General features: G+C 50.9%; 3 protein-coding genes across 13 annotated transcripts; 2 read left to right on the forward strand and 1 right to left on the reverse strand.

Moving 5' to 3' along the window:
- Nucleotides 1-1,083: 1,083 nt before the first annotated feature.
- On the forward strand, nt 1,084-21,782 carry PPP1R12C (protein phosphatase 1 regulatory subunit 12C). Of its 6 annotated transcripts, none has more exons than XM_053608029.1 (22): nt 1,100-1,621; nt 6,046-6,176; nt 6,256-6,374; nt 11,989-12,148; nt 15,589-15,733; nt 15,818-15,892; nt 17,111-17,181; nt 17,252-17,382; nt 17,492-17,565; nt 17,689-17,847; nt 17,923-17,990; nt 18,500-18,637; nt 18,840-18,930; nt 19,063-19,143; nt 19,220-19,280; nt 19,423-19,508; nt 19,612-19,652; nt 19,727-19,829; nt 20,018-20,122; nt 20,787-20,837; nt 20,989-21,039; nt 21,134-21,782. In XM_053608029.1, the coding sequence occupies exons 1-22, from the start codon at nt 1,301-1,303 to the stop codon at nt 21,218-21,220; spliced, it is 2,349 nt and encodes a 782-aa protein (XP_053464004.1). In that variant the 5' UTR covers nt 1,100-1,300; the 3' UTR covers nt 21,221-21,782. The 6 variants fall into 6 exon arrangements, with proteins under 6 accessions (XP_053464009.1, XP_053464010.1, XP_053464004.1 ...); XM_053608032.1 differs by having other exon boundaries at nt 1,101-1,621; nt 19,426-19,508; XM_053608030.1 differs by having other exon boundaries at nt 1,103-1,621; nt 17,255-17,382.
- A 435-nt stretch (nt 21,783-22,217) lies between these two features.
- EPS8L1 (EPS8 like 1) lies at nt 22,218-35,867 on the reverse strand. Its single transcript, XM_053608036.1, has 19 exons — nt 35,519-35,867; nt 33,911-33,951; nt 33,680-33,738; nt 32,894-33,055; nt 32,444-32,593; nt 31,941-32,023; nt 31,299-31,560; nt 30,898-31,024; nt 30,636-30,724; nt 30,469-30,543; nt 30,207-30,355; nt 29,164-29,305; nt 29,020-29,048; nt 26,005-26,137; nt 25,811-25,924; nt 25,498-25,603; nt 25,155-25,329; nt 24,645-24,777; nt 22,218-24,552 (listed from the first exon to the last, which is right to left on the reverse strand). The coding sequence occupies exons 1-19, from the start codon at nt 35,533-35,535 to the stop codon at nt 24,466-24,468; spliced, it is 2,133 nt and encodes a 710-aa protein (XP_053464011.1). The 5' UTR covers nt 35,536-35,867; the 3' UTR covers nt 22,218-24,465.
- A 14,968-nt stretch (nt 35,868-50,835) lies between these two features.
- RDH13 (retinol dehydrogenase 13) lies at nt 50,836-66,445 on the forward strand. 6 transcript variants are annotated; one of them, XM_053608039.1, is made up of 8 exons: nt 50,866-50,975; nt 51,998-52,180; nt 54,965-55,083; nt 58,120-58,275; nt 61,493-61,597; nt 63,694-63,906; nt 64,601-64,702; nt 65,497-66,445. In XM_053608039.1, exons 4-8 carry the CDS (start codon nt 58,149-58,151, stop codon nt 65,757-65,759), a joined length of 810 nt encoding a protein of 269 aa, XP_053464014.1. In that variant the 5' UTR covers nt 50,866-50,975; nt 51,998-52,180; nt 54,965-55,083; nt 58,120-58,148; the 3' UTR covers nt 65,760-66,445. The 6 variants fall into 6 exon arrangements, with proteins under 6 accessions (XP_053464012.1, XP_053464013.1, XP_053464016.1 ...); XM_053608040.1 differs by having other exon boundaries at nt 50,962-50,979; XM_053608037.1 differs by lacking the exon at nt 51,998-52,180 and having other exon boundaries at nt 50,836-50,975.
- The last annotated feature ends 1,609 nt before the right edge of the window (nt 66,446-68,054 follow it).

Genomic DNA, 68,054 nt, shown 5'->3' on the forward strand with positions numbered 1-68,054 from the left:
ACTCTACGGACTATATTTTCCAGCATGCCCTCGGAGGTGAGATCATTGCCATGACCTTTACACCGCAAACCTTATTTCTCAGCATGCCGTGGGCAGGTCACACAGGGAAGCTTGGAAGTGGATTGTCTTTTAGGGACTTCTGGGTTGCACACTCAATTCCCATGGTGCGCCGGGTTTCCACCGGCCTAGGGACTTCATTCATTCATTCATTCATTCAAACAATATCTTCTTCTTTTTTTTTTTTTTTGTAGAGACAGAGTCTCACTGTACCGCCCTCGGGTAGAGTGCCGTGGCGTCACACGGCTCACAGCAACCTCTAACTCTTGGGCTTACGCGATTCTCTTGCCTCAGCCTCCCGAGCAGCTGCAACTACAGGCGCCCGCCACAACGTCCGGCTGTTTTTTTGTTGCAGTTCGGTCGGGGCTGGGTTTGAACCCGCCACCCTCGGCATATGGGGCCGGCGCCCTACCCACTGAGCCACAGGCACTGCCCTCAAACAATATCTTATTTTATTTTATTTATTTATTATTAAATCATAGCTATGTACATTGATGCAATCATGGGGCACCATACACTGGTTTTATATGCCATTTGACGTATTTTCAGCGCACTCTCTCGTTCAGTCCTAGGTGCTGTGAATAAGCAGTGCATACAGAAGGCAAAAATCCCTGTCGTCAGGGAACTTCCACTTGAGAGGGGAAGGGAAAAAATCCAAAATAAATCATATAGTATGTGGAAAGCTGATAAAGTGCATGGAAAAATTAGTTCTATATCTTTTAGGAACTCCCGGGCTATCCAGTCCATTTCTCAACCGGCCCAGAGCTTGCGCCTGGTCCGTATTTATATCGTGCAGTTCATTTCCCAGCACGCCTTAGGCAACCCTTTAGCCTGCAGACTCCATTTCCCAGCGTTCCCCGGAGCATGCCCTCGTCCAGGCGATTTCCATTTCACACCCAGGAGCTGAGGACTTCATGGCGAATGGAGAAAGATCCCGGCAGCAACTTCTGATTATAGGCTCCATATCCCAGAGTTCTCCGCGACCTGCTTCCTGCCCGCTTCCGCCCTGAAGTCAGAAGATCTCTAGTTTCGTCCACGAGCCGAGAACTTCAATTCCCAGTGTATCCTGGGGCTACGTTGTGACGTCACTCACAGGGCAGGGGCGGGGAGAGCCTTGGGGCAGTGCTGGGCGAGCTGCTTTTCCCGGCAGTTCCCGACGGCCCCCGGGTCGGGCGGGTGGCGGCGGCGGTGGCGGCAGCTGATAGATGCTCCGTAGTCGCTCCCTCGGTGGGCGGGCGGCGTGATGTCGGGCGAGGACAGCCCGGCAGCGGGCCCGGGGGCGGCAGCCGCAGCTGCCCGGGAGCGGCGGCGGGAGCAGCTGCGGCAGTGGGGGGCGCGGGCGGGCGCCGAGCCGGGCCCCGAGGAGCGCCGCGCCCGCACCGTCCGCTTCGAGCGCGCCGCCGAGTTCCTGGCGGCCTGCGCGGGTGGTGACCTGGATGAGGCGCGTTTGATGCTGCGCGCCGCCGACCCCAGCCCCGGCGCCGAGCTGGATCCCGCTGCCCCGCCGCCCGCCCGCGCAGTGCTCGACTCCACCAACGCTGATGGCATCAGCGCCTTGCACCAGGTCAGCATCCCTGCCCCGGGCCGTCTCCGTCGCGCTGCGCTTTTCCCCGACCTGACCCATCCTCAATGTGCGCCGTCTTGAGCATTCTTTCTCCCTTCCCCAGACTTGATCTGCACCGCCGTTACTGGCCCTGGGCTTTCCCATCCTGTGCTGACCGGGCTTTTCTAGTCTCCCTTACCAGTTTGGAACCGCTCTAACTGCCCTGGTCTTTGCCACTTTTCAGTACCCTCTTGCAGCTCTGATGGCTCAGTATGGTTGGTCCTTGTCCCTGGTCCTAGTCGTGGCCTCTTGACGCTGCTGTCTTCCAGACCCCGAATGCCCTTTACTCGTCTCATCGGTGCCACTTCTACTTGTGCCATCTCTTTCCTGACCCTGTGCTCTTTTTTACAGTTCTGGTTTCTTCTAGCCGTCTCTGGCCTACTGTTTCCTCTTTCCAGGGAGGTGCTGCATTCACTGAGCTGTTTTCTCTTTCCTGGGCCTATGCCTCCTTCCTCCCCCAGTCTGTGGCCTGGGTCACCTTTTTGACTAAGAGCAGGTTCTTCAGTGCCTCTTCTTTCTGTCTTCTCCCCATTCCTTCTCTCTCTTGGTCTGTGCCTTTTGTTGCTGCCTAAGGATGCTCTCTCCAGAGGCACTTCTAAGCCCTGTACCACTTTGTTTCTGTGAAGTGGATGCTTCCTTTTTCTGGGTCACTTCATGCCGCATCTCCTCCCATCCCTTGTGCCTGCTTAACTAAATTTGTTTCCTCTTCATTTTCATTCTGGGTCTTATGCCATCCCTTGCCTTTTACTACATACGAGCCTTTTCTTCGGCACATATCTTCTTCTCTTTTCCCTCTCCCCTCCCTGTGGCCAGGCCTGCTTCACCTCCCCTTTTCTGGGCAACCTTAAAGCACTGCCTCTTCCTGACTTTGGGCTGCCTCTCTGTCCTCTTGGTCATCTTGCTTTCTTTGCTCGTCACCCCTCCTGTGGACTTGGGTCACCTCTCCTTATATTTGGGCAGTTTTCCCCTCCCATAGACTGTGCCCTCTCTCCTAGCCCCCCTGTCATGTCATCCTCCAAGGGTTCTAGAACCCTGTTCTTTCCCTCCGACCTGGGGCCCCATGTCCTCTCCAAGATACCCTGATGCTGCCTCCAATGATCTTGTGTCCCAGAGCCAGGGCCACCTTATTTTTTCAGGGTTCCCACTGGTTCTGGGTGCTATTCTCTTCCCTGCTTCCCCCAGTGGGACCACCAGAGACAGACTGGCCACTGTAAAGTCCCATCCTCAGACCTTCTCCTTTGGTTTCTTGGTGTTGGTCCAAGCCCCACCTCCTGTTGAGCAAATTTTCTTTCCGGTGGCAAACCCCCAGCCCCTTTTCCTTGCCAGAACTTCTCAGGTTCAGTTACTGATGGGGCTAGAGAAGGTCTTGAAAAGAAAAGCTTGGCAGGGAGTGGAATAGAGGGGGAGGATGTGTGACTAGGCCCAACTCTCAGATTCCCAGGAAGAATAGCAGTGAGGGCCCGGGAGCAGTGGCTCACACCTGTAATCCCAGCACTCTGGGAGGCCCAGGTGGGTGGATCACTTGAGCTGAAGAGTTTCAGACCAGCCTGAGCAAGAGCAAGATGCAGTCTGTACTAAAAATAAAAAAACGTGTTGGGCACTGGGGCCGGGGCTTGTAGTCCCAGCTACTGGGGAGGCTGAGGCAGGAGGATCCCTTGAGGGCAGGAGTTCAAGACCAGCCTGGGTAACACAGCAAGACTCTGTCTCTAAGAAACGAAAAAAAGAGTAGCAGTTTGAAGAAAAAAATAGAATCAGAATCAGTTTGTCCTGAGTTCTCATTTCAGCTTCTCAACTTTGTGACATTGAATTAGTGTCTTTCGTCTGTGCTTCAGTCTTCTTACCTGTGAAATGGGTGACCAGTCCCTCCCTGGCAGGGCTCTGGTGAAAGAGGGAGGTTGTATTCATGGAAAATTCCCTCTTTTTTTTTTAGAGACAGAGTCTCACTTTGTCACCCTTGGTAGAGTGTCGGGGCGTCACAGCTCACAGCAACCTCCAACTTCTGGGCTTAGATGATTCTCTTGCCTCAGCCTCCTTAGTAGCTGGGACCTGCCACAACGCCTGGCAATTTTTTTGTTGCAGTTTGGCCGGGGCCAGGTTTGAACCTGCCACCCCTACTCACTGAGCCACAGGCACCACCTGGAAAACTCCCTTTTGAGGTGTGATGCATCATATGTGTTCACTGGGGAGTTGCTTCTTCTGTCCCTTTTTCCTTTCCCCATCTCCAGGCCCTGTCCCTGCAGTAGCCCCAGTGCTATCTGGGACATTTTCCTCCACCCGGAGCAAGGTTCTGTTTCTCCAAGGCATCCGGATCCTCGGCAAGCTTCGGGGAGGCATTTAGGCTTCAGTGTTCCCCTTCCTTCTTATCATCCCATGTTGCTGGCTGTCTTGCACCTTCTGCAGAGGTTCCTGGCCCTGCTTTTCAGACCCAAATCCTTTCCCTGTGTACTTCAGGGCCCTAGGCCCCTTCCTTGACCTGGGTCCCACATAAGGATGCCCTGGCCCTGCCTGTCAGGCTGCCTTTTGGGTAGATTTGCTTCCCACTGTGGGGTAAGCACTCGGTGAACTTGCTCACTAGGAGGACTGGAGGCCAGTGGTGTCTGGGTCTCAGAGAAGGGAAGTTCCTTCCTCTCAGGGGCAAGCACTTCATCGTGTTTGCCCAGGACTGGCCTGGTTTTAGTGTGAAAATCCTCAGTCTCAGGAAAACAGGTACTAAGACTGGCACCCTGTCTGGGAGACTTCTGAGTCCCCCACCTGGGGCTGTGATTTCTGTCTTGAACTCTTGCTGAGAGAGGTCCCCCAGCATCAGCTTATGGCTGTGTCTGTGTTTCCTCTAAGTTCTCAACCTCAGCATCTTCCTCAGTAGGGTTTATGAACCACCTGGTAAGGTTGGTGCCTTGCCCCCATGCTCACCCTGTAAGCTGCCTTGTGCATTAGTGCCAGAGGCCTTGGGGCTGGAGTGGGAAGACATTCTGGGAGTCAGGATGCTCAGGTCTGCTGGAGAAGGAGCTGGGGGTCTGGACACCTAGGTGTTAGAGAGGAGGGTCTAGGGGCTTGGGCCCTGGGTCCCAGGGAGGAGGGGCCTAGATCCCCAGGTCCCTAGTACTCAGGCCTCAGGCATCTTTCACACGGATGCCTGTGCTGGGCAGAGCCTTGAAAGGGAAATGCCCGTGTCTCCCCATGCCCCCCTTCCCCATCACTATGACTACTGGGTGGAAATAAATGAGCCCGGAGTTCATCCCGTTCCCAGGGCACGTGTGGCCCCCCTTTTGCAGCCCGAGTTTCCATGACCTCATGTTCTTGGCCCTTGTAGCTCTCTCCTCCTCCTCCAGATGGGCAACTTTGGAGAGGTGAGGGAGCTGGGGAGTTAATTAAGGCCCACCCCCTTCCTCAGACAATTTCAGGTCATAGTGCCACCAGTGTCCACATGGGGCCTGGGCTAAATCTCCTCTGGACACTGCTTGCTGTGCTGACTTGAGCTTGGGCTTTTGTCTCCCTATGGTGGGAAGACTAGAAAATGTGGTCCGAGTAAGTGCCTCATACAGACCTCAGCCATGGCAGACCCTTGGTAAACAGTGGCCATGTGAGCTTGGGCTCCTGGGCACACACAGATGCTGATGTCTCGCTGTCCTTGGGAATCCGTCTGGGACATTTACTGTCTTCCAGGGACAGGGATTTGTTAGCCTTGTCAGTTCTTGGAGGGGGTCTGCTAGGGGTGTTTTCTCATCTTGTCCCTTAGAGGGACCTAGCTGGGCTAGAGAGGGGAGAGCTGGAACTTGAATACTGGGAGGCCCACCCTGTAGCAATAGCTGGGTTGGTCTAGGTCCAACAAGCCCCACCTGGAGGAGAGGGCCCATCCTTCCCTCTGGGCTCTTGTTAACAGGTAGCCTGGTCTTTTTTTTTTTTTTTTGAGACAGAGTCTCAGTTGACCTGGGGTTAAGTGCTATGGCGTCATAGCTCACAGCAATCTCAAACTCTTGGGCTTAGTGATTCTCTTGCCTCAGCCTCCCAAGTAGCTGGGATTACAGGTACCTGCCACAACGCCCAGATATTTTTTTAGAGACAGCATCTTGCTCTTGCTCAGGCTTGTCTTGAACTCCTGAGCTCAAGCAAACCGCCCACGTCAGCCTCCCACAGTGCTGGGAAACTTGGTCTTCTTATGATCTCTGCTGAGCTCTGAATGCCTGGCTGACCTGACCATTGGGCAGCCAGTGGTGTCTTAAATAGCTAGTAGCACAGGACATCCAAGGCCTGTGCCAGTGGCCATCAGGGTCTTCCCAACATCACTTGAACCTGGCCCCTGGATCCTTTCTGTGCTCCCTGTGGGGGTCCTGCCTGCTGGATGCTGTGGCTGCTGGGCCTGGGCTGACTGCCATCTCCACCTGCAGGCCTGCATTGATGAGAACCTGGATGTGGTGCGCTTCCTGGTAGAGCAAGGTGCCACGGTGAACCAGGCAGACAATGAGGGCTGGACACCACTGCATGTGGCCGCCTCCTGTGGTTACTTGGACATTGCCAGGTGAGACAGGGGAGGGGTGGGCAGGATCTGGATGGGATGGGAGGCCAGATCCTCAGCCCTGACCTTCCCCTACCCCCAGGTACCTCCTGAGCCATGGGGCCAACATCGCTGCTGTCAACAGTGATGGAGACTTGCCCTTGGACCTGGCCGAGTCAGATGCCATGGAGGGGCTGCTGAAAGTGGAAATTGCACGCCGAGGTGGGCCTCTGGGGTGCCATGTTGGGGTGGGATGCTCTTTCTCCACGTGGCTTCAAGGTTGAGGGCTTGGCTATTAGGCTGCCTGGGCTCAAAGGCTGAACCTTTCCTATGATTCTTTGGCTCTTTCTGTGCCTCAGTTTCCTCTCCTGTGAAATGAGGACATAGATACCTCCCTCCAGGACAAACTTGCAGCTCAGTGGTGGCACAGAGTAAGAGCTCAGACTGCTATTGACTGGAAGGGTTGATTTACTCCCTGAGTAGCTGAGGAGATCAAGGTGCACAGAGAAGGAGAGGCTTGTCCAGAAGTCCATCTGATGGGCATTTCTGGGAGCCTGGAATGGGTCTTCTGAGAGGCGAAGTGCTTACTTTCAGGGGCTGCTCTCCCTGTGCTCCAAGAGTAACAGTACCCAGAGTCTACTATGTAGGGTCCAGGAACCCCCAGAAACTCTGCATCTGGCCATGTTCACTTTTGTAGGGAGGGGTATGTTGCTTCTAGCAGGTGTGTTGCCCATGGGACACCCCAGAGTATGGTGTTTTTTTGAGACAGTCTTACCCTGGTGCCCAGACTAGAGTGCTGTGGCATCATAGCTCACAGCAAACTCAAACTTTTGGGCTCAGGTGATCCTCTTGTCTCAGCCTTCCAAGTAGATAGGACTATAGGCACCTGCCACTATGCCCAGCTAGTTTTTCTATTTTTAGGGTGTATTGGGCCACTTTGTCACTTGCTAGCCCCTGAGCCCATCAGTGAAGGAGGGACGATGGGCTGGCCTAGGAGGTGCCTATCTCTGGAGCCAGGCTGTCGGCCCACTACGTTGGAGCCATATGGGCAGAAGTCACGGTGGGGAAAATCAAGATGTGGTTACCAAACACAGGAGGATGGATGCCGAACAGAAGCATGTTTCAAGCACTGTTTATATGGCCTGAGCTGCAGCAGCTAGCCCCTGGGGTGCACAGATGAGACCCTCACGTCCTGCACAGAAGAGGCCAGTTCTTACAAGGGTGCATAACTGAGTGGGAAGGAGACTTTGAAAGTGTTTTTGAAACATTTGAAATAAACTTATTTGGAATTCAATATCTAAAACAGCTGGAAGAGGGAGTGTGACACTTGGAGACAGGCAGAATTGACTCTCAGGTAGTTTGAAGTGCTGTACTGCTGAAGTGACAGGCAATCTTGTTTCTAGCGGGAATGTTGATGATGATGATAGCCTCTTTGGGAGATGGCTTGATGTTGTTGAGTATAGCAGAAGGCTCCGGTTCCCATTGTTCTAGCAGGTCCATTCTGAGGCCTCTCTGAGGCCTTCCCTCCTGCAGATGGGAGTGTTCACTGTCATATTGGTTGTGGTGGTGGGAGAAGGATGCCGTCTAAGTCACTAATTGGTAATGAGTGACTGGGGCAGGGCTCAGCACGCTTTTTCCAGAGAGGGCTGAACAGTAAGTATTTTAGGTATCACAGGGCAGATTGTCTCTTGTAACTATTCTACTAGCTGCTGGAGAGGAGAAAACTGCCAGGGACAATATTTGAATGAGTGGCAGGCTGTGTTTCATTAAAACTTTATTTATAAAAATGTCCTAGGTACTTCTGGGGAAAAAGAAACTTTATAAAATAGTTTTCCAGAATAGGCAAATCCTTAGAGACAGAAGAATTGATTATTGTCAAGGGCTGGCTGAGGGAGGTCTGGGGAGTGGCTGCTTGTTTGGGATGATGTACAAGGTCAGGAACTAGATAGTGGTGATGGTTGCACAACATCATGAATATCCTAAATGCCACTAAATTGTGCTCTTTAATGAAATCAGTAAGTTTTATGTTGTTTTTTATTTTACCATTACCACAATGCCAAACAGGTGACCAGCACCCACAGCTATAGTTTGCTGACTCCTAATCAAGGGTTCTGTCCGCAAACACAGACACATCTCAGCCATTAGGCTGAGGGTAAAAAGCAAGTTGCAGAAGGATGCATGTCATATCAGACATGTGAAAGAATACTTGCTGCAGTTCTTTTTTCTTTTTTTTTAATTGGGTGAGTCTTAAACTTTGTCACCCTCAGTAGAGTACTGTGACGTCATAGCTCACAGCAACCTCAAGCTCTTATGCTCAAGCATTTCTCTTTCCTCAGTCTCCCGAGTAGCTGGGACTACAGGCACCCAATACAATGCCTGGCTATATTTTTTGTTGTTGTTAAGCAGGCCTAGGCTGAGTTCGAACTCAACAGCCCCAGAACATGTGGCTGGTACCCTAACCACTGAGCTACGGGCACCCAACCTACTGCGGTTATTGAATAAAAACTCAGTAACTTTCCCCTTTTCCCTCCCTGCATTAAGACATATTCATCTATAATAGGATTGGATAGTAGGTGACTCCTTTTAAGGAAGTGGCAGAGGGAGAAGGAGAAGACAGGTCCCTGAGTCCGCAGTATTGTCCCCAGTATTCTCTAGGGCTCTCCACTCCAGACTGGGCCCATTAGATGATCTCTAACCAACTGGATGTTGCTGGACTGGTTGTCACTGCCAGGGAAGTACCAACCAGCCAGGAGGCCCACCGATGATCCCAACTGGTATACACCAGACTGCACAGGTGCCACCAGGTGGTGCCACACTGCAGCTCTGACCTGGTCTTGCAGTAAGACAAGAACCCTCTCAGGATTTGTGGGATTGAATTACTTGGTACTTACTTGTAGCCTTATGGTGAAAGTTTATAATACTGTATGTGTAGTAAGGATGCTTTTTTAAAATTTGGAGATAAAATCTTGCTCTGTCACCCAGGCTAAAGTGTCATGGCATCATCATAGCTCATTGCAACCTCCAGCCCTTGGGCTCAAGCCATCCTCCTACTTCAGCCTCCAAAGTAGCTGGGGCTATATGCTTGTGCCACCCTATCCAGCTAATTTTTCTTTTCTTTTTTTTGTTTTGAGATAGTCTCACTACGTTGCCCTTGGGAGAGTGCCATGGCATCGCAACACATAGCAACCTCAAACTCTTGGGCTTAAGTGATTCTCTTGCCTCAGCCTCCTAAGTAGCTGGGACTACAGGGGCCCAACACAATGCCCAGCTATTATTTTGTTTTAGTTGTTTAGCTGGCCCGGGCTGGGCCACCCTCGAATCTGCCACCCTCGGTGTGTGTGGCTGGTGCCATAACCACTGTGCTGTGGGCGCCGAGCCTAATTTTTCTATTTTTTTGTAGAGATGGGGTCTTGCAATGTTGCGCAGGCTGATCTTGAATTCCTGAGCTCAAGTGATCCTCCCTCCTTGACCTCTCAAAGTAGATTATAGGCATGAGCCACCTTGCCCAGCCTTATGATATATGTAGTAAGAGTATAACAAAACACGTGATCATGAAAGCAAATTTGTGATAGTGTTAGCTCGGGGGCAAGAGGGAGCAGAAAGAAATTGGATAGGGGGAGATGGCCTTCTGTTAGTTCTGTCACATTTAAATTTTTCAAGCAGGGTGGTAGGATATGGTGGTTCTTTCCTAATATCGTCTAATAGGAATCCATTTCAAGTCACAAGTGTAATTAAAAATTTTCATTATATCTTCAAGTTGACTGAGAAGCAAAATAAATTAAAAGTTAAAAGACTGGGGCGGCGCCTGTGGCTCAATGAATAGGGTGCTGGCCCCATATACTGAGGGTGGCAAGTTTAAGCCCAGCTCCGGCCAAACTGCAACAACAACAACAAAAAATTAAAAGACTGGCTCGGCACCTGTAGCACAGTGGTTATGGCGCCAGCCACATACCCAAGGGCTGGCGGGTAAGCACTGGCCTGGCCAGCTAAACAACAATAGCAACTGCAACAAAAAGTAGACGGGCATCTATAGTCCCAGCTACTTGGGAGGCTGAGGCAAGAGTCGCTTAAGCCTAAGAGTTTGAGGTTGCTGTGAACTGTGATGCCACAGCATTCTACTGAGGGTAACATAGTGAGACTGTCTCAAAAAAGAAAAAAAAAATAGGGTGGCGCCTTGTGGCTCAGTGAGTAGGGCGCCAGCCCTATATACCGAGGGTGGCGGGTTCAAGCCCGGCCCTGGCTGAACTGCAACAACAACAATAAAAAAATGGCCAGCATTGTGGCGGGTACCTGTAGTGAGGGCGATAAAGTGAGACTGTCTCTATCAAAAAAAAAGTTAAAATACCATAAAATTTTCAAGTGGGTGCATTTCAACATGTAGTCAGGACCCTTTTAGAAAGTAAAAAAAAGTAGAGTTAATTTTAATAATAGATTCTCTATAACCTAGCATATCTTTTTTTTTTTCTTTTTTAAATTGAGACAGTGTCTCACTTTGTCTCCTTCTATAGAGTGCTGTGGCGTCATAGCTCACAGCAGCCTCAAACTCTTGGGCTTAAGCGATTCTTTTGCCTCAACCTCCCTAGTACCTGGGACTACAGCACCTGCCGCAATGCCTGGCTATTTTTTTTTTTTGTTGTTGTTTGTTTAGCAGGCCTGGGCCAAGTTCAAACCCACCAGCCCTGGAGCATGTGGCTGGCACCCTAATCACTAAGGTACGGGCACCCAGCCTAACCTTGTATATCTAAAAGGTTGTCATTTCAACATGTAGTCAGGACCCAAGCACAATTTGTGAGTCACTTTATCTTCTTTCTTTTTGTGCTTTGCAGTCTGGTGTACATTTCACATTCACAACACGTCTCTGTGTATTTGCTCCATCCAAGTGCTTATGTGGAGTAACTGACTTAGCTGCGGCTGTTGGTAGGACAGCCCAGCCCTATGTAGTGCTTTGGTAAGGGTGAAAAATCTCACTATAAATGTCATGTAACAATTGTCATGTAACAATCAGAGGCAGTGAAACTGACTCATTGGAAGCAAGCTTTGTGTTTACCAGATTGCTTTAGGTGGTAACACGTTTGCTAATAGGGACCAACATCTCAGTAGGAAAGAAGCTGTTGCCTTTTTTTGTTTTCTGAGACAGAGTCTCACTATGTCCCCCTCAGTAGAGTGCTGTGGCGTCACAGGTCACAGCAACCTCAAACGCTTGGGCTTAAGCGATTCTCTTGCCTCAGCCTCCCAAGTAGCCACAATGCCCGGCTATTTTTTTTTTGTTGTTGTTGCAGTTGTCATTGTTTAACAGGCCTGGGCCAGGCTTGAACCTGCCACGCTCAGTGTATGTGGCTGGCGCCCTTACTCACTGAGCTACAGGTGCCGAGCACGCTGTTGCCTTAATGAATGACAACATTACTTACTTGGTTGATTTTTGCTTAGTTTATCCTATTCATGGGCGATAAAATTGATAATAGAGATAAAATGTACGAAGATGCTGTGTTAAGGATTATATTGGTAGTGATAGAAGAAGTTAGGTATAATAAAACACTGTATTTACTTAGTAAACTTTAGGTAGTTGTTTTATATTAATAATAATAAAGGTGAATCCCTGGTTGAAATGGGAAAAGGCCTGTCATCTCCATTCTCCAGGAGCTTAGCAGTGACTCAAACTGTTAATGGGACCCAAGACTGCACAGAGCATAGTTGGGAAACCACTGAGCTAGCCCAAGCCTTCTGAGTCCCAAAGGGTACACAAGGGTCCTAGGACCAGGCAAGTCCTGGGTGTGGCCCTAGGTTTACCAGACAGCAGGCTTTGAGACCCACCTATTGCCTCTTCTCATCCTCCCAGGTGTGGATGTGGAGGCAGCCAAACGGGCAGAGGAAGAACTGCTGCTTCATGACACAAGGTGCTGGCTGAATGGGGGTGCCATGCCAGAGGCCCGGCATCCCCGCACCGGGGCTTCTGCCCTGCACGTGGCTGCTGCCAAGGGCTACATTGAGGTGATGAGGTGAGCTGGGCCAATCAGTTCTCTTCTTAGACCTTATACTTTCCCTTTCTTTTCTACGTACCTAAGACCATGTATTTCTCTCTAAATATAGTCTTAGATGCACCCATGAGTTTTGACATGTAGTGTTTTTCATTGTCATTCAGCATAAAACATTTCCCAATTTGTAATCTTTTCCCTTTTGACCCCTTAATTTCCAAATATATAGGATTTCCAGTCATTATTTTGTTACTCATTTTCTGGCTTAATTACATTATGGTCATAGAATGGATTGTGTATGATTCCACCTTTTGAAATTTATTGAGGTTTGACTTACATTCCAGAATCTGTAAGCTGGAAAAGAATGGTGTTATCAAGTACTGTGTTCTATCTACGGGTTATTAGGTCAACATGGCAATCATGCTGCTTAAACCTAAACCTTCCACATATTATATCCTCACTGCCCCCTGCTTATTCTGTCAGTGACTGTGATGTGAGAGGGGTGTTAATATTTCTTGCTACAATTGTGGATATTGCCTATTTCTCCTTGTGGTTCTGTCAGTTTTAATTTTGTAGATTTTAAGACTCGGTTGTTTGGTGCATATGTATTGCAAGTTGCTATAGTAGCTATTCTTTTCTGTCATCCTCACCTCAGTCTTACATCTTGTTTTGTCTCTGTTTGACTGTCTTCTCCCTTTCTGTTGGCGTAGTTGGTTCCAGTTCTCATCTTCACGCTCTGCATTGTGTTTTCAATTACCTTCTCTCTTGTGATAATACATATTATTTTAGTATTTTAGTATGAACATATAGTTAAGAAGAATCCCTCCATATCTCTGCTTACCTTAGTATTGATTAATTTTCAGGCAGGTTTTTTTTTTTCAGTGAGGTACTTAAGAGGACCCTGCGTAGCTCCCAGCATATAGCCCACCTGCTTAGCACCTGCTGTGGATGTAGGACACCTTACACTTTTGCATAGTTCCAGTGAAAGTCCCAACTCTGTTGCTTTCTGGGCCACCCCGGTCACCTGCCCATCCCTGAACTGATTCTTGTGGCTGGGGGGACTGGATAGTAAAAGACCAGGTCCTGTGATGTGCCCAGCCCTAGAGGCTTTTCTCTTCTGCTCCCATGGCCTCCAGCCCCGAGTCCCAGGTGGTTGCATTGTCATTTGCCATTGTATCTGCATCCTAGGCAGCAGAAAAATGGAGAGTACAAAGGGAGCAAATGTTTGTTCCTTTTAACAGAACAATCTGGAAGTTGTGTGAACCACTTAAAGTGTTGACATCCCATTCCCAGACCCTTGTCACCTGTCCATTCCTAGCCGCAAGGGACACTGGGAGATCCGTCTTCAGCCGGGTGACCCTGTGTCCAGCTAGAAGTTGAGTGTTGTTATTAAAGGGAGAAAGAGGCTGGGTGTGGTTCCTTACACCTGTAATCCTAACACTTTGGGAGGCTGAGACAGGTGGATTGCTTGAGCTCAGGAGTTTGAGATCAGCTTAAGCAAGAGTGAGATCCCTCCTTTACTAAAAATAGAAAAATTAGCTGGGCATGGTGGCAGGTGCCTTTAGTCCCAGGTACTCAGGAGGGTGAGGTAAAAGGATCATCTGAGGGGCGGTGCCTGTGGCTCAGTCGGTAAGGCGCCGGCCCCATATACCGAGGGTGGCGGGTTCAAACCCGGCCCCGGCCAAACTGCAACCAAAAAATAGCCGGGCGTTGTGGCAGGCGCCTGTAGTCCCAGCTACTTGGGAGGCTGAGGCAAGAGAATCGCTTAAGCCCAGGAGTTGGAGGTTGCTGTGAGCTGTGTGAGGCCACGGCACTCTACCGAGGACCATAAAGTGAGACTCTGTCTCTACAAAAAAAAAAAAAAAAGGATCATCTGAGCCCAGGAGTTTAAAGTTGCTGTGAGCTATGAGGCCATGATACTCTACCCACAGTGACAGAGTGAGACTCTCTCAAAAAACAAAAAGAAAGGGGGGGAGGGGCGGGGAGAAGAAAGAGAGTTAGGTATATAGGTGTGTATGAGCAGCCTCACTCTTTGCTGTGGAATGGAAGCATTTGGACTTAGACATGGTCACTGACTATAATCTCATCACTGCCCTCTGTGTGTGCTCTTGTTTGCACTCAGACCCTTTGACTGCATTTTTAAAAGAATGTAACTGGCCTCTTGTTAAAGTGGCAGAATAGAGGTTTACATTTATTTGACACTATTCATTCAGCGCTTACTTTCTGTGCACTTTCTGTGTGCTAAGCAGTGTGTTGGGAGCTGGGGACACAGGATGAACAGATCTGGGCCCACCTGTAGCTCACAGCCTCATGGGGAGACAGACAGACTGTTTAGACTAGTTATTCTTTGCTGTGGGGCTGTCCCATGCACTGCAGGATATTGAGCAGCTTCTCTGGGCTCTGCCCCATGGATGTTGGGAGCAGCCCTTGCTGGGGGACAGCATTGTCCCAACTAAGAAGTGCTGGCTTAGTAGATCTAAATAGGGAGAAGGTGTGTGTGCTGGAGAGGGGCCTGCCTGAAATTTGGTGGTCAGCAGACAACAGGGCCTGCATGTGACAGCCATAAGCGCGGAGGTCCAGGGTGGGGGCCCAGCTGGCCAGGGCAGAGTGAATGTGGCGCAGCATGGGAAAGGTGAGGGGCAAGTTTGGCCAGGCCAGAAAAGGCTTTGTGTTAAAGAGGTTTATTTATAAACATCTCCTTCTGCCCATCTGCTCCCAGTTTGCTTTAGCTTTTTCTCACTGACACAGACCTCATTTCTCTTCTCTAAAAATAGGCCCATCCTCCCCTGAGCTGGGTTTAGAGACGTACCCTGGACTTACAACCCTGCTTTGTCCCTTAATTGAAGGGTCTAAGGTGGTTATTATTTTCAGAAAATCGCCTAAGCCAGGGTTTCTCAACCTTGGCATTAGTGACATTTTGGGCAAGGCCATTCTATGCTGTGGGTTATCCTGGCACTGCTGGGTGCTGAGCAGCTTCGTGGCCTGCCCTAGTGGGGACAGCCTGAGATGTCTTCAGACCTTGCTCATGTCCCCTGAGTGGCAGCATTGTCATGGTTGGAAACCACCGCTCTAAGCCAGCTGGGATCCTGGGATACTACTGCCCAGAGGTGGTCCCTTTAGGGGTCCCCATCCTTTGACAAGCTTGGGAATGGCAGGGGAACCCTGCACCACTCATCTCTGGGACTGCCACCTCAGAACCCACTGTTGGTGCAAGGGGCAGGTTTCAGAGGCCACTGGCTGAGCCAGGGTTTAACTTCTAGCAGACAAGGGGAGGGTTGAGGCTCGGTGGCAGAGAGGCCACTGTGGTGGTGGGGAGGTTGGGGCGGTTTTGATGTTGTGACAACTGGAGCTGCAGTTGCAGCTGCAGTGTGGCCAGTGGAAAGCAGCCTTCAGCCCAGGTCCCTGTTGTGGCCCTTGACCCTGAGCCCCCCTGGTCCCTTGACCCGGAGACCTCTTGTCCCTAGGCTGCTCCTTCAGGCTGGCTACGACCCAGAGCTCCGGGATGGGGATGGCTGGACCCCCCTGCACGCGGCGGCCCACTGGGGTGTGGAGGATGCCTGCCGTCTGCTGGCTGAGCACGGAGGGGGCATGGACTCGCTGACTCACGCAGTGAGAGCTGGGTTCTCAGGGAAGGCGGGGTCAGGGGGCCCTGTGTCTCTTTCTTTATCTTCCCCTTCTCCACCCTGCCCCTAGGGGCAGCGTCCTTGTGACCTGGCTGACGAGGAAGTGCTGAGCCTGTTGGAGGAACTGGCCCAGAAACAGGAGGACGTGAGTCTTAGGGCCAGGCTTTTCCTCTTCTTTCTCAGCTCTTTGGAGGAGGCTGGGGAGGGAGCATCTGTGTCCCCTGACTTTCTGACACCCATTGCCCCAGGGATCTGCTCTGTCCCACCTGGTGACCCAGCCCCAGCCCTGGTGGATGCCCGGTGTGTGCATGGACTGATGTGTGGCCACAGAGCTTTCTGGCTGCTTGGCTGGGAGAAGGAGGAGGATTCAGACAGGGGTTTTCTGCCTAAACACTGCCAAGATGTCCCCTACCTAGCTATGGGCAGGTCTTGTTGTGGAGTGAAAGATTAAGTCTGCCTGGGCCAGAATCCCAGCTCTGCTGTGGGAGCTGCAGTTAGCAGCTACACTCTGAGGCGCAGCCTCCCCTGTAAGATGGGGTGGTAAAAGCAGCACCTTTACCTGTGAGGATCACATGTGGTATCATGTGGATTATGCTGTTTGTTACTGACAAGAGCACTGAGATCCCTGCCTGGCACACAGGAAACACCAGTGGCTAGCAGGAAGCACATCCCAGGCCAGCCTAGAGTTTCTGAGGAGTGAGAGGTAGACAGAAACCTCTTCTTAAGGGTTGGCAGTAGTGATGCTGAGGCTGCCGAATGCAGGTTAGAACACTCTCAGCTCCAGCTTGGTGGATTCAGGCTGTTCCCTGGGTGCCAGGGCACTTTCCTGGTCCTGAGTGAACAGCACATGCAAAGGCTGGGTGGGGTGGGGGTGGGGCGGCAGGAAACACAGCTCATGAGAGCCGGGCTGGGTGTCTGAGGACTCTTTCTGGAAGCCTTGAGTAGCACTGCAGTATTCAGATACTCAGAGTATGCCAGAGGGCAGGAATCCTGGTGGGAGTTGCAGAGGCATGGAGGTGTGAGAAGCAGTAGCAGCCTGGGAGGCCACCAGGAGGAATAGGCTGCAGGAGGCTTGGCCAGTGTCCTGAGTGCGCTACAGGGTCAGGGAGGTCTGAGCCGGTCAGCCCTGGAGGTAGTAAGACCCTCTGGGGATGGGATTGGAGGTGTCCCACGGGGGAGAGAGAATAGGTGGTGCCTGTCTGTGGCCTCTCCAGTCACATTTGACCCAGGTGGATTGCTGCCATCTTCAGGAAAACCTGCTGGGTCCATAAGTCCTCTGTGCAGCTCAGGCATGCTGTGTGTGGTGGTCTCAAGGGGCTGGGGTATGTTCTGCCTTCCCAGCAGCCCCCTTCCCTCCTTACAGCTTCGGAACCGAAAGGAAGACTCCCCAAGCAAGGCGCAGGAGCCCTCAGTTCTCCCCAGCAAACACAGAAGGTACATGGCAGGAGAAGTCCCCTGGGGGTGCTGGTCCCTCAGCTTGGGTCTCAGCACTGCCCCCTCCCAGCAGGAGCTCTGTGTGTCGTCTGAGCAGCCGTGAGAAGATCTCCCTCCAGGACCTGTCCAAGGAACGCCGGCCTGGTGGGGCTGGGGAGCCCCCCATCCAGGATGAGGATGAGGGAGAAGAAGGTCCCATGGGTAAGGTGCCAGAGCCTGGACTCTGGATCTGAGGGAGGATGGCTGGGTTCTCTGGTCCTTGGAGACCAGTGGCATCTTCTGTGACCTTCCCCATGTGTCTGTACCACAGGGTCAGCCCCCACGGAAACCAGGGCCCTCAACGGAGTCTCTTCCCTGCTGTCCCCTAGCCCTAAGAGTCCCGAGGTGAGTCTGGCTGCACTTGCCTCAGGTGACCGGAGGCGGTTTGCTGCAGTCCTTTGGGGGATTAACAATTACTCTGAGAAGAGGGACCTTTTCACTACAATTGAGACCTCCTCCTTTCCCCAGATGCCTGGAGAAGCCCCCTTCTCCCGGCACTTTGGCCTCCAGAAGACAGGGAGCTCTGGGGCTTTGGGGCCCCCAGCAAGGTGGAGAGCTGAGGGAGCCCCTGGGGCGGGGCTGCAGCGTTCAGCTTCGTCCTCTTGGCTGGAAGGGACCTCCACCCAGGTGAGTAGGGTGCTGTGGAGAGGATTAGGGCCCCGACCAGTCAAGGAGAATACTTGCTCCACCCCTCTTCTACAGACCACGGAGCTCCGTCTTGCCAGGATTACCCCGACCCCCTCTTGGAAGGTGCTGGAACCCTCTGCCCTGTGAGTGCCAAGGGCCTGGGCCCGGGGGTGGGAGGCAGTCTGGTTCCAGTCCTTAGCATGGCCTGAGCCTGTCCATTGCCTATTCTTGCTCTATTTCTGTTGCCAATATACTTTATGCTTCTGAGTAGTAGATAACCTGCTAGCCCAGTCGTCCTCAAACTTTTTAAACATGGGGCCAGTTCACTGTCCCTCAGACGGTTGGAGGGCCGGACTATACTTAAAAAAACAAACAAACAAAACTATGAACAAATTCCTATGCACACTGCGCATATCTTATTTTGAAGTAAAAAATCAAAACGGGAACAAATACAATCACACCGCCTCATGTGGCCTGCGGGCTGTAGTTTGAGGACCCCTGTAGCCTCTTCATGGCTGTTTGTGTCTTTCTGTTCACATTTGATTCTGCTGTGGCAGAGACAACTCATTTCTTTTGTTCACTGCTGTATCTCCAGTGCAGGGCCCATAGAGTGAGCCTGAGTAATATTTGTTGAATGAATGAATTCACTCAGGTCTGAGGTCACCAAGCCTGATCCTCCCTTGGATAGCGCTGCTCCTCCCCCCAGGATTCTGGAGCCTGAATCCCCAGTGAAGTCAAATGTCCCTACAGCCTCTTCAGTGGCCACAGCGGACTCCCGAGACCGTCGGAGGTGTGGAAAGCTAGGGCAGAAAGCTATAACCTCCCCAGCTGGGAGATACTACCTTCCACAGAGATCCCCGGGGCTTTGGGTGGGCTCCTAGAGGCTTCTAGGAGAAGAGGTCCTCTCTGACAGAGTGTGCCCTCCAAGGGCGTCAGCCATTGGGGAATAGGGGGCCCAGGGACCTACCTAAAGTTGGGAATCCTTTGCTCAGGTCCTACCAGATGCCTGTTCGAGATGAGGAGTCTGAATCCCAGCGGAAAGCTCGCTCCCGCCTCATGCGCCAGTCTCGGAGGTCTACACAGGTACAGTGGGTGGGCTGGGGGCCTGGACCCCTGAGTTTGGGGGAGGAGGGGTTGGGAGGACCTCTGGATCTAAGGGAGGAGGGGCTTGGGTCCTAGATCCTGGTGTCTCTGACTGTCTCCTCTCCCTGCCAGGGTGTGACTCTGACAGACTTGAAGGAAGCAGAAAAGGCTTCAGGGAAGGCCCCGGACCTTGAGAAGTCCCTAGACAGCCTGGTAAGCCTGGTCAGGTGAGGGCGCAGTGGGTAATGCAGGGGGTCTGTGCCTGACTCTGCCTCTGCCCCCCTGGTAGGACCCTTCTCGCAGGCCCCGAGTCCCTGGAGTTGAGATTGCTGACGGCCCTGCCCAGAGAGGTGAGGTCTGCTTTCTGGGGAAGTCACTCCCAGGGATCCACCCCCTTTGTCCCATGCAGTCTTCCTATTGGGTGCAGGGACCAGCCCTTGCAGAGGCGGCCCTCTCCAGAGGTGTCTGGGCTGACTCCTGCCCCTCCCCCAGCAGAGGCGCCTGATGGGCAGGGGCAGAGACCACAGGCTGCCGGGGAGCACCACAAGGTCGGCAAGGAGTGGCGGGGGCCTGCGGAGGTGAGGGGCTCAGGTGGGCTGAGATGGTGCTGAGGGTGGGCCTGGGGCGGGACCACCCCATCCCAAATGTGCCAAGCCACACTCTTAAGCCCATCATCCTCAGGGGGAGGAGGCGGAGCCGGCATCCCGTAGCCTGGAGTCCAGGTAGGGGCGGGGCAGGGAAGCGGTTGGGCCGTCCGTGGGGCTGCAGGTGCCCTGACCGTGTTCCCCCGCCGCAGCACTCTCGAGTACAGACCCTCAGCCCGCAGGCAGCGCCTTCAGCAGAATCTCAATCCATACTCTGAGCCAGAATCCGAGCAGCCCGACGGAGGCTTCCGGAAGGTTCGGGATCCCCACTCCACCACCAGTACCCTTAACGCCATCCCTGTCACCCTTTATTTTCCTGCTTTACTGTCTCCTGTTCCGTGGCTCTGCCTGCTAGATGCCCGCACACCGCCTTTTCCCGCCTTTCCCAACCTGCTGTACCCAGGGCTGGCAAGCCTGACCACCTGCCTCCTCCCTGCCCTCAGCTGTATGTGGAGCTGCGCAGGGAGAACGAGCGGCTCCGGGAGGCCCTAACTGAGACCACTCTGCGGCTGGCACAACTCAAGGTGGAGCTGGAGCGGGCCACGCAGGTCAGGGGCCGAGGCTCTCGATGTGGCAGGAACCGCTGGGAGGCAGAGCCTGGGTTGGGCTCTTCCTGGCGTGGGGTTTGGCTAGGGCCTCTGGGGCGGGGTCTGAGCAATGGGGGCTGCGAGGGGGGTGGGGCCAAGAACTCTAGAGGCGAGGTCTGAGCAATGGTGGTGGAGCTACGGCTTCGGAGAGGTAGAATCTGTAGAAGGTGGAGTCTGAGCAATGAGGCCTGAAGCTAGGGCTTCTGAGAGGCAGGGCCTGACCCTGGAGGGAGTCTGAGCTGGGCTCAGCTTTTGAAAGGGTAGGACCTGGCACGGTACCCTTAGCTCAGTGGTTAGGATGCCAGCCACATACACCGGAGCTGGCGGGTTTTAACACGGCCAGGCTTTTGTAGTCCCAACTACTTGGGAGGCTGAGGCAAGAGAATCGCTTAAGCCCAAGAGTTTGAGGTTGCTGTGAGCTGTGGCACTCTATACCAAGGGCGACATAGATTCTGTCTCAAAAAAAAAAAAAAAAAAAAAGGTAGGACCTTAGGGAGACACAGTCTGATGAGTGGAGTTTGAACTGGGCTCAGCTTTTTGGGGGAGTGAGGGTAGGGCCTGAAAATTCCCTACTGCGATCTTGGCTTCCCCTTCCTGACTCCTGGTCTTTCTCTGTCCTCACCAGAGGCAGGAACGCTTTGCCGAGAGGCCGGCCCTTATAGAGCTGGAGAGATTTGTGAGTAGGGGTAGCCGGGATGGTGCCAGAGGTGTCCCTGGACTTACACCCACAAGGGTCAACCAAGGGAGCCACAATGCTGTTCTAAGCTGTCCCTCTGCTTTCCCCATACTTCTCAGCCTCACTGTTTCACCTTCCCCATTCATTTCAGGAGCGCCGGGCCCTGGAGCGCAAGGCTGCAGAGCTGGAGGAGGAACTAAAGGTGGGCCCTCATGGGGTGCTACAAGCAGAGGACTGAGGGTGGGCAGGGGCTCGGCCTGCCAGGGCCATTCAGCTGACCTTGTCCTTTCCCCCAGGCCCTGTCTGACCTCCGTGCTGACAACCAGCGTCTCAAGGATGAGAATGCAGCGCTGATCCGTGTCATCAGCAAACTTTCCAAGTGACTCTGGGGGACTTTCCCACACCCGTATTTATACAGCTGCTTCTGCCACATGCACCCCTTCCCCCACTTGAACACGAGTGACAGGGCTCCAGAGAAAGTCTCTGAGAAGCCATAACTTCCTCTTGGGATCTCTGGACTGGGAGGCGAGCAGAGCCCCAGATGCCAGGGGAGCCACCTGAGGCCATGATGGAGGTGGAAGGCCCAGCCGGGTATGGAGACACATGGCCAGAATGGACCAGGGCTGGAGATGGGACCAGGAAGGCACTGAGGACCAAGAAGCTCAAGGATCAGTAGCCAGGACCAGAGTGGCTGCCCAGAGGTCCCTACCTCACGTGTGATGCCACCCAATCACCCCTGCCCCTCCTGAGCAGGGATCCAAGAATGTGCCAAGAGCCCCACTGGCCTCAGCCAGGTGGGCCTGTATATAGGGTCCATGTGCAATAGGGAGGTTTGTCTTCTATTTTTTGCTGCCCCCTCCTCACCCACTGTCTGGGGCAGGGGGAGAAGGTATTTTCGAGACAAAGCACAGGCACCTCAAATAAAAGTTGTGAAGTTGCCACTCAGTGACTGTGCCCCAGCCAGAGGTAGAGCCACCATTTCCTGCTTCTGTGCTCAAGGGCTGTGCGTGTCCATGACCAAATCACTGGGCCATTTGGGTGAAGTGCCAAGGGATGGCTGTTTGGGTGTTGGGAGGGAACTTAAGGAAGAGTGACCGGTTGGAACAAAGGTCCCAAGCCAGGGCTGGTATCATCATAGGCAAGGTGGTCAGTGGAGAGGCTGACAGTATAGGATCAGCCAGATAAGACCCTGGGGGCTGTGAATGTTGAGCTGGAGCTTAGGTTTGGCCATCAGTGCCTTTGAAACAATTGTCAACCTTTAAACTTGGAGCACTTTACATATAAATATCAGGAGTTTTGGCTTTTGTTGGAAAAAAAGGAAGCTGTGAGCTTTCAGTCCTGCCTGCATGGCAACAATTGACTGTAGCGGAGTAGAAGGTGTCTTAGATGGGGGATTTGTTCGTTCAGTCATCCCTTCTTTAATAACTGCTGGTCACATTCTACTTACAAGGTCCTATTTTACCCTCTGGTGTGACAGTAGTGAACAAAACAGGCAAAGACCCAATACCTTTTAGAAGGGAAACATCTGATGCTAAAGCAAATGTGCTTCAGGTGGTGGTGCCATGGAGGGACAGGGGGGGCACATGCACCTATTTCAGGGTGGTCTAGGTTGGCACCGATACTTGGAGGTCACAGCGAGTGAACTGTGTAGGTGTTTGAGGGTAGAGTCCTCTGGATGATGAGAACCACATGTGCAAAGGCCTGGAGTAGAAGCATGCCTCCTGTGCTGAGGTGCAGGAAGGAGCAGTAGGGCTGGAGGAAGTAGCAGAGGGTAGATGAGGTTAGTGGGTAGTGGCTGGCCATGCAGAGATTTGGCCCTGGTAAGGACTTGGGCTGTGAAGGGGCCTCGGGTGGCAGGCTTTCATTGGTCCTTCTGGCAGCTGTGCTGAGAACGGACTGGGACTTCGTGATGAAGACATTACTGGTACAATCCCAACAAGAGACAATGGTGTTTTTGACCAGGGTGATGACAGTGGAGATGGTGAGAAATGGTCAGATCCTGGGAATATAGGAAGATGTGGCTGCCAGGATGTTTCCATGAGTTGGTTTGTGATGGGAGTAGGGCTGAAGCCTGGTTTACGGGTCTCTTGTCTGGTTCCTATGGACATTTCAGTTTGCAGCCTAGATGTGAGCCTAGATATGTGAGCCATAGGCCATATGGAGGTAAGAGAAATGCAGCAAGGAGGTTTGGGTCCCTTGCATTTCTGGTACCTCTCTTAGAAATGAGGGGCAGGGCCCCAGCCAAGAAGTTGAAGGATGATTGCACACCCTCTAGGGCCAATGTTATTCTGGGGAGAAGGAACAGCATGAACTGAGGCCTGGTAAGAAGAGGGAATGAGAGCCCTATAGCCTAGGAAGCCAAAGAGCCTGGCAGTCACCAATTCTTGGCCCCAAGCTGGGGCTTAGATTTTGTCTGATGGACCATGGGGAGCTAAGGCAGGTATGTGAGTAGGGGATAGGGGCAGGGCTGATGTGGAAAGGGGTCTTGGATGTCTAAAATGGTCAGGTTCTAGGCCTGTAGTCCTAGCACTCTGGGAGGCTAAGGTGGGTGGATTGCCTTAGCTTACAGGTTTGAGCCAGAGTGAGACCTCATCTCTAAAAATAGGGCACTGTGGCAAGTGCCTGTAGTCTTAGCTGCTTGGGAGGCTGAAGCAAGAGAATTGCTTGAGCCCAGGAATTTGAGGTTGCTGTGAGCTATGATGCCATAGCACTCTATTGAGGGCGACAAAGTTGAGATTGTCTCAAAATAAATAAATAAAAAATAAATAAATAAATAGGACATATCTGAGGCTCCTGGAAACTGAGGCAGGAGGCAGAAAAGTAAGGACTGAGAGTCAGAGCTTCTTCCTGCCTGGGCTGTTTCTCTGATTCTGTCCTATTCTGGAGGGTGCTATCAGGTGCCTCAGGTAAAAAGTGAACTCCAGGGAGACAGGCTGGAGAGCAGAAGGAAATCTGATGGGGGAGCTTGGGAGTGGAGCAGGGCAGGACCAGAATGCACAGAGGAATGAGGATGTGAGAGATGAGGCTGGAGAGGTGGGCAAGGAAACATGCAAGGCCTCAAATGGTGGGCTACAGAGCTAAGAGGACAATGGGCAGTCAGGGAAGGGTTTTGAGCAGGGGATGGTGTTCACAAAATGGGGCAAGCTGTAGGACGGAATAGGCTGTAGGCTCAGAGGTCAGTAGGAAGCCTGGGTTGAGACCCTAGGGGTGAAGCAAAAGGTTGAGAGAGACTATAGAGGTGAGACAGCCTCCTATGAGATGGGCAGGTTTTTGGGGTCTCTGGTAGCCAGGCAGAGAAGGGACAGCAGTTGACATTGCCCGCTAAAAGGAGGCTGTTTATAGACTGGGCAGCATATTACAATGCGCGGGGCTCCTGAGTCCTCCTCTCTGGGGATGCCTACTAGTGCATTCTATAAATTGTCTCTGCGCTGCCCCCTCCTCCCCCAGACAGTCTAGATTTTCAGGAGGGAACTCCAGCAAGGATTGTTCAGTGTGTTCCCTAGGATGGAAGACCAGGGCAGGGACTGATCAGCAATCCCTCAAAGGATCAACTTCACTGGTGGGAAGAGTCTGAAGAGTCCATTCTCCTACGGGGCCTTGTCACTTTTTGCAAAGGAGCCAAGAAGTGTCAAATGACCTCCATTTCCATCTCGCCTTCCACCTTCTTCTTTTGCTTCTCCATCACCACCTCCAGCTCTGACACTTTCTCTTTGTCCTGGAGTGGGGTGGGGGAATCAGGACCCTGGTTTCCCAGGCTTTGGCGTTCCTCACCCCGTCTCAACCTGGGAATGAGTAACCCCAGCTCACCTCCAGCAGCGCGCGCTGCACAGTGACCTGGCTATACACACGTGTGCCCTCCTCCGGGCTCACCGCCCGAAACTCCTCCTTTTGCAGCGAGAAAAGCTGCGCCCCAGTCAGCACACCCAGGGCGTCCACGGTCCTGAGGGCAACGGGAGCCAATCACTGGTTATGCTGGCCTGCTTTGCTAATCATGCCATGCCCACCTGCCCTTTGTCAAATCAGAACAAGACTAGCTAAACCAGGGCGCTACGTAAGTAAAGCCCCACCTACCACTTGCCATGCGCCATTGCAGGGCGTGGCTGCACCCTGCCTTCAGAAGGGGGCCGCACTTTCCAGAGGACTCCAGTCGGAGTTTGGAGAAACACGCCAATCACAACCTGCCATGGGTGGTTCCATCCCCACAGACCCTTGCTTCTGGCCAAAGCCACCTCCCCGCGGTCTCCCGACTCCGGGCCAATCGGAACGCGCTGCTCCCAGCTTGCCTAGGTTACTGCCACAAACTGGCTCCTCACTCACCCAGAGCTAAAGCCCTTGGCTTGCAGCCAGGCGCGAACCTCCGAGGCGTCCGAGCGCGGGCTGAGCTGCAGTTCCTGGGCGCGGGGCCCAGGGACTGCGCGGCTCTGGCCCGAACGGCCCTGGGCCAGGCGGGCCTGCAGCTCCTCGTTGACACTGAGCATCTGGGAGAATTTCTCTGCAGGTGAGAAACCAGGAGGGAGGGAGTCAGGGCGAGGGGTCCTGGGGCCACAGGGTCGGAAGCCTCCAGCGTCCCCAGGATGGGTGAGGAATCCATTTCCTCTTTCGGAGCCGCGGATTCCCTGTCTGGAAAGCGAGGACAAAGTCTGCTCCCCTCACTGCTCACCTTTCTCGCTGGGGTCCAAGTTATTGAGGCTATCACAGCTATCCCAGTGGGGCCGAACTGGAGTAGGAGCTGGGGCCAGGGCTGGTGGGGCAGGAGGAGTGCTATCCTAGAGGGAAAAGCGGGGAGAGTACCTTCATCAGGGAGACGCCTCAGAGTCCCAGCCCCCAGCCCCTCCCTCTTCGGGAAATCATTTAAAAAAACAAACTGAAATCCAATGAAAGAAATTTCATGAATTTGTCACCTCCTCTGTCAATATCTTTGATACCTGAACTTCTCAGGACCCAACATCTGCCCCCAGCCTCTCATTCCTCACCAGGCTGCGGTCAACCTGGGGTCCAGGGTGTGGTGTCAGGATGTTATAGGGTACATAGCCTTCCTGTCCTTGCTGGTTCCGGACCTTCCACCACTTGCGTCTGTCATCCAAGACCTGGGTGCAATATGAGAGGGCTCAGAGCCTGGGTCTGCAGCTCCGGCCAATTAAGTCCCTCAGTCTTGTACATTACTAACCTCCAATATATCCCGTTGTTTGACCGATAGCTCACTGCTGTTGCGGGCCTGGAAGTCATAATTACACAGGACCCACTTTCCTGCTGGCTCTGGCTCCAAGTGGGGCTCAGATTCCAGTTCTGGATCTTGGTGACTGAGGAGAAGCAGGAGGGTTTGGAGATAAGGAGACAACCAGCCCCATTGCCGTGGGCTGCAGGGTGCTGGTGTGAGCTGGGGTTAGAGCCAAGCAGGGGCACAGCCGGGGATCAGGTTAATACTGTTACTAGAAATCTGAAATTGGAATAATAGCTTGAATATATTTTGCTCCCCACCTTGCCTGGCATCATGCTGTCAGCATATGATATGGGTACTATCATATCATCACTTTCATTTTATAAATGAGATCACTGAGGCTCAGAGAGAGAAAATCATTTGCCCCAGATCATGCAGCTAGAAACAACTGCTGTTTATTGAGCATCTATTAGGTGCTGGGCTCTTGTATCATGACAACTCATGAGTATAATAAAAACAGTAGCTATCACTTATGTAGCACTTACTGTGCACCAGGTGCTATTCAAAGTCTATCACATAATTAGCTGATTTTCTTTATTTTCTTTCTTTCTTTTTTTTTTTTTTTGCAGTTTTTGGCCGGGGCTGGGTTTGAACCCACCACCTTCAGCATATGGGCCAGCGCCCTACTCCTTTGAGCCTTGACAACCCTTAGCAGACCCATGAATTTGGACCCTCAGGTCCTTTCTCCCCCAGAAACTCCATTGTCATCTCCAATTTTATAGATGAGAGGGCCAAAGCACTGTGATGTAAAGGTTCCAGAGCAAGAGAGTGGCATAATCAGCCTGGGACCCAGGCAGTTTGTGTCTGAGTAATTGCTTTACTTTGCATGCCTCTGGATTTGAACCTGAGTTCAGTCACTCAGCAGGGGTCCTCAAATTACAGCCCGCAGACCACATGAGGAGGTGCGATTGTATTTGTTCACCTTTTGTTTTTTTACTTCAAAATAAGATATGTGCAGTGTGCATTGGAATTTGTTCATAGTTTTTTTTTTTTGAGACAGAGCCTCAAGCTGTTGCCCTGGGTAGAGTGCCGTAGCATCATAGCTCACAGCAACCTCCAACTCCTGGGCTCAAGCGATTCTCCTCCCTCCGCCTCCCAAGTAGCTGGGACTACAGGTGCCTGCCACAAGGCCCAGCTATTTTTTGGTTGCAGCCGTTTGTTTGGCGGGCCCAGGCTGGAGTCGAACCCGCCAGCTCAGGTGTACATGGTTGGCGCCTTAGCTGCTTGAACCACAGGCGCCGAGCCCATAGTTTTTTTTTTTTTTTTTTTGTAGAGACAAGAGTCTCACTGTACTGCCCTCGGGTAGAGTGCCGTGGCGTCACACAGCTCACAGCAACCTCTAACTCTAACTATAGTCTGGCCCTCCAACGGTCTGAGGGACAGTGAACTGGCCCCCTGTTTAAAAAGTTTGAGGACCCCCGGCTGAGCTTTGTTTTGTTTTTTTTTTAAGACAGAGTCTCAGCTGTCACCCTGTGTAGAGTGCCATGGCATCATAACTCACAGCAACCTCCAACTCAGGCTCAAGCTATCCTCTTGGCTCAATTTTTCTATTTTTAGTAGACATGGGCATCTCGCTTTTGCTCAGGTTGATCTTGAACTTGTGAGCTCAAGCTATCCACCCACCTCAGCCTTCCAGAATGCTAGGATTACAAGCGTGAGCCACTGCACCTGGCCAGCCTTGAGGTCTTAACTACTAGTCCCTGGAACATCAAAGACTTATCACCTTCCTGGAAGGGATTATCATTGTTCCCAATTTCCCTGCAAAGAACTTGAGGCTCAGAAAATGTGGCTTAAAAGTAAGAGGTGTCAAGCTCAAGATTCAAAAGGCCAGAGGAGCAGGGAGGAGGGTTGCAAAACCAGGCAGCTGAGGGCAGGGCAAGACTTCAACTCTGAACCCCAATAAGAGAGACCTCAGCCCGGATCAGGCCTACCTGTTCAGGGGAGAGGGGGGGTCTTCAGAGCCGCGGCACCCCCTGTGTGGGGCCAGCAGCTCCCAGCACGCTGTCCCTGCTAAGACCCTCTGTCTGGAACTTCTAGACCCTCCCTTGTCTCTGTTTTGTTTTCTTCTCATCCCACATTGCTTCACTCCAATCTGCTTGCCTAAGGACCCTAGAGTTTTGGCCCCTCTACACCCTCCTTTAGGACTCCCAAGTCTGAACTCCCACTGCTTAGCAGAACCATGAGTTTGGGTCTCTAGTTCTTTCTTTCCCCAGGGACCCAGGAGTCTAGGTCTCAAGCTTCAATTTCTTCACTTCTTTTTTTTTTTGGTTTTTGGCCGTGGCTGGGTTTGAATCTGCCACCTCGGGCATATGGGGCGGCACCCTACTCCTTTGAGCCACAGGCACTGCCCAATTTCCTCAACTTTTTAACCCATAAATCCGCCCAGTCTGACATCCAGCAGGGACTTAGACAAGACTTTAGCTCCCCAAGCTTTTACTCTCTTAGGGCCCAGAGATGCTACCATTCCTAACTTCCCCCAGAACCTTGCCCCGATGCCCTTGAAGTCTCAAGCCTGCTCCTCTGGGTCTCCAGGATCCCAAATAGACTTGAGCTCTTCTTCAAAACCCAGAAGTCCAATTCCCCAGCCTCTTCTAAAACCCAGAGCTCTGTCCTTGCAGGGACCAGGGCACGGAGTTTTCCTGCTTTCTTTCCACCTTTTGAGGACTCACAGGTCCACTTTTCTGATTTTACCCACTCCCAGCCCCTTCCTCCCTTAAGCCCTGGCATATGGGCTTTCACTCCCTCCTCCCATTGGCCCAGAAATCTAGACCCTGCTCCCCTCCCTCCCTGCTTCTCCCCCCTCTCCCAGCCCCTGCCCTCTTGTCACCACCTCACCCACCTGAGAAGAACCAGGAAGACGGGAAAAGGCAGAAAAAAATGGGAGGGGCTGAAGTCAGTGCCAGGAGCTCCTGGGACACAACCCTCCTAGGCACTCCCCTGTCCCGCTCAGAGGCAGACACTCACCCATTGACAGCGACCTGGGGGGCGCTTTGCTGCAGGAAGTAAGAGAACAGGTTCAGGCAAGGCTGGCCTGTGCCCCTATCGGCTGGCCCTCCTGCTGTGTCACCTGAGGGGAGCTCGCTGCTCCCTGGAAAGCCTCAGCCTTACCTGCCGGCGCCTCCGCTCGTGCTGTAGCTGTTTCTCTACTGGGTCTTCCCAGGTGCGGCCCTGCGGGTCGGTGGCCGGGGGTTCCCAGCCGCTGTAGAACTCGGGGCTGTATGGGGGTCCCTCCTCCAGGGGTAGCCCTAGCCTGCCGCCAGGGACAGGGCCAAGGCTCAAGGATCCTGGTGTGGCCCGACTTAGACCTGTTACTAACATCACTAAAGTTTTTCCCTTGCGCTTATCCTTATCCTATCCGTACTATTCTAACCCCGCCTCTTTTCTCTAAGCCCAACTCACATCAGTTATATTTCTTTCTTTTTTTTTTTTTTTTGTAGAGACAGAGTCTCACTTTATGGCCCTCGGGTAGAGTGCCGTGGCCTCACACAGCTCACAGCAACCTCCAACTCCTGGGCTTAAGCGATTCTCTTGCCTCAGCCTCCCGAGTAGCTGGGACTACAGGCGCCCGCCACAACGCCCGGCTATTTTTTTTTTGGTTGCAGTTTGGCCGGGCCGGGTTTGAACCCGCCACCCTCGGTATATGGGGCCGGCGCCTTACCGACTGAGCCACAGGCGCCGCCGCCCCATCAGTTATATTTCTAAATACAGCACTTGCACTCTAGTGCCCGGTTCAGCCTTTAACTCTCACTTCTGATTCTTTTACTCCTTTCCCTATTATGTTCTGTCTACAAATGCTCAGGATCTCCGAAGTCACAAACACAACCTTCTGTAGACCTTGGGGCCCTTCCACGTAGCCTTGCTACATTTATTGAAGCCCCGCCCCCACTCACATCCTGCCGGTGGCTCTAAGCCCGTCTTTTGTTCCAACTGATTATCTCGTTCAGTCTTAAGCCTTTCCTTCACGCAAATTTCTGGTCTTTTCCCCAATAGAATCCTGGCATTTGCCCTAAATCTCTCTCCCCAGCTAATTCTAGCCTTTAATCCTGTTCCTCCTAGTCCCACCTTCTTCACAATGACCTCGCCCCACTTCCTTCCAGCTTCTCATGCTCCTCCAATCACTGCGCCCTCTGCTTCCCAGCCCCGCCCCTTACCCTGGGCGGGTCCATGAATCCCCGAGCGAGATCCAGAGCGCGTTTTCCAGCGGAGTGACGTTGTCTCGCAGCAGTGCCACGGCTTCGCACGTCAAGTGCGGCCGCCGCACGCCGCTCGCGAACTCCGGGCCGCCAGAAGTGTTCACGATCTGCCAGGGCAGCGAAAGCAGGCGTATCGTAACGTCAGACCCTCTCCAAGTTCAACCCAGATTCTTGCAGCTGCGTTAGAAGCTAAGGGCGTTGGGGTGGGGGTGGGGCTCACCATCTGCAGGGGTCCAAACAGGAAGTGCAGCAGGTCTGGGGACGAGGGGTTGGCGATGTTGCCGCGCAGCCGGGCCTGGGGTGGGGGGGAACGTGTAGGTATCGGGGCGCGAACTGGTCTGGTTCTCCATCTCCACCTCCCGACGTCCGGGACGCGCGCGTCCTTACCAGCAGGCTGAAGGCGTACTTGATTTTCTGGAGTACGTCGGTGTACTCGGCCTCCGTGGGGGGCTTGGCCCGTAGCGTTAGCAGCCCGTCTGCTCGTAGGGGGCAGGCGCGGGGATAGGGTCACCGGCGCAGCGTCAGACAGAGAGAGGGGACAGTATACACCCAGTGAGATCGAGATGAGAAGACAGACCTGGCAGGAGGCGAGAGGGGAGAGCCTGGGAGAAGCGAGGGTATGCAGCATCTCACGCGGGACGTCCCTTACCGCCGGCTGCCCTGCGCCGGGTCCTGCGACCGCGCTCGCGGTGCTCCAGCACTCGGGCCGCCTCCGCCGACTTCTGCAGCCTCGACACGAAGTTCTCAACGTCGTCGAACACGTGGTTCAGGATGTCCTGGGGGTAAAGAAGGGGAACGTTTGCGTTCCTGAGTCCCAGCCACTCAATCCTGTTGAAGCCCAGAAACAGATCACCCTAGAAAAGCCCCAGGAACCTAGTCGTCTGCCCCAGGGAGCCAAGACCGACTCCTGAACCCAGTCCCGCCTCCAGAACCCAGAGTCTGACATGATTGACATGATTGACCCGCCCTGCAGTGGGTCTGGTACCCATGCCCTAGCCTCGCCTCCAATCAAGTGGCCCCAGCCCCCAGTCCTGGCCTCTCTGCGCTCACCACGTCTCGCTCCGCCTGCAGACTGGCCAGGTCTGGACCCCGGGGACCCAGATCCAGGGAGGTCGGGTCCGCGCTACTCGAGGTCCCGGCTGGGACAGGCTTTGGCGCCTCCTGGGCCTCAGGAATGGGCTCTGCTTGGGGTCTCCCGCGGGCTGCAGCCGGCTCCACTGTGCTGATAACCGCGCGGACCGACGGGCGGCGCTGCAGGGGCGGGGTCTCTGCAGCAGGCGAGCGGCAGCGCTGCAGCTCTTCTTGCGTGGCCCTGCGGAGGGAGAAGGGGAAACTGAGTCTGAGTCAAGTGAAGAGTCCAGGGAGGAGGAAATTAACTGCTTAAAACAAGAGAGGCCCTGAGGCTCAAAAGGGTCAATTAGAAACCCAAAGAGGTAGGGAGAAATCCTATATGGGGAGGGGAGAACCTCTCTAAGGGAAACTGAGGCCAGAAGGGCGAGAAGTCGAGCAGTAGGACAGGGGAAAATAGTGTCTTGGAGAAGGGGTCAGCTTGTATGATAGGTACATTGCGCTCTAGGCTGGTGGTATCAGCTCATTTCTCAGGTAAGGGCACTGAGTCCCACAGAGGGGAAACTGGCTTCCAGAGATCCCGCCCACCTCCTTCCCTCTTCTCTCCCTCTCCAACGCCCTCACCTGAGCGCCGCGGCCCTGCGCTCGCTGCGGCCCGAACGGTAGTTGTGCAGAGCCCCCTGGATGTCCTCGCGGATCAGCTCCGCCTGCCAATTACGCGATCAGGGCACGCCTCCTATACGCCCTACCCACTGCCCGCCCGGGCCACACTCCTGATGGATTACCAGGCCATGTGCTGTCACGCCTGAGGAGCCATGCACGACCAAGCCCTGAATCTATCCCTTCCTTAGGCCACGATCCTATCCATGAAACCCAGTCGGGTGGGTCCTCTTACCCAGACCATGGTGCCCCATAGTCATTTCCAAGTTCTGTTCAAGTCCTAGGAGTACTCAAGCGCTCAGCCTCCCACTACATCCAGCCCTTCTGTTCTATCTTGGCCCTGCGTGGTGTCCTCGAACACCTCCCTACCAGCACTTCTTCCCAGATCTCGTCCCCACTCCTAGCCCTGACCCCACCTTAGCTCCCAGGCAACGCCGGGCTACAGATGGGATCCGCAGTGCTCTCACCCCCAGGCGCAGGCCTTGAAAGAAGTGCACGTCCGGCTGCGCACGCTCAGGCTCCTGGCACACGAGCAGCAGCAGCGAGTGGTTCCGGCCGGGTGGCACGACCACATCACAACGTACGATGGCGCCCAGCGGGTATGACTCCAGTTCCTCCTGTCGGGTGGCATGGCGGGGTAAACTGAGGCCTAACACCGATACTACTACTAAATGGCAACGGCAGTGCAGCCCAGTGGGTACCAGCTCTGGGCAGGGCAACCTCACGAGGTTAGGAATGGGAAGAAAGAAACACCCGCGGTTCAACAGATGAGGCCAGTATGGCTCAGAAAGGGGAGCTGGGTCCCTTGCCAGAGTACCCAGAGGAAGGGCATGTAGGAGCTAAGACTCCCACACAGATCCCTGAAGTCTCTGCACACGCAGACCGGACACTGCTCCCAACCACGTGCCCCCTGGCACCTTGGAGGCTGGGTCGAGCAGGGTGACGTGGTCGGGGGACACACGCAGCAGCATCTCCTGTGCCCAGACTCGGCCCTGGCTGTCCATGACGGCCAGCTTCCTGGAGGCATCCTCCACAGTGTGTACCCCATCCTCCTCACCCAGGCAAAATGTCACCAGGTGCTGACATAAGATACAGAGAAAGCAGTGAGTGCTGGGATGATGCCAGGTGGTCTCAGAATCCCCTAAAGTCGGACTTCCAGCTGCAGACTAACCATGACTCCTCCAGGAAGCCTTCCTGGATCACCTGCTCCACAAATCTGCTCCTCCTCCCTGCCCTCTGATTCTCTTCATTGGAGGGAACAGCTCCTGTGTCTGCCTTCTCACCAAGATTGGAGGCTCCCTGGGATTATATCTAATTCCTTCTAACTGCCTCCTTAGGTCTCCCACGGTTCCCTCTGGCACCTCAGTTAGAGCTCCTGGCACCCTATGTCAGTATGTCTGGACCTTGCGTACACCTTGCTTGTTCTGGACTGTGTCTGATTTGTTCCTGTGGCCTGCCTGTCCAGCACAATAGCTGGTCCAGAGGAAAGGGTCCCAGATTTGAGAAGAACTGAGGTCGTTAACTTCAGATCCATGTCTGAGGCAAGGCAGAGGAAATCTGTTTTGTTGATGAGCAAACTGAGTTTCCTACATTCTTTCTGCTTGGGACCCAACTGCTTTCAACAGCCCTATCTATCTCCTTAGGTCACCACCTTTAAGTAGAAGATTCCTTTAGAACACTCTGGGACAAAAGCCCAGACTCACATTGACTGGATACTGAGATACATCGGCCATGACCACAGTGGAGTAACGCTTCCTCTGCTCTGTGGAGGGAGAAGGAGAATGAACCCAGGGGTCTGGGCCCCAGCCCCTCCTCTCTCAGATCCAGGAATCTGGGTGCCCAGCCTTTCTTCTTCCAAGACCTTGGATGCCAGGTACTCAGTTTCCCCAGATCCACCTTCTGGGGGCCTAGGGTTTCTTTGCCCCCATACTCACCATAGATGGACTTTGCACTTGGCTTTGGGGCAGCTTCTGGACTGTTGAAGAAAAAAGGAGGTGAGAGGGACTGTGGAAATTTGGGACATGTCCTATGGGAATGCCAAGCAGAGAAGCAAGGACTTAACTATGAGGGTAATGGGGAGCCATGGAGCGTTCTGAGCAGGTGAGCTCAGGGCCAGAGTGGGACTTTAAGAAGACAGGTAAGGTGGTGGTACTGGTGGTGGGAAGTGTGGTCTCTACTGTCACATAGAGCTACATTCAAATTCTCTGTCTGCTACTTCCTTGCTATAAGACCCTGGGTAGGGAATAGAAACTCTTTTGCCTCAGTTTTCCTTTCTGTAAGATAGCATCCATCTGGTGGGGCTGTTGGGCAAATTCAATCAGATAATGCAGCTGACTTATTCTGAAGCCTCAATAATTATTATCATTCTTATGATGATGCAAAAGGCTTAGTACAAATAGTTGCTCAATAAATGGGAACTATTCCAATAGCCTTAGTAGTATCTGGGGTAGATAGGGAATTATCTTCTTCCCCTCCCACTCCCATGCACCAGGAGTTTTCTGGCCACATCCTTTTCTCTCTCCTGTCCCCAACCACTTCCTCTAGATCACCATCTCTACGAGGAATTCTTTATTTTTATTTTTTTTGAGAGAGAGTCTCACTTTGTTGCCCTCAGTAGAGTGCTGTAGAGTCATAGCTCACAGAAACCTCAAACTTTTGGGCTCAAGTGATTCTCTTGCCTCAGCCTCCTGAATAGCTGGGACCATAGGCGTCCGCCACTACTCCTGACTGTTTTTAGAGATGGGGGTCTCACACTTGCTCAGGCTGGTCTTGAACACGTGAGCTCAGGCAAGCCACCTGCTTCGGCCTCCCAGAGTGCTAGGATCACAGGCATGAGCCATCTCTAAGAGGAATTTTTGAATCCTTATTTCTTCAGAAATAGCAGAAGCTAAGTACTCAGGTGGGGTTAGGGTTGAAGGGAACTGAAAAACCCTTTTAGCCAAATTCTTGTTTCTCATCTCACTCCTCATCCTGCTCCTACCAGACCTGTCTGATTTGACAATTTGATTATCTCTGGGCTGGAAAGCTCACTACCTGTCATGCAGCCATTTTCTCTCATCTCTCTTTCGCCCTCCCCCTGCTCATTCTGGGAGTCTGCATTCTACCCATCCCCCGATTTTCTAGTAAGCGTCAATATTTAATTACAAGATAATGACAACAATAGCAACAGTGGTCCTGTGAGTGGAGCACCTGCTGTCCTGAGGTTCTCTGCTGAGGTCTGTGTATGCTTGATCCTGCTAAGCTCAAAAAAATGCCCCTGTTTCTCAGAGGAGGGCTAAGGCTCAAAGAGGTGATACTCTTCCACCAGGGTCACACCACTGCTGAGTGGGAGTTCCTGGATTTGAACCCAGGCCTGTCTGCTCCAGAGAGAGAGATTCTAACCACAGACTGGGCAGGGAGGGAAGCAGCCCAGGCATCCTCTTGAGTGGCTGGGTCCAGAGCTGGGGGAGGGGGGCCTGCTGTTAAGAGGATCTGTGGGTATGGGTGAGGGGTTGGGGGCAAGTGTGATGGGGCTGGGGGCCCAGTGGGCAGGGGAGACCTACCTGGTGGTGGTGCTCATGGTGCTGAGAATAGTGAGCTCCTGCCCACCTGGAAGTGCCCTGGGAGCCAGCGAATATGTGAGGGCTTGACCTGGCCTGCAGGAACCTCTAATTCCTGACCTCAGACCTAAGGGTCCTGCCCCAAACCCTCCTCCCTCAGATCCAGGGCTTCAGGTCCCAGCCCCTCCTTCTTCAGATGCAGGGGTTTGGCCCCCAACCCCTCCTCCCTCAGACCGAGGGGTCTGGGCCCCAGCCCTTCCTCCGTTAGACTCACGGGTTTGGTCCCAATCCCTCTTCCCCCAGACCCAGGGGTCTAGGCCCCCAGCCCTTCCTTCCTCACCCCTTTCCCCTCCAGGACCCAGATCTCTCACCTGCCGGTCAGGTTCTGCCCTGCTCTCAGCTCTCTTTACCTTTTCAGGCTGCTGGCCCCTCCCCCCTGCCCTCCCAGGGCCATCCCGCCTCCGCATACCTGAGCATTCACCTGGCACCGCCAGGCTGGAGTGGCCCAGGGGTGGGGCTGTCAGACCCAGGAGGAGCCTGTGATGACTTTAGGGGAGCTGGAAATTCGACTGTTTACCCCCTTAACAACAACAATAATAACAGTAATTTGATGTCATGCTTGTTCACATGTCAGGGTTGAAAGCTCCATCTTAAATACTGCTTGGGATTTTCCTCACAACTGGGGGAAGCTGTAGGTTTGCTTTCCACCCAGCTGAAGAGGAAGCTGAAGTCTAGAGAGGTTATGTGACTTGTTTGTATTGCTTGGTCAAAGGATGTGTGGGGAAGGGGGATTTGAACCTGGTGCTCACTATCTATCTCTAGGACTGGTGTTTGTTACTGTTCTGTGGACATCTGTTCATGGTCACTGTCTCAGCCAGCGCCCTCAACCCCCATCCCTCCCCTTGCCTCTTCCTTTGGAAATTTCCGTTAATAGTCTCCTATTATGAAGAAAGAAAACATTTAGCTCACTTAGTGCCTGATCAAGGACATGGCAAAAACAGCAAGCTTCTTAGGCATGAACACCTTTTGAAAATCTCTTTTGGAGAACTCCCTGTGTGCCATGGTCCTTATTAACCAAGCTATACACATCCTTTCTTCCCAAAACCCACTGAGGTGGGTGAGTGTGTGTGTGTGTGTGTGTGTGTGTGTGTGTGTCGGGGGCCCTTCCATTTTACAGATGAGAACTGAGGCCCAGAAAGGTTAAGAAACTTGCCCAAAGTTACACAGGCAGTGAATAGATGGGAATGTCAGTCACCAAAGCCCAGAACTCACAGAGTAGGTCAGGGAAGGACTTGCCCACTCTTAGCCTTTCTTGTTATCCATAATTCCCACCTGGTTTCTGCCACCACTGAGTCTCACTTGGACCACTACCCATAGGCTCCTAACTGGCCTCCCTGCTCTGTCCTCTGTGCCCTTCCATCTAGTCTCAGTGCAGATACCCTGTTGAAGCCTAAGGCAGCTCGTGTCATTCCTCTGCCCCAAATCCTCCGTGGCTCCCCATTTCTCTCCGGATACAAGCTGAAGTCTTACAAGACAGTGAGAGACATGACCCTGATCTCGTCTCTTCTTCCTCTCCCCTTCAATCACTTGGTTTCAGCTCCTTGCTGCTCCTTGAACATCCAGACCCAGAGCTGCCTCAGGGCCTTTGCACTTGCTGTTCTCTCTGCCTGGAATGCTCTTCCACCAGATATCCTCATGGCTTGCTCCCTCACCTTCTTCAGATCTTTGCTCATGCTCATGCCCATGTCACCACCTCAGAGAGGTGTGGCTGACCATCCTGTTTAAAAAGGCATCATATCTAACCCCTTCTTTGTAGTCCTTCCCCTCTCCCTGTCTTTATTTCCCCCTACTCATCACTTTCTTACATACCATGTTACCTGTTCATTTTGTTTGGTTTTCCCTTGTTCTTCTAAAAATATAAGTTTTGTGAAGACAAAGACTTTTGTCTGCCCCCCTCTCAGCCTGAGGGGCATGGAACCTGCTCTTACACACAGTGAGTGGTGGGGTGATATTTGTTAATGAGCATCTGGCATTTGGTGCATTCATGTGCATTATTGCTTTATTCAACATGTGGCTCCACAGTCTCTGCTGAAGGTTTGCCCTGGGTTGCTGGAGATGAAGGAGCAGAGGGAGAGATGAGTGCATGGTGTGGTGGTGTGATGGCACAGAGCACAGGCAGGTATGGGTTTGAATCCTGTTCTGCCACTTAATAATTTTGGTAAGATATTGTGTGCTTATATCATCTTCTCTGCACATTATAAATATGTGTGTGTGTGTTTGTATGCATAATCTTCACACAGACTACAAAATGGGTCCTATTATCCCCATTTTGTAGGTGAGGGAATGATGGCATGTATTTTATTTATCTGCAACCCTACTAGTGTGTGGAGGAGGTGGTTACACCCATGCCATACAGTTTAGATCTGTATCCTTTGACGTCACCCTGTGCTATTGCTTGTGACCTTGCCCCTTTCTAGCTGTGTGAGTTTGGGAGACCTACCTAACCTCTGTGCCCCATATCCTTATTGTAAAATGGAGGAATAAAGGAGGTTGTAGGTGCTGAGCTCACATTGCAGTTCCTGGCAAAGAGGAGACACAAGTCAGCATTAGGAATGGCAGAGATGGTGGCCTTTTTTCCTATATGTGCAAAATGGAGGACACAGGAACTCAGTGGAAGGCCAGAAAAGGCTGCTAAGAGGGTCAGGGCAGGCTTCCTGGAGGAGGATGGGAGGCCAGAGCTCAACCTGAAGGGCAAGTTTGGCAGCCGAGGTGACTAGTGGATGAGGGAGTGTTCCAGGCCACAGAACTGCCTGGGCACAGGAGGGGAGGGCACCTGGGCGAACTCACTGCTCAGCAGGTAGTTCTCCTGTGTTCAGCTGGGAGAGGAAGGAGGGTCTTTGTGCTTGGCCCTTTTTGTCTTCTGTCACTGTGTGTACTTGTCACATTCTTGCCATTAAGATTTTCTGAGCTTGGCCCTGCCTGGGCTGTGGTTTGAGGGAAAGATCAGACCTCTTACACCATTGACAGAGGAGAAAAGAGAGGCTCAGATTGGGGAGGCCAATAGCCCAAGGTCACAGTGAACCTGGGCTGTGACGAAAATGCAAACTGGCTGAGTGCAGGCTCATTTCTTTATATACAGGTGAAGAAAATTATATAGGTACTCCTGGGGCTAAGATAGGAGGGGCTGAACTGGACCCCTGGGTCTGAGCCTCTTGGTCTGAGGGAATAGGGAGCCCAGCTCTTTTCTTGGGGTGGCACAGGTGGCACAAAACCCCACCCACCTGCCCCTACTCTGTGGTCCGGAGCAGCAGGTAAGACCGAAACCTGAGCCTCTGCCCTAGTTCAGGGCCCATGCCTCCTTCCTCCTTTCCTGGCCACAAAGGAGGCCCCTCCCTCTGTCCAAACGTAGCCTGTGGTTCCCAAATACCAGTCAAAGCTCCCACCCTTGCATAGCCTGACTCAGTAACTCCTGGGCGGAGGCAGCAAAACCCTGCCTTGGAACCTCACCAGGGAAATCTGTCACCCAAGAGCCCCTTTTCAACCACAGGCCCACCTATTCCGTCACTAGAGCGCCTTCCATTGATGAGTGCCTGGGTTTGTTTCCAAGACCAGAACGGAGTTTCTGCCATTGAAGACCTGGATTGTTTTCTGTCTTGCGTGGGAGGTCCCAGGAAACAAACAGTTCTCCACAGGGTCTTGAGAAGCTAAGACTTCCCCATGTGTCCTATCTGAAACCACTACCTTTTCTGTTGTCTCCACCCCAAGCCCTGCACGTCTTCCCACAGACTGCAGGATTTGCTGATAAATTTCTATGACAAGGACAGAGGAGAAATTCATAGGGTATATTGTCAGGATATGAGGAGAATGTAACTTAGAAAGGGGCTGGGTCTCAGGGAGATATAACTACTTATATATTAAGTGATCCATTATTCATTCAAAATTGAGTTCCTGAGATGTAATCTGTGCCTTAGCCTTTGCCCTCAAGCAGAGTCTTTTTTTTTTTTTTTTTTGAGACAGAGCTTTAAGCTGTCACCCTGAGAGTGCTGTGGCATCACAGCTCACAGCAACCTCCAACTCCTGAGCTCAAGTGATTCTCCTGCCTCTGCCTCCCAAGTAGCTGGGACTACAGGCGCCCACCACAACACCTGGCTATTTTTTGGTTGTGGCCATCATTGTTGTTTGGCAGGCCTGGGCTGGATTCGAACCCACCAGCTCAGGTGTATGTGGCTGACGCCTTAGCTGCTTGAGCCACAGGCACTGAGCTTCAAGCAGAGAGTCTTTTTTTTTTTTTTTGTAGAGACAGAGTCTCACTTTATGGCCCTCGGGTAGAGTGCCGTGGCCTCACACAGCTCACAGCAACCTCCAACTCCTGGGCTTAGGCGATTCTCTTGCCTCAGCCTCCCGAGTAGCTGGGACTACAGGCGCCCGCCACAACACCTGGCTATTTTTTGGTTTGAAGTTTGGCCGGTGCCGGGTTTGAACCCGTCACCCTTGGTATATGGGGCCGGCGCCTTACCGACTGAGCCACAGGCGCCGCCCCAAGCAGAGAGTCTTAACTGAGAAATAGACCCTGTTGGCATACATGGTCATAATTCAAGGGCATACATGCACTACTAGAACTGGGACACACGGCTGTGTGAGAAAGCCTTGATCTAGCTTTGTGGGTGGGTGGTTAAAGCAATTCAAGAAGCCTTTGCTGTTAAGTGGTAACTAGATGGGACTTTGAAGGATGAATAGGAGTTCACCAAGGATGATGACACAAAGAGTGAGATTCTAAGTTTTGGCAGCAGCCTATGCAAAGTCTCTAAGTTGTGTATTAGGATATGGAAGTGCCCACTGTGTGCTAGGCATGTTCTCAGTGGTGGAGCTAGGAGGAGGCAACAGGGGAAACGCCAGCCCTTGTGACACTGTAGTCTTAGTGGGTGTGGTGGGCAGAGAGAAAATAAGCAGGTAGAAAATGTCCCTATGTGAATGAGACTCTCAGACTGTGGTAAACAGCACAATGGAGGAAACAAACTGGAGGGGAAGAGATGGAGTTAGCAGGGCGTTGTGGCGGGCGCCTGTAGTCCCAGCTACTTGGGAGGCTGAGGCAAGAGAATCGCCTAAGCCCAGGAGTTGGAGGTTGCTGTGAGCTGTGTGAGGCCACAGCACTCTACCGAGGGCCATAAAGTGAGACTCTGTCTCTACAAAAAAAAAGAAAAAAAAAAAAAGAGATGGAGTGACCAGGGGCAGGCAGGTGTGGCTGCTCAGGTGGGGTGAGGGAAGGAGGCAGCATCTGAGCCTTGACCTGAATTTTGAGAATGAGCCAGGAATGTGGAGAGGATTTCAGGCAAAGGAAACACCTCAGGAAGGCTGGCAGGTTAGGTCTGCAGCGGGTGTGGCTAGCAGACGATGTGAGGCAGGAGGCGTGGCAGTCATGATCACGGTGACAACAATGGCAGTAACAGCTGAGAGGGTGGCCAGGCTCTGGCTTGAATAAGTTTGGTCCAGGCCTTTGTTTCAAGAAGCTTCCAGTTTGGTTGGGGAGGTGAGAAAAACTTAATTTGCTAATGGAGGTCACTCTGGCAGTGTGGAAGCCCAGAGTCCCCTAAGTGTAACAGGTTCAGAGATGTTTTTCCTTGGAGTTTCTCCAGCCAGCCCTGGAGAGGATGCAGAGAGAGGAGGCTGTGTGTAGGAACTGGTCTGGGAGGAGGAGAATGGAGATGGAGGGGAGGAGGAGGAGGAGGAGAGGAGACGGAGGAGGGGAGCAAGAAGAGGAGTATGAAGCAGCAGTGGTGGCTGGGGCAGCTGATGCCTCTGGGAGGGATCCAGGCCCATGGTCTGCCTGTGCTGTCCCTTTCAGAAACTGGAGGAACCTGACTCCTTCGGTGACCTATGGTGAGTGGGCCAAGGAGGCAGTGACTGGGCGATAGGACCTCAGATGGGCTTGAGTTTGGATCCTGGCTTGGAGCAAGTGACTTCATGCTCTGAGCTTCATGCTTCTGAGCTCCCTGAGCCTCAGTCCCCTCCTGTCTCAAATGGGCGCAAGTCCTGGTTGCTCTACTAAGGGCAGGCAGGAGGGCTGTGATAAGGCATGGAAATGCTTACCCAGGCCCGGGCTTAGATGCAGTGGGTGCTCAGTCAGTGGATAAAGAATAAGCAGACCGGGTGGCGCCTGTGGCTCAGTGGGCAGAGTGCCGGCCCCATATACCAAGGGTGGTGGGTTCAAACCTGGCCCTGGCCAAACTGCAACAAAAAAATAGCCAGGCGTTGTGGTGGGTGCCTATAGTCCCAGCTATTCAGGAGGCTGAGGCAAGAGAATGGCCTAAGCCCAGGAGTTGCTGTGAGCTGTGTGACACCACAGCACTTTACAGTGGGTGATAAAGTGAAACTCTGTCTCTACAAAAAAAAAAAAAAAAAGAATAAGCAGACCAAGGAATGAGCATGCCACTCAGTAGTGAGGTGCCAAAAGGTTAGGGAGAGGGGGCTCTGCATTCAGGGCCTGCTGCAGTACCTCAAGCAACTGACAACGTTTGTTTCCTCAGCTATGAGCTGCCTATGCCCATTCATTCGTTTAGCAAATGTGTTTTCAGTGCTTATTCTGTATCAGGCAGCGTTCTAGGCACCAGGGAGAGAAGTGTGAATGAAACAGCCCCACATCTGCACCCATGGGACTTCGGTATGGACTGTAGACATAGTCCTTAAACAAAATTTTAAAAAGTAAATGATGTGGAATGTCAGGTGCCAATAGGGGGCCAGGGAGGGTTGAGTGGCTCTTTAGGTCGGGGTTATTTAAAATTTAGTATGGTTGAAAAAAAAAATTCAGTATGGTTGAAAGCCTCACTGAGAATGTGACATCTGAGTGGAGAACTGAAGGACAGAAGCATGGTATGGGGACATCTAGAAAGGATTCCTATGCAAAGGTCCTGAGGTCTTCAACACAGCAGGACCAGCATGTCTGTAGCAGAGTGGGTAAGGGGACAGACTGGATCATGGGTTCTCAGAGTCACTGTAAGGATCAGAGAGAGTGAGGGATCGATAGAAATGTTTACATCAAGTTGTTTTTATTTATTTATTTATTTTGGAGACAGAGTCTCACTTTGTCACCCTTGGTAGAGTGCTGTGGCATCATAGCTCATAGCAACCTCAAACTCTTGGGCTCAAGTGATTCTCTTATCTCAGCCTACCAAGTAGCTGGGACTACCCGCACCCGCCACAACAACCAGCTATTTTTAGAGATGAGGTCTTGTTCTGGCTCAGGCTGATCTGGAACCTGTGAACTTAGGCAATCCACCCACCTTGGCCTCCCAAGTGCTAGGATTACAGGTATGAGCCACCACGCCAGGCCTCAAGTTGTTTTTAAGTTGTGGTAAAATTCACATAACAAAAATGAACAATCATAGTGGTGCCTGTGGCTCAGTGAGTAGGGTACTGGCCCCATATACCCAGGGTGGCAGGGTCAAACCTGGCCCCAGCCAAACTGCAACAAAAAATAGCCGGGCATTGTGGTGGGCGCTTGTAGTCCCAGCTACTTGGAAGTCTAAGGGAAGAGAATCGCCTAAGCCCAAGAGCTGGAGGTTGCTGTGAGCTGTGACACTACGGCACTCTACCGATGGTGACAAAGTAAGATTCTGTCTCTACCAAAAAAAAAAAAAGTGAACAATCAGCCATTTGAAAGTGAATATTTCACTGCATTAAGCACATTCATGATACTGTGTAGCTAACATCTCTATCTAGTTCCAAACCGTTTTTAATATCTGTCCGATAATACCCTGTCCACATTAGTAATCACTCTCCACTGCTCCCTCTCCCAACCCCTGCAGCTGCTAATCTGTGTCTGTCTCTATGCATTTGCCTATTTCTGGGCATTTCATATCGGTGGAATCACATACCATAAGACCATGGTGCCTGGCTTGTCTCACTCAGCATAATGTTTTCAAGGTTTACTCATGTTGTATGGATCAAGTTTTTGAATAATTTCAGGCTTATGGAAAAGTTGCAAGATGAATACAAAGAGTTTCCATATACTCCACCCAGATGCTCAGAGATTAACAACAGTGAACATGAACAATTTTGCCATCTTTCCTTTCTCTTTCACACACATGCTTCCCCCCACCCCAAACTGTTTAAGAGTCACTAGCAGATCTGATGTCCTTTTACCTCAAAATAGGTTTAATGCATTTCCTTTTTTTTGAGACGGAGTCTCATTAGGTCATGCACAGTAGAGTGCTGAGGCGTCTTAGCTCACAGCAACCTCAAACTCTTGGGCTCAAGCCATCTTCGTGCCTCAGCCTCCCAAGTAGTATGGACTACAGGCACCCACCACAATGCTCAGCTATTTTTTAGAGACGTGGTCTCACTCTGTCTCAGACTGGTCTTGAACATGTGAGCTCAGGCAATCCACCCACTGGGATTACAGTTGTGAGCCACTGCACCCTGCCAATGCATTTCCTTAAAACAGCATCATTCTCTTGCATAACCACAGTTCTGCAGCGCCATTATCACATGTGCAGAGCTCGTGGGTATCTCCCCAGTTATCTAATGATGTCCTTATGGTGAAACGAAGCTTTTCCCCTCCCTGATGCAGGAGCAGTCATGTGCTGCATTTAGCTATCCTTCCTCTTAGTCCCCATTAAGCTGGATAATTTCTCCATCTTTCTTGATTTTGACACTTTTTAAAGAGATCTAGACAGTTATTTTGTTGCATGCCCCTTGGAGGCATGGTATTCTCTTGATTAGATGCTTCTTCATGATTAGAGCCTGACTGTGCGTTTTGGGGCAATAGTATCACCCTGCCTTTTAGTGTGCGACATTGGACAAGTTTCTTCACCTTTGTATGTGGTTTTTTCTTTTTGGAGACAGAGTCTCAAGCTGTCGCCCTGGGTAGAGTGCTGTGGCATCACAGCTCACAGCAACCTCAAACTCTTGGGCTTAAGCAATTCTCTTGCTTCAGCCTCCCAAGTAGCTGGGACTACAGGCGCCTGCCACAATGTCCGGCTATTTTTTGGTTGTAGTTGTTGTTTGGCAGGTCCGGGCTGGATTTGAACCCGCCAGCTTCAGTGTATGTGGCTGGCGCCCTAGCCACTTGAGCTACAGGCACCAAGCCCTTCACCTGTGTCTTTTTTTTTTTTTTTTCTATTTTTAATTTCAGTGTGCTTGTTCATTCTTCTTTGTTTGAAGTACTCCTTTTTTGTTGATTTTCTTTTTTCTCCTGTGGTGCTGACTGTTTTTGATGTTGTTAGTAGAGATGGGGTCTTACTCTGGCTCACTGCTGTTACATACAGGTCTCGAACCTCTGAGCTCAGGCAATCCACCCGCCTCGGCCTCCCACAGCACTAGGACTACAGGTGTGAGCCACCACGCCCGGCCCCTTCACCTGTGTCTTAATTCTCTTATCTGTGAATGGAGCATGATGATAACAACGACATCCACCCCAACAGGACATTCACACATGTGAAGTGCCAAAAGAGGTGACCACACATCGTTAAGTATTAACCATTGTAACTTTAATTATTCGCCCCAAATATTTATTGAATTCTACTGTGGGCCAGAGTCCTTGCTTTCATAGGGCTCCCAGTTTGGAGGGAGAGAAAGAATAGAGAGGGGTAAGAAGGGAGAGGGAGAGAGAGAAAGCGAATGAAAGAGAATGAGAATTAGGTACCATAAATCCTCTGAGGGGGACAGCAAAGTGCATTGTGGGAGAATTCCCTCAACACCTGTGGGACAGCATCCTCTGCTTATTGGGTATGGGTTAACATCAACGACAGCAAAGAGGTGCACAGCCTACTTGGAGTCCAAAGAGATATCCTAACTACCCAGGTGTGTCTGGGAATTAGGTAGGAGGTCCCCAGAAGGAGGATTTGCACACATTGTTTTCCGCCTAATAACCACAGTTGATAGTCAGCAATGTTCTGGCACTTACTTTGGGTTAGGTCCTTGTTATGAATTGCTTCATGTCATCTTTCCAAATTCAATGGTAAGGACTGGCACAGTGCATGACACTGCTTGTTGATGTAAATAAAGTTTTATTAGAACACAGCTGTGCTTGTTTATTTGCTTATCATCTATGGCTGCTTCTGAGCTACTGTGGCAGAGCAAGTGCAACAGCCACCATATGGGATGCAGAGCTGAAATCATCAACTGCCTGGCTATTTGCAGGAAATGTATGCTGACCCCTGGCCTGGAAGTAGCTGCTCTATAGACCTTTGTTTACAGAGAAGGAGAAAAAAAAAGGCATAGAGAGAAACAATGCTTTTTTCAAGGTTGAGAGAATGAGCATTTGAACTGAGTGTCTATGTTATTTAATTTTTAATTTTAAAAATTTTTAATATTTCTATATTTCATTGTGATAAAATACACATAAAATAAAATATACCATCTTAACCATTCTTAGGTCTACAGTTCCATACACTTAAAATGAGAATGACTGGGTCAGAGGGATGCACTGATGGTTTTACCCAGACTGCTGAAGGGCCTTGTTGGAAGGATGTACGAATTCACACTCCCACCAGCAGGGCGTGAGTACCTGCATTAAGTACATTTGTTTTGTTATGCAACCATTACCACCATTCATCTCTAGAACTCTTTTCATTTTGCAAAATGAACTCTGTACCCGCTAACCAACAACTCTCCATTTCCTTCTCCCCCAGCCACCCTACTTTCTGCCACTATGAATTTGGCAGCTCCAGGTAGCTCATATAAGTGGAATAATGCGGTATCCGTCATTTGTGAATGGCTTACTCCACTGAGCATAATGTCCTCCTGGCTCCTTTGTGTTGTCTCATGTGTCAGAATTTCCTTCCTTCTTAAGGCTGAATAATATTCTATTGTGTGTGTCGACGACATTTTGTTTACCCACTCATCTGTCAGCAGGCTCATGGGCTGCTATGCCCTTTACTGCCTCTCATGGGGTCGTTTCATCTCCACAAGCAAGAAACCATTACCTGACAACAATGGGGAAAAACAGATGATCATGAAGTGAAAACCAATAAAATCACTCATCACTCAGAGAACCCATGCAGAGTCTTAGAGTGTTTTCTTTCAAGCTGTAAAAATGTACATGTGAGTACATAAAGTGAAGAAAAGAGAGAATCATGTGGCGCCTGCAGCTCAGTGGGTAGGGTGCTGGCCACATACACCAAGGGTGGTGGGTTCCAACTTGGCCTGGGCCAGCTGAAAAAAAAAAACAATGGCAACTGCAGCAAAAAAAAAAAAATAGCAGGTCATTGTGGTGGGCACCTGTAGTCCCAGCTACTTGGGAAGCTGGGGCAGAAGAATTGCTTAAGCCCAAGAGTTTGGGGTTGCTGTGAGGTGTGACACCACTGCACTCTACCCAGGGTGACAGCTTGAGACTCTGTCTCAAAAAAAAAAAAAAAAAGAAAGAAAAAGAAAAGGAGAGAGAAAATCGGTGTTGTTGTGACTTACTTCATAGTCTGTTTTTTTATTTTTTTCTGCTTTTGTGGTAAATGAAGGAACTCATGGAATTTCTTATACTTGTGAGTCTGATGAAGCAGTAGGCAGTCTGAGATGAATTAACATAGAGATGAATTAACTTTGCCTGTTAGTATCAGAGCAAGGACTCTGTCTTCTTGCCAAATTCCAGTGTCCAACTTAGTGCCTGGGACAGAATAAGTGCTAAATAATTGTCAAAAGAAGAAGTGACTGACCACTAACCTATGGAATGGCATTGAGATTGATTTTGTTTACTTTTAGCATGTCACTATTAGAGAACATTTTCCTATACATGTTTCTTTATGAATCACCTACCTTAGCATAAATTCTTCCAAGAGGAATGACTGGGTTGAAGATATGCACTGATACTTGCTGAATGGCCTTCTAGTAGGGCTGTACTGACTAACACTCCTACCAACATAGTATGAGTGCCTGTTTTTCCACATCCTTTCCAACCCTGGGTATTATCATTGTCTTCCATCTTGGCAATCTGATAATTAGAAAGTATTATCTTCATCTTAATGAGTATTTATATGATTCTCTGTAAGGCTGAGAAGTTTCATGTGTGTGTACTTTCTTCTTTTGAAAATGGCCCATGACATTCTTTGCCTGTGTTCTCCCCTTTTTGTTGAGGATGAGTTTTTTTCCCCCTCATTGATTCATAAAGGCTCTTTACATATTAAGGATACTAACTCTTTGTGCTTTGAATGGGTAAGAGGAGCCTGAAGTTCAGGGAGGAGAAATCATTGCCCAAGATACACATCTGAGAAGAGGTGAAGCAGGGATCAGAATAAAAGTCAGTCTAAATCTATGTCTGGGATTCCCCATGGCCCCTTCCACCTTCCCAGGTCTCATCCCTTCCACACTCCAGTGTTCCCACAATCTCAGAAAGGGAAGATGTCTCTCACTGGACATAGCCATCCTTGCCACAGCCCCAACAATAAACCTTCCCTTGTTTGTTGTAAGAATTAAATGAGCTACTTACTTACTACTCAGTGCAATAACTGGCACATATCAGGTACCAAATAAATGATTGTTCATAAAAACTGTCAATAGAAATAAAAACAATAAATAGTAGCTGTTGTTATTGTTTGTTTTTATTCTTTTCTCTTCAGCTACTTCTCTTGCAGTTGCTTTCCCCTTTAAGCCACCCCCCTACCATCCCAAACAACCTGTCACCTCCCAAGCAACTTGCCTCCTGCGACTTTTAGCCTTTGCATATGCTGTTACTTCTGTCAAAGTTGCCCTTCACTTCGGTTTACTTGACGAACTCCTACTCATCCCTCAAAATCCTATTCAGGTTTCCTCTCCTGTGACAAGTCTTTCCTCACTCCTAGGCTGGGTCTCCAATCATAGACCCTGGATTCAGGGTTGGCGTGTTCCCTTTGGGTGCCCTGTGTCCAGGACCTAAGCACCCATAGCTCACTGTTTTCAAGGAACTACAGAAATAAGATACAACTCTCCAAGAAAAAAAGAAAAATCATTAGGTCCACATCTCGAAAGCTTCAAAGCCAACGTGGACTCATTTCATTCTAAGTCTATAAAACAAAACATTACATCACTTTATTAATGATGCCAATTTTAGACACTTTTTGGAACATTTGGAAATAATTTATCAGTCAGATATTTCTCACTTCATAAAAATTCTCAATATGTCTACTGATCATGGAGAAATCAGACCAATCATACCAAATGAGTTACTTGCAGTCAAATAATTTCCAGAACAAAATAAGTATTTTCATTATCCTCCACCCCCTGTTTTGGTCAGCTTTACTGAAGTATAATTTATGTACAGGAGAATTCACTATCCCCACCCCACTTTTGAGACAGTCTTACTCTATTGCCTAGGCTAGAGTGCAATGGCCTTAGCCTAGCTCACAGTAGTCTTGAACTCCTGGGTTCAAATGATCCTCCTGCCTCAGTCTCCCAAGTGGCTGGGACTACAGGTGCTCACCATGATGCCGAGTTATTTATTTATTGAGATAGAGTCTCACTCTGTGGCCCTGGCTAGCGTGCTGTGGCAACATAGCTCACAGCAACCTCAAACTCTTGGGCTTGAGCAATCCTCTTGCCTCAGCCTCCTGAGTAGCTGAGACTACAGGTCCACACCACAATGCCCAGCTAGTTTTTTCTATTTTTAGCAGAGATGAGGTCTCACTCTTGCTCAGGCTGGTCTCAAACTCCTGAGCTCAAGGGATCCTCCTACCTTAGCCCCTATAGTGCTGGGATTACAGGCATGAGCCACCACAACTGGCCTGTAATCATCCTTATACATAAATCTTTGTGTGGGCCTGTACTGTTTTTATTTCTCTTGGTAAAATATCTAGGAATGAGCTTACAGGGTCTCAGCACCTCCTCTCCGAATGTCCACCAAAACTTCATTTTTAAAATTTATTTTTTAAAACTGACAAGTAGAGATTATGAGTATGGCGTTTAACATGTTTTGAACTATGTATACATCAAAATGATTGAACTATGTATACATTCCAATACATGGAATGGCTAAATTAAGCTAATGCACACATGCATTGTCTCACATATTTATTTTTTGTGATGAGAACACAAAGTCTACTTTAGCAATTTTCAAGCACAGAATATATTAACCATAGTTACCATGTCATACATTAGATCTCTAGAACTCATTCTACCTAACTGAAATTTTGTGTTCTTTGGCCAGTTTTTTAAATATTGAAAAAAAAAATAACAAAACACATACGTTTACTGTGAGACGTGGATAGTTTTTTTTTTGTAGAGACAGAGTCTCACTTTACTGCCCTCGGTAGAGTGCCATGGCCTCACACAGCTCACAGCAACCTCCAACTCCTGGGCTTAAGCGATTCTCTTGCCTCAGCCTCCCGAGTAGCTGGGACTACAGGCGCCCGCCACAACACCCGGCTATTTTTTTGTTGCAGTTCGGCCGGGGCCGGGCTCGAACCCGCCACCCTCGGTATATGAGGCCAGCGCCCTACCGACTAAGCCACAGGTGCCGCCCGAGATGTGGATAGTTTTAATATGTTTGAGATGGTAAGTGCTTAAGGCCTGTGCAGTTGTTAAAATAGCCCTTCCTGCCTGTGTAACCTCCCTGAGCAGGACTCATGAGATGAGGACAGTTCGTCAGCTGGGGAAGAAAACTTACCCCAGTTAGGAGGGACTGGGTGGAATTCCTCTGTTCCAGTGCTGCCCACTCCCGAAGCCCTGGGAACTGTTGTGGGTGGGAGGTGGGATCTGACGGAGTCGTTATGAGCCAGTGCGAGGGGTGCAGGTACCTAGTTCATCCCAGACTGGTGGGGTGACAGGTACAGACAGGTAAGAGCTAGAGTGTCGGGATATTCATCCAAGAGAGGCAGCACAGGCAGAGTCTCTGAGAAGACAGGATGGGAGATAGAAGTGGGTGGCCAGGAGATTTGGGATTAAGTCCGGGCCCCAGCCCCTCCTCCATCGGATCCAGAGGTTCAAACTCCAGCCCCTCCTCCTCCATCGGGACCTCAAGAGTTTGGGTACCCCCAGGCCACTAGGTCCTGGTTTCTGTGCACCGAAATCCTCAAATTCTCCCACAAACTCACTAGTACCAAGTGCTATTGGTAAATATATCTGTACAGGAGGAAACAGACTGACATATTTGAAAGACGCACAGACTATGGCAGTCTGGCGGCGGTGGGATTCGAACAGTATTTTCACTCCAGGACTGCGCAGCGCCTCCTGTGGGGTGAGCATAAAGCAGCTCCAACAGGATGCAGGGTCCGTCCCACAACCACGGCCCCGCCTCCCGGCTCCCGGTTCCGGAAACTACCTTTCCCAGCTGAGATGGCTCTCGGGGGCCCTCTTTATAGGTACCGCCTCTGGAGTCCCGCCCTCGACCCCGCCCCTCGGCCCCATGCCACACCCTCTCGACGTCCATTTCCGGAAACCGAGGGCTCTGAGGCGTCTGCACCTCCCCACGTGGCTGCCAGTCCCGGGGGTCGGACATGAGCCGCTACCTGATACCGCTGTCCGCTCTGGGCACGGTGGTGGGGGGCGCCGTGCTGCTCAGGTGGGTACGTGCGGGCCGGCTGGTCGCGGGCGGGGAGGGCAGTCCCGAGACATGCGGCCCAGCCACCCGGGGTGGTATGGCAGACCGCGCTCGCTCGGACTGGCGCGTCGCGCGCCCAAGGTCACCCGGAGGAAGGGCGGGACTGGGCCCTCTTACACATTTTGGTTTACTCTTTCTAGACTTCTAATTAATGTTTAATCAGCAAATAGTGCTTACCGTGTGTTCCATGCCGGCCTGTGTCACCGAAACTCTCCTTATTCAAAATTAAAGAAATAGGATCGTACAACTCAATAAAAGGAAAGATCCTATGGCATAGGAAATGCATTGTACACTTATCTTTCTTGTCTGTTTTCCTCCCTCCCTCGCTCTCGTCTTCTTTTCTATCGTTCCCGAGGAGTTTGGGATTGTATTGAATATATGGAGCAGTAACTGCTATTTATTCTGCACCAAGGGAAAATGCCTTTTCCTGTTAAGAAGTGAGCGGGGAATCCTAGGGCAGAACCCAGGATTCGTCTGGCTTCGGAGTCCACGGTCTTTTCACCAGTCTGTGTACTTCCAATTTGGTTTTATTTCCACTTTTAATTTAAAGGTGCACGTTCACCGCTGTTGCTTTGGTTGTATACAGTCCCATCCTTGGGGTACCATGCCATCCCTCCCTCCTTAGCAACACTTTGCTCTCTTCCTGCAGTTAGATAAGGCACTGAATGGTGTACCTTTTGGGTTTATATGTATGTACCAGCACCTTTTGGATAAATGCCTATGAGTGGTCTGGAGGCAGTGTCCACATTTATATGCTTTGACACCTGAGACTAAATCACCATCCCAAAAGATTTAACAGGCTCTTCTCACATTGAGTAAAGTGCTGGTTTTCTGACGTCTACCAATGATTTTAAGAAACATTCCTTCCCAATATTATTATTCTTTTTGAGACAGTTTCATTATGTCACACTTGGTAGAGTGCCGTGGCATCATAGCTCACTGCAACCCCAAACTCTCGGGCTCAAGCTATTCTCTTGCCTCAGCCTCCTGAGTATCTGGGACTACAGGCACCTGTAACAATACCAGGCTATTTCTAGAGACGGGGTCTCACCTTGATCAGGCTGGTCTCGAACCTGTGAGCTCAGGCAATCCACCTGCCTCGGCTTCCCAGTGTGCTGGGATTACAGGCATGAGCCACCGTGTCCAGCTCCCAAAATGATTTAAGGGTAAGTTGATCATCATGTAAATGTATTTCCTATTGAAAAATAAATAAAATTGAAAACAATGATAATATATAACTCACATATTATGATACTATGATAAAGAGAAGCCACAGTTGTTTGGGCCTGCAGTGGCATCCTTAGCAGGGGTGGTTTAGAAACATGGACTCTTGACATCAGACTCACTTGGCTTTGGGTCCTGACACCTTTTCTGATTGTGTGGCCTTTAGCAGGTCATCTGTAAGGTGAGGGAAAGGACTTTTCCTTACCCCACTGGGGTTGCCACGCATATTTAACCTGAGAATGATGTATGCCCAGTGCTGTGAGCCTACCCTCTATCTTTCAGTAATGTTTTTTTTTTTTTTTTTTTTTTTTAGCAGTATTTTTTTTTTTTTTTATTGGCCAGGGCTGGGTTTGAACCCACCACCTCTGGCATATGGGACCGGCACCCTACTCCTTGAGCCACAGGCACCACCCTCTTTCAGTAATGTTTTCTTTTCTTTCTTTCTTTTTTTTTTGAGACAGAGTCTCACTATATTGCCCTTGGTAGAGTGCTCTCGTGTCACAGTTCACAGCAATCTCAAACACTTGGGCTTAGGCGATTCTTTTGCCTTAGCCTCTTGAGTAGCTGGGACTACACCAGCCTGCCACAATGCCTGGCTAGTTTTTTGTTGTTGTCATTATTGTTTAGCAGGTGGGCTGGGCTCAAACCCACCAGCCCCTTTGCATGTGGCCGGCACCCTAACCACTGAGCTATGGGCGCTGAGCCAGGTAATGTTTTCTGGAACATGTGCTGTGTGTCAGGCCCTTTGGAAGCACATCCTGTGGTTTAACTTTGGATCTTCACAAAAACTTGTGAGGTAGGTGCTGTTATACAGTGTCTTTCAATGTGTGCAGTGTCCTTCAGTGAAAAAGGGCTAGGTCTGCAAACTGTGGCTCCCAGGCTGATTCTGGCCCCCTGCCTGATTTTGTAGATAAAGTTTTATTGGAACATAGCCATGTTCTGTTCGTTTGCATTTTGCCTGTGGCTACTTTTGTGCTACAAGGGCAGGGCTGAGTAGTTATGACAGAGTTCATGTGGACCGAAATGTAGAAAATATTTACCATCTGGCCCATTACGGGAGAGGTTTACTAACTGTTGGTCTACCTCACTTCAAAAAAAGAACCAAACAGCCACCAAGTAGTCTATAGCAGCATTGCCCAGGAATTTTCTGTGATGATGGACATGTTCTATGTTTGTGCTTTCCACTGTGATAGCTCCTGACTATTTGACTATAAAGCAGGGCTACTTAACTTTAATTAATTTAAGTTAAAAATTAGCCTCAAGTGGCTGGTGGCCACCATATTGTACAGTGCCCTTCTGTGGATGCGGTGTTGTTTCTTTGGCAGATCCTGTTGGTGAACCATTTCCCATGGTTAGCCTCTGCGGGGCGTGGGTGTGGTAGGCAGAATAATGACCCCCTAAGATGTCCACATCCTGATCCTCAGAACCTGTGAATACGATACCTCACATATCAAAAGTGACTTTGCTAGCTTGGCATCCGTAGCTCAGTGAGTAGTGCGTTGGCCACATATACCATGGGTTCGAGCCTAGCCCAGACCTGCTAAAGAACAATAACACTGCAACCAAAAAATAGCTGGGTGTTGTGGTGGGCACCTGTAATCCCAGCTACTTGGGAGGCTGAGGCAAGAGAATTGCTTAAGCCCAAGAGTTTAGGTTGCTGTGAGCTGTGACGCTATGGCCCTCTACTGAGGGCGACACAATGAGACTCTGTCTCAAAAACAAACAAAACTTTGCTGGTCTCTCTTTAACCTTTTCTCCTTCATAAGAGAGAGCCACTTCCAGCTGTCTTTGGAGGTACTCTAAACTTTATCTTTGTTCTTCCTAAATAAAATCTCTCTTTGTTACCCTGAAACTTGTGTAAGTTACTTTTACTTTCTATCCACACTGCCTGTGCTGCTCCTGTTTTAAAAGGGCAATACTGCCTGGAGGCGCAGAGGCCAATGAAAGACTCCCAGCTAATTGCAAATGGAGTATTTAATACCCCCTGCAGGCCTTGTTTCCATTTCTCTCACCTTTTCTCCTTCATGAGAGGGACCCATTTCCAACTCTCTTTGGAAGTACGCTAAACTTTCTCTTTATTTTTCCTAAATAAAATCTCCCTGTTACCCTGAAAAAACAAAACAAAACCCCTCAAAGTGACTTTGCTCATGGGTTTAAATTAAGAATCTTGAGATGAGAAGATTATCCTGGATTACTGGGGGGCCTTGTCGTCTTGTAGGCCTTTATAAGAGGGAGGCAGGAGGGTCAGAGTCAGAGAAGGAGATGGCAGGATGGGATGACACACTCTGAAGGTGAAGCGTGGGACCGCCAGCCAAGGGTTGTGGGCGGCCTCTACAGGACTCCCCTGGAGCCTCCAGAAAGAACCTGGCTCTGCAGATACCTTGGTTTTATCTCAGTGAGGCCTATTTTGGACTTCTGACCTGCAGAGGTGTAGGATCATATACTTGCTTCGGTTTAAGTCACTGCATTTGTAGTAATTTGTTATAGCAACCATTGGAATCTCATATAGCAGGTATTTCTAAAATAATGATTGTCACCTCATGAAGGCTTTCCATGCACTAGAGTCTGTATTAAGCCTTTTATGGAGAATGTGACAAAGTTCCACAGCGTGAGGTGATTTTCTGTTTTTTGGTTGAGGCGATGAGCTCAGAGGGCTCATTGAATCACATGGGGTCACATAGGCCAAGATTGTACAGACAGAACTGATCATGCTGTTTCACCTTCAGGGACTATGTCGCCGGTGGGTCTTGCCCCAGCAAGGCCACCATACCTGGAAAGACGGTCATTGTGACAGGTGCCAACACAGGCATTGGGAAGCAAACTGCCTTGGAACTGGCCAAAAGAGGTAAAATTCCACCTGCTTTTGGATCTTGAAGGCACATTTGCACAGCTGTGTTTAGTGCAGTGTTAATCATGTAGCCCAAAGATGGAGGCAACCCACATGTCCATCCACGGGTGAACAGTTAAATGCGATGTGGTACGTACATAAAATAGAATATTATTTAGCCTTGCAAAGAGAAGAAATTCTGATACATGCTTCAACATGGATGGCCCTTGAGGACGTCACGCTAAGTGGAATAAACTAGTCACAGAAGGACAGATACTGCATGATTCCACTTCTGCGAGGTACAGGAGGAGTCAGGTTTATAGAGACAGAAAGTTGAATGGTGATTGCCAAGGGCTGGGAGGGGGAGTGGGGAGTTGTTTAATGGGTGCAGAGTTGTAGTTTTGCAAGATGAGAAAGTTCTGGAAATGGATGGTGATGACAGTTGCAGGACAGAGTGAATGAATTGAATCCCACTGCACCATACACTTAAAAATGTTGTTAAGATGGTAAATTTTGTGCTCTGTGTGTTTTACCAGAATAAAACAAAATTGAAAATCTTCTCCTGCTTTTGCTGCCTGAGACTGGGGGATATGAGATTGTGCAGGCAGAGGGTTTGGTTTTCTGCAGCATGTTGAGGTGACTGGATTCTTTGGGTTACCAGTGGCAGAAACCAAACCATGGCTGCTTAAGCCAAAGATGTTCCTGTTGCCTGGGAGAGATGATGGAGGGTTTGGAGTCCCAGAGGATGCTTTTGGCCCTCAGCATATTTTAGTCTTGGTTTTTCTTTTTTTTTTTTTTGGCTGGGGCTGGGTTTGAACCCGCCACCTCCGGCATATGGGACCGGCGCCCTACTCCTTGAGCCACAGGCGCCACCCTAGTCTTGGTTTTTCACCTTTTCTTGGTCTTATCCTTGCCTACTACAGTCAGACTCAGTCCTAATGGCTGGGGCAGAGGTTAAGGGTCAAGACCTCATCTGAAAAATATTGAAATAAAACACACACACACACACACACACGTGGGCAGTGCCTATGGCTCAAAGGAGTAGGGCACTGGTCCCATATACCAGAGGTGGAGGGTTCAAACCCAGCCCTGGCCAAAAAACTGCAAAAGAAAAAAAAAAAAAGAGACATCATCTGAGCTTTTCTGGGCTTATTGGGCAGGCATTTTGTAGGCCACTCCTCTGTTCGGGTTTATGGGGTATTTTTCTCATGGTTAGATGGGGGAGTAAGTCATGGTGGGCAGGCGTCCTCCAGATCATCTAAAGATGCAGCTGGTGGGATTCCCCATTGGGTTTTTGGTTTGAGCAGGTGGGAGACTAGAGTGGCCATCAGCTGTGGTGGGACGTCAGGCTGGGGGGACCAGAAACTAGGGGGGCTTGTAGAGTTGGGGCCAGGGGATGGGTTGGTGTTGGGCCAGGCCTGAATGGCCTGTCCATCCCCAAGGCCAGAGTGGTGGGGGTCATGAGCAGCGGCCCCCTGCCCTCCTGTGGGGTGGGGGCCGGTGTTCCTAAAGGGAGGGATGCACGATCCTGCAGGAAGTGGTGAGAAGGGAAGTTGGACAGACATGCCCACTGCTGTCCAAGGGTCTGGCTGTTACTAGGGGGACAGGTAGTTTTTTTTTTGTGTGTGTGTGGGGGAGTCCCAGGAGGTCTGTTTTGGGCTTGGTAAGTGTGAGGGGTTGCAGGGTGTGTAGGAGCAGTTGGGTTCAGCTGTGGGCAGGAAAAATCACACAGATCCACAAGTCAGCGTCACCACCTCCTGTGCTTTGCTCCATCCCTGTTTTCCTATGCTCAGTTGTCTAATTAAAAAAAAAAAAAGTTAAGGCTGTCAGAGTTGGCTCATATCTGTAATCCAGCACTCTACATGGCTGAGGTGGCTGGATCACTTCAGGCCAGGAGTTTGAGACCAGCCTGAGCAAGATCGAGATCCTGTCTCACATAAAAATAGAAAAATAAGCTGGGTGTTGTGGCAGGCGCCTGTAGTCCCAGCTACTTGGGAGGCTGAGGCAGGAGGATTGCTTGAGCCCAGGAGTTTGAGGTTGCTGTGAACTATGATGCTGCCACGGCATGCTACCTAGGGGGACAGAGTAAGACTGTCTAAAAAAATAAATCCATTATTAAAAAGAATTTTTAAAATCTTAGATTTATTGAGATACAATCCATATACCATACAGTTCACCCATTTAAATGTGTAATTTAGTGATTTTTAGTACATTCATGGAGGGGTGAAGCCATCTCATAACCCCTCTTAGAGCACCCTCATCACCCCAGAAAGAAACCCTGCCCCTTTAGCCATCATGCCCTAATTCTCCTGCTCCATGAAGCCTTGGGAGATCAGTCATCTATTTTCTAAGTCTCTATGGGCTTGCCCATTCCTGACATTTCATAGGTGTGAAATCATATAAACGGAAGCAGATGCCTTGGCCTCTGTCTGGTTTCTTCCACTGAGCCTAATGTTTTTGAGGTTCATCTGTATGGGCCTCTCATCCCTTTTCGTGGGCATATTAATGCTCCGTTTGTGTGGTTACAACAGTCTCTTTTTTAACCTTTTTAATCTCACGGCACACTTGAACCTGTGTTAAATTTCTGCAACACAGGCGGCACCTGTGGCTCAGTGAGTAGGGCGCCGGCCCCATATGCCGAGGGTGGCGGGTTCAAACCCAGCCCCGGCCAAACTGCAATAAATTTCTGCAACACACTTAAATTATATTGATCAAAAATGATTATCAAAAAAGAATATACATACTGTGTTTTAAACTTCTTTGGAAAACAGTCTTTAAAAGTTTTTGTGGCACACTTAAGATCCTCTCATGGCACACTGGCTGAAATTCACTGGGCTAGACCACATTTTGTCACACATTCCTCCATGGGCAGACATTGGGTTGTTTCTGCCTTCTGGCTCTTGTGAACAATACTGCAGTGAACGTTGGTGTACACGTTTTTGGTGTGGGTGGAAGTTTTCACTTCTCTTGGGTAGGTACCTGGGAGTAGATTATTTATTTATTTATTAATTTATTCATTCATTCAAAATTTCTCTTCTTGTCCTGGGTGTCCAGGAGGCAACATCATTCTGGCTTGTCGAGACATGGAGAAGTGTGAGGCGGCGGCAAAAGATATTCGCAGGGAGACCCTCAATCACCATGTCAGTGCCTGGCACCTGGACCTAGCGTCCCTCAAGTCCATCCGAGAGTTTGCAGCAAAGGTCATTGAAGGTAGGCTAGAGAGCACTGGCCTCATGGGCTGAGGTCTGGGGCTGCTGCTCCTAAGGCCAGGCTCTGAGAAGCAGGAGAACCAAGTGTGCAAAAAAACCCAATGTTTAACATTTTTATGTTTATGTGTCTTAAATTTTAAATGGGTAAAAAAATCAAAATACAAGGTGCCAGGTGGTCCTGCCTGTGAGCATCTCTCCTATTGATACCGCAATTTTGCTTTTCAGTAGGTTCTTGGTCTCAGTGATTTGAAGAATGACTCTGCGGACCACATATCAGTGGTAAGACAGGATTTATTTACAGAAAAGAATACAGAAGCGCCAGAACGCCTGGCAGAGAGAGAAAACCCAAGTCAGGAGAGAAAAGCTCTCTCTCTCTCTGTCTCTCAGGCTTTTTGTCTAGGGGTATATATAGTCACATGGGGCCCTTGGTAGTTACATTTAGTGGGGCTTGGTAGTCACATTTAGCATGTCTGGGACATCTTGTCTGGGACATGTCTGGGTTGCAAATGAATGGCTACAATCCCTTTCATTCCCGCCCACCCTCCAGCCCGCTGGTTCCGCTTCTTGCTGCCACCGCACCAACATCACCAAGGCGGAGGCAGCCAGTCCATGCCCCCAGCTGCACAAGCTGGCCGGGATGCCACTTGTCCTGTATCGCTATCTGTATCACTGCCCAGAGTGCTCAGCTCTTTAGAGACTCGGCAAAGGGCCAGGTGGGCAGTGAGGAGCTGAGTTGGGCACACCTGGGCAGGTGACACCTTCTCCAAGCTTTCCTTTCCTTTCCTTTATAGGAGGTTTTTAAGGATTAAATGAAATTGTGTTGGTAACTTTTTTAGGTAGTCAGTATCTGTTTCTTAGTGTTTCCCTAAGATAAACAGCCAGGAATGAAAACATAAGAGTATTTCTTTTTTTTTTTCTTCTTTTGCAGTTTTTTTTTGGCCTGGGCTGGGTTTGAACCCGCCACCTCCGGCATATGGGGCCGGTGCCCTACTCCTTTGAACCACAGGCTCCACACTGAGAGCATTTCTTGTATATATTCTACCATAATATATAGAATTTTATATTGGAGGAGGTACAATGGAGGTACAATGGGTGCTGTGGCTCACACCTATAATCCCAACACTCTGGGAGGCTGAGGAGGGAGGATCCCTTGAGTTCAGGAGTTTGAGACCAGCATGAGCAAGAGTGAGACCCTGCCTATAATAAAAATAGAAAAATTAGCTGGGTGTTGTGGTGGATACCTATAGATCCAGCTACTCAGGAGGCTGAGCCAGGAGGATTGCTTGAGCCCAGAGTTTGAAGTTGCTGTGAGCTATGATGTCATAGCACTCCACCGAGGGGAACAAAGTGAGACTCTGTCTCAAAAAAAAAAAAAAATTGAGGCAGTTCCCAGATAAAACAAAAGTCAGAGGTGGCTTTCTGGGTGTCCACCTCTGTGAGTGGAGCTGCCATGTTCCACTTCCGGGTTTTTGCCTGGGCCGTGCCCACTGCCGGATCCTCCTTCCTCGGGTCTCACATGGCAGGCCTATCTTATGCTCTGGTCCCAGCTTCTGCGTCTCTCAGGGCCTCTCTCCTGCACTGCTGGTGTCTTCTGTGTGGTCTCCTGTCCACCTCTGTGAAGCTGTGTCACTTGTTATGTGTATATGTGGCTCTCAGGTACACTGGGAAATGCAGCTCAGGGAAATGCCTGAGAAATGCACCACAACAGTCTCGTTCAGCCTGTATTTCCAGCACCTTGTGATGAGTAGCTGGAAAATACTAGTTGAATGAATATGTGTATGTACAGCTGTACCAGGCAGGTATTACTACTGCGCCTTTTCAGAGTGGGGAGACTGAGTCACAGAGAAGCTAAGTGACTTAGCCAGGGTCACACAGCTGGTCAAGGGTGGGGCGGAGCTGTTCAGTGCCAGAGCTTGTATTCTAGACTGTTGTGGTACCACCCTTCTTTTTTTTTTTTTTTTTTTTTTTATTAAATGCAGATCCTGAGAGTCTGCACTTTATTTTTATTTATTTATTTATTTTTTTGGCTGGGGCTGGGTTTGAACCCACCACCTCTGGCATATGGAGTCGGTGCCCTACTCCTTTGAGCCACAGGTGCTGCCCCGGTACCACCCTTCTTTCCAACAGAAGAGTGACACGATGGTACCTACGTGTTGGGTGCCGGACACCAAATTTGTTGTCTCCTCTGGAAACTGCTCTGGTCATGGGCTCAGTGTGTCCCTCTCCAGGGAAGATGCGTTGGAATCCTCACCCTCAGTCCCTCCACCTTATTTGGAGAGGGGGTCTCCACAGAAGTGATCCAGTTGAAATGGGGTGTTTGGGGTGAGCCCTATTCCAGTAGGTCTGGTGTCCTTAGGAAAAAGGGAAATCGGGACCCAGAGGCAGATGGGACAGGGGGAAGCCGAGAGGAGAGATGGCCACCTGTAGGTAAAGGAACTGGAACTTTGTTCTCCCTTACGGCCTCACAGGAGTTGACCCTGCTGACACCTCAAAGGTAGATTTCAGCCTCTAGGACTGGGAGAGAACACTCTTGTTTCAGACCCCCTGGTATGTGCTGCCTGTGGCAGCCAGAGCCCACTGGTGTGGGGTCGGGGGGAGCTCTCTGTTACCCACCCCACAGGTGAGGACACTGAGGTTCAATCTCTGTGTGTGTTCTCCTAGTGCAGGTGGGGGGCAGCAGTGGGACCAAGGGAATGAGGCTCCCGTCAGTCACCCCCATCTGAGGCTCTGGTCTCCTATGGGGGAAGCATCTCCAAAGACTTAGGTGGGGGTCACCACGGACCGGATGGCTTGAAGCACCAGAAATTCATTCTCTCACTGTCTGGAGGCCACCTACCTGAAACTGAGGTGTCCGCTGGCTGCACTCCGAGACCAGGAATAATTCACATTATGGCCCCTGGTGGCAGCTGCTCACCTGTGTCTCAGAGCCGCATCTCTGCAGTCACTGCCTGCATCATCACATGGCCTTCTCCCTCCCTGTGTGTCTCTGTGTCTGCTCTCCCTTCTCTGGAGGACCCCAGTCATACTGGATTGGGTTCACCCCAGTGACCTCATCCTGACTTGTTTCTACACAGATCATGTTTTCCAAAGAAGCCACAGGCGCCAGGTGCATAGGGATGTTTGGGGGACACAGTCCAGCCCTGGTTGGTGCTGGGGTCTTGGGCAGGGGTGGTATCTGTTCTCATCCCCGGATGCTTCTGTCCACCCCCGTCTTTCAGAGAAGGAGCGAGTGGACGTTCTGATCAACAATGCAGCAGTGATGCGGTGCCCCCATTGGACCACCGAGGATGGCTTTGAGATGCAGTTTGGTGTGAATTATTTGGGTGAGGCCCCTGCCAAGGGCTGTGCTGCACTGCTGTCAAGCTTGGGGCGTGAGCATGTTCCGAGGGAGATAATCACCTGGCTGGGGAGGGTCCTGCTCTACCCTCCAGGAAGCCAGGTGACCACTCACAGGTGACTTGGTGGCTCAGGTGGCTGCTTAAGTTAGTCATTCTGACACTTTGTAGCCCCTGGGCTTTTGTCTTTTTTGTCAGTGCACATAGATGGCACATTGTAAGCTCTCATTCCTGCCAAGGGGGAAGGAAGAAAGGGAAGAAAGGCTATGACCTGGAAGTTGCAGGTTGTGTTAATTTGCTGCGTGGCAAAGGCACCATAACTGGAGTGGCCCAGACAATAGAATGTACCGTCTTGTAGCTCTAGGGGGGCTAGGAATTCTAGATCAGGATGTTGGCAGGATTGGTTCCTCCTGAGGGCCATCCTAGACCTCTCTCCTTACATTTGGTGGTTCTTTGGCCATCTTTGCTTGGTTTGTGGAAGTATCACCAGGATTTCTGTCTTCATCTTCACTTGGTTTCTCCCTTGGCATGGGTCTATGGCCTAGTCTTCCCTTTAAAGACCACCATCACATTGGATTAGGGCCCAACCTGATGACTTCATTTTAACCTGATAACTTTTTTTTTGAAACAGAGCCTCACTATATCGCCCCGTGTAGAGTGCTGTAGTTTCACAGCTCATAGCAACCTCAAACTCTTGGGCTTAAGCGATTCTTTTGCCTCAGCCTCCCAAGTAGCTGGGTCTACAGGTGCCCGCCACAATGCCTGGCTATTTTTTTTAATTTTTTGGTTGTAGTTGCCATTGTTTGGCAGACCTGGGCTGGATTTGAACCTGCCAGCTCCGGTGTATGTGGCTGGTTCCCTAGCCGCTGAGCTACAGGTGCCGAGCCTTAACTTGATAACTTTTGAAGACCCTGTCTCCAAATAAGGTCACATTCTGAGGTATTGGAGATTAGAATTACAGCATATCTTTTTTATATGGGGTCATAATACTTGTGTTACTGTCATTCACATCCTATTGACTAGGCACAGTCACATGATCTCATATAGCTGCAAGGGAGTCTGAGAAATGTAGTTTTCCACTGGGCAGTCTTGTGCATGGCTAAATAGTCTTTATTACCGAAAAAGGAATAGAGAAAGGCTTTAAAGAGACAGAGACAGTCTATGAAAACTATGTGAGGCATGTATATGTTAATTAGCTCAATTTGGTCCTTCCACAGTGTGTACATATATCAAAACATTATGTACATTGGGCTGGGCATCATGGCTCACACTTGTAATCCTAGCACTCTGGGAGGTCAAGGTGGAGGATTGCTTGAGCTCAGGAGTTCAAGACCAGCCTGAGCAGGAGAGAGCCCTGTCTCACTAAAAGTAGAAAAATTAGCTGGGCATTGTGGCAGGTGCCTGTAGTCCCACCTACTTGGGAGGGTGAGGCAGGGGGTTGCTTGAACCCAAGAGTTTGAGGTTGCTGGGTGGCGCCTGTGGCTCAGTGAGTAGGGTGCTGGCCCCATACACTGAGGGTGGTGGGCTCGAACCTGACCCTGACCAAACTGCAACAACCAAAAAAGAAAAAAACAGCCAGGCATTGTGGCAGGCGCCTGTAGTCCCAGCTACTCAGGAGGCTGAGGCAAGAGAATCACCTAAGCCCAGGAGTTGGAGGTTGCTGTGAGCAGTCTGACACTGCGGCACTCTACCAAGGGTGATAAAGTGAGAGTCTGTCTCTACCAACCAAAAAAAAAAAAAGAAAAAAGAGTTTGAGGTTGCTGTGAGCTATGATGTCATGGCACTATACCCAGGGCATATAGTGAGACTCTGTCTCAAAAAAAAACCATATATATATATATATACACACACACACACACATAATTTTATGGTCAAGAGTCCCCAGCTGGCGGCCCAGCCCAGTTAAAAATGAATTAATTAAAATACCAAATTAAAGCTATAATGAGATGCCATTTCACCTTCACTCAAATGGCTATGATAAAAAGATAAAAAAGAGGTAAGTAGTAAAAGATGTTGGTGAAGGTATAGAGAACTGGGACAGCCACTCTGAAAAACAGGTTGTCTTTGTGTTGTCCTTTGTCCAGGTCACTTTCTCTTGACGAACTTACTGCTGGACAAGCTGAAAGCCTCAGCCCCATCACGGATCATAAACCTCTCATCCCTGGCCCACATTGCTGGACATATAGACTTCGACGACTTGAACTGGCAGAAGAGGAAGTATGACACCAAGGCGGCCTACTGCCAGAGCAAGCTGGCTGCGGTGCTTTTCACCAGGGAGCTGAGCCGGCGGCTGCAAGGTGTGCGAGAGTGGTGGGCTCAAACAGCCCTTCTGTGACCCTGGCCACACAGTGGGAAGCCAAGCAGTGGCCCCAGAACATAGTCGCTCCCTAGGGTGCCCAGAGCAGGCTCACTGATCATTCTTGTAGTGATTGTCCTGTGGGCAATCTGTGCTGATCAGGTGACCCTTCCGGCTGACCCTGGACAGGCAGCTAAGCCTTTGGTGCTCTAGGCTGGTGCTTCTCACACTGGTGCTCACAGCTGGGTGTGTGTGTGGGGGGGCTGCCCCAGCATCTAGCAGGTGGAGCAGGGGATGCAGCCTGTCTTACCCCAGAGCACTGGACACCCCTCACTTGTGGCTAATCGCATCCATAGCGCCCTGGGCAGGCTTCTCAGCCATGGTCTGTGACCCTGTGGTGTCTCACCTGGAGCTAGTCCTGCTGGAGCATCTCAGACCCCAGCCAGAGCCATTTGTGCAGACCCTTGGGCTGGGGGCAGTATAGAGCTGGCAGTTCGGGAGAGCTCTGTCCTGGCAGCCATGTGCAGAGCTGTCTGACAAGGCGAGACCACTTGACACTGAGGTTTCAGAGAGGAGGGTCAGGGGAATCCTACATCAGAAACAGCCTGGTCCTGAAGCCCCCAGTGCTGAGCCAGGCTGTGGTGGCCTTTGGGGTACGGAGGGAACCTGGCATCTTCATCCTTCTCTTTCCCCAGGCTCTGGCGTGACTGTCAACGCCCTGCACCCTGGTGTGGCCCGCACAGAGCTGGGCAGGCACACTGGCATGCACAGCTCGGCCTTCTCCAGCTTCACACTTGGTGAGGGTCCCCTGTGAGCCTGCACCCTACCCTCTCAGTCTAGCCCTCCTCCCACACTGTGCCTAGAGCTTTGTTCTTGCCCCTGTCCTGTGTCTCCTGGGGATGGGGATGGGTTGCCTCCCTGCATGGATCTGGCCGACTGGCTGCAAATACCCCAGAGACAGGCTGGAGTCACCTTGTTCCATAAGAGTTGTGTCTGAGGGGACAGGTGTGGGCTATACTCTCTGTGGGCTATGAAACTCTGTCTTCATTGTAAGGTAGCTGTGCTCCCTGGGGAAATTCCATCACCTCTCCCAGCCTTTCCTTACCTGTAGAGTGAGGGCAAACGGGACCTGCCTCCCAGCCACTTGTGGAAGAGGAGGTGGGAACCTTAAAAGGGCAGCAGGTGCTGGCTTGAGCACCGCTAAGTAGCGCTTGTCAGTAGCATTTACAACCCTGAGAAACACCTGTGTGGTGGGTGCTGGGTGTCAGCTGATGTTGGGATATTCAGAAGCAGAAGTTATTTTAAGGAAAGATGGGGTAGGGTGGGGCACAGGGCTGATGCAGAGACTTTCCGTTTTCCTCAGAAAGGTCAGGAAGGCTTCCTGAGAGAGGCAGCTTTTGGGCAGTTCTGGAGGACTCTGGGTGGTGCCAGGGAAGGGGACTGCAGCTGAGGGAGCCCAGGCAGAAGGGGAGGCGGGTTTCGCTGGCCCAAGGGCAGCTATGGTAGTGGTGGTGGCTTCTGTGTTTCCTCTGAGGTGGGGACTGTGTGTTCCCTCTGAGCTGGGGACTGATGCTCTAGGGGCTCATTGCAGGGCCCATTTTCTGGCTGCTGGTCAAGAGTCCCCAGCTGGCGGCCCAGCCCAGTACGTACCTGGCTGTGGCAGAGGAATTAGAGGGAGTTTCTGGAAAGTACTTCGACGGACTCAAAGAGAAGGCCCCGGCCCCCGAGGCCGAAGATGAGGAGGTGGCCCGGAGGCTGTGGGCTGAAAGTGTCCGCCTGGTGGGCTTGGAGATGGCCCATGGGTCCTCTGTGAAGACACAGCCCCTCCGGAGATCACCTTTGGCGCAGGTTTGAAAGCCATGTGCAAACCGCGCCCCACCATCAGCTGCCACGCTCACAGCATCCTCTAGAGGGCAGCATTTGCTTTACTTCCCTGCCAGCCGTGGTGCGCTGGGCGCAGGTGGATGCGGCCTGGGCAGCTGGCACCATGTACCCTGCTGTCCCCCAGGCCTGGGAATCTGGATGAGCCAAGGCTAGAGTTGGCACCCTCTGCGGGCAGTGTGAGAGAGTCAGGTGGTTGAGGTGGGGCCCATGGCCTCCTGTGAAGAGTGTGGCCAGGTGTGTGGCAGGCAGGTGGCACTCCGGGTTCCCTGTGGGCCCTGTCTCTTCTCAGGCACTGGCCTCTCCTGTGGTAAGGTGCTCAGAGGAACAACCTCATGGGACCACGTGCTGAATGAAGCTGTTGCTTGGCCAGTGGGTGCCACTGAACATTCCCTGCAGGCGAGTATTACCTGAAACTTTCTGTGTGCTGGACCCTGGTGATCCTGCAGATAGTCCACATAGACCCTACCTCGTTACTGCTGAGTTTGTGCTTCCTAATGGCCTGGAGTGAAGGTTCCAGGAGCTGCTGGTGGGACACAGGAGTGCCTGGGCTGACAACCTTCCTTCCAATCCTATGGTGGTTTACACCACAGACTCAGAATCACTCTTAAACAACAGCAACAACAACAGCAATAATAATAAACAAGCAAAAAAATCTAGCTGAGTTATAGTTTTTTTTTGTTTGTTTTTTGAGACAGAGCCTCAAGCTGTTGCCCTGGGTAGAATGCTGTGGCATCCCAGCTCACAGCAACCTCCAACTCCTGGGCTCAAGCCAGGCGTCTTCAAACTGCGGCCCGTGGGTCACATGAAGTTCTGTGAATTGTATTTGTTCCCGTTTTGTTTTTTACTTCAAAATAAGATATGTGCAGTGTGCATAGGAATTTGTTCATAGTTTTTTTTTTTTTAAACTATAGTCTGGCCCTCCAACAGTCTGAGGGACAGTGAATTGTCCCCTTGTTTAAAAAGTTTGAGGACGCCTGGCTTAAGCGATTCTCCTGCCTCTGCCTCCCAAGTAGCTGGGACTATAGGCACCTGCCACAACGCCTGGCTATTGTTTTGGTTGCAGCCGTCGTTGTTTGACAGGCCCGGGCTGGATTCGAACCCACCAGCTCAGGTGTACGTGGCTGGTGCCTTAGCCGCTTGTGCCACAGGCGCCGAGTCTGAGTTATAGTTTTTGTTTTTTCTTCTATGTGTGGGGAAATGCTGGTGAGCTGAACAAAGACAACTCTTGGGCTGGGCTCTGTAGCTCACATCTGTAATCCCAGCACTCTTGGGAGGCCGAAGAGGGAGGCTTCCTTGAGCTTAGGAGTTTGAGACCAGCCTGAGCAAGAGAGACTCTACCTTTACAAAAAATAGAAAAAATTATCTGGATGTTGTGGTGGGCACTTGTAGTCCCAACTACTTGGGAGGCTGAGGCAGGAGAATCACTTGAGCATAGGAGTTTGAGGCTGCTGTGAGCGAGGCTGAGGCCATAGCACTCAAGCCTGGGGGACAGAGTGAGACTTCTGTTTCAAAAAGAAGAAACGAAACAAAGCCCATGGATTTATTCCTTTTAGGAAACTAAGGTGTCAATGTAAATATTAGCAGACCAAGCAGAAGTTCAGACTTCACAGGGGGAAGCTGCTGTCACCCCTTTCATGGGGCAGTGACCGCTGAAGTGTGGGGAACTGACAACATGATTTTAGGACTGGCAAGGGGTTGGGGGAGCCCAGGGAGCTCTCAGTTTGGGTGCAGGGTGGAAGGGGGCAACCAAGAGCTCAGTAATCAAGGTGCAAAAAATGTTTTCACATTTTATATTGGGATAAGTGTGGAGGCCAGGGATGCTGCTCAGTATCCCATGACTACCTACCCTGCTGGAGTGATGGGGTTCCAGCTGGCAGCGGTGCTGGTGAGTGGGAAGGGGAGTTGCTGCCCAGCACTGTGTAAACAGTTTTCTTTCTGTTGCCAGCTCTGAGGGTGTGTATGGGCTGACCTGACTCCAGGAGCAGCTTCCCCCTTGCCCTAGCAATGCCCACTTCCTATGCTGTGCCCTTTGTCATCTTTCCCCTCTGAGTGTGGGTGGGACCTGCACACAGAGCAGAGGCTGTGGTCATGGCACCCCACTTTCGTGACTGGGCTGGTAAACCAACTTCTGTGACACTGGCATTCTCCCTTGCCTGTTCACTGGCTGGCTGTGATGGGGCCTGCTATTATGGACAAGCTGCCCTGTGGGGAAGCCAGAAAGGAACCGAGACCTGAGTCCAACAATCCGGGAGAAACAGTCCTGCT

The sequence above is a fragment of the Nycticebus coucang genome, chromosome 10 (assembly GCF_027406575.1).
Source record: "Nycticebus coucang isolate mNycCou1 chromosome 10, mNycCou1.pri, whole genome shotgun sequence".
NCBI classification, from domain to species: domain Eukaryota; kingdom Metazoa; phylum Chordata; class Mammalia; order Primates; family Lorisidae; genus Nycticebus; species Nycticebus coucang.

What these genes read in the sequence shown, in the direction of transcription:
- PPP1R12C (XM_053608029.1), top strand. Translation starts at nt 1,301, where the DNA reads ATGTCGGGCGAGGACAGCCCGGCAGCGGGCCCGGGGGCGGCAGCCGCA. An exon ending in TGGACTCGCTGACTCACGCA is followed by an intron (nt 15,734 to 15,817) that starts GTGAGAGCTGGG and finishes CCCTGCCCCTAG; the next exon opens with GGGCAGCGTCCTTGTGACCT. An exon ending in TCCCGTAGCCTGGAGTCCAG is followed by an intron (nt 19,653 to 19,726) that starts GTAGGGGCGGGG and finishes CCCCCGCCGCAG; the next exon opens with CACTCTCGAGTACAGACCCT.
- EPS8L1 (XM_053608036.1), bottom strand. An exon ending in TGCAGGCGGAGCGAGACGTG is followed by an intron (nt 31,025 to 31,298) that starts GTGAGCGCAGAG and finishes CTTTACCCCCAG; the next exon opens with GACATCCTGAACCACGTGTT. An exon ending in CCGGCGCAGGGCAGCCGGCG is followed by an intron (nt 30,725 to 30,897) that starts GTAAGGGACGTC and finishes CCCTACGAGCAG; the next exon opens with ACGGGCTGCTAACGCTACGG.
- RDH13 (XM_053608037.1), top strand. Translation starts at nt 50,911, where the DNA reads ATGAGCCGCTACCTGATACCGCTGTCCGCTCTGGGCACGGTGGTGGGG. An exon ending in GGGGGCGCCGTGCTGCTCAG is followed by an intron (nt 50,976 to 54,964) that starts GTGGGTACGTGC and finishes TTTCACCTTCAG; the next exon opens with GGACTATGTCGCCGGTGGGT. An exon ending in CTTGGAACTGGCCAAAAGAG is followed by an intron (nt 55,084 to 58,119) that starts GTAAAATTCCAC and finishes CTGGGTGTCCAG; the next exon opens with GAGGCAACATCATTCTGGCT.